At 32.0% G+C, this 68,083-nt stretch overlaps 4 protein-coding genes across 5 annotated transcripts; 2 read left to right on the forward strand and 2 right to left on the reverse strand.

Moving 5' to 3' along the window:
- The first annotated feature begins 5,223 nt into the window (after nt 1-5,223).
- On the forward strand, nt 5,224-6,363 carry LOC111632006 (deoxyuridine 5'-triphosphate nucleotidohydrolase-like). The gene has a single exon (XM_023376360.1). The coding sequence runs from the start codon at nt 5,893-5,895 to the stop codon at nt 6,361-6,363; it is 471 nt and encodes a 156-aa protein (XP_023232128.1). The 5' UTR covers nt 5,224-5,892.
- A 2,515-nt stretch (nt 6,364-8,878) lies between these two features.
- Nucleotides 8,879-26,119, reverse strand: LOC111631998 (pre-mRNA-splicing factor CWC22 homolog). 2 transcript variants are annotated; one of them, XM_023376351.1, is made up of 9 exons: nt 25,948-26,119; nt 24,372-24,500; nt 19,153-19,246; nt 18,955-19,083; nt 16,690-16,825; nt 11,306-11,409; nt 9,493-9,595; nt 9,348-9,410; nt 8,879-9,272 (listed from the first exon to the last, which is right to left on the reverse strand). In XM_023376351.1, exons 1-9 carry the CDS (start codon nt 26,112-26,114, stop codon nt 9,139-9,141), a joined length of 1,059 nt encoding a protein of 352 aa, XP_023232119.1. In that variant the 5' UTR covers nt 26,115-26,119; the 3' UTR covers nt 8,879-9,138. The 2 variants fall into 2 exon arrangements, with proteins under 2 accessions (XP_023232119.1, XP_023232118.1); XM_023376350.1 differs by lacking the exon at nt 16,690-16,825 and adding an exon at nt 16,921-17,056 and having other exon boundaries at nt 9,124-9,272.
- A 17,752-nt stretch (nt 26,120-43,871) lies between these two features.
- On the forward strand, nt 43,872-46,421 carry LOC111632001. Its single transcript, XM_023376354.1, has one exon. It carries the CDS (start codon nt 44,034-44,036, stop codon nt 46,050-46,052), a length of 2,019 nt encoding a protein of 672 aa, XP_023232122.1. The 5' UTR covers nt 43,872-44,033; the 3' UTR covers nt 46,053-46,421.
- A 17,678-nt stretch (nt 46,422-64,099) lies between these two features.
- Nucleotides 64,100-65,082, reverse strand: LOC111631977. Its single transcript, XM_023376326.1, has 2 exons — nt 64,159-65,082; nt 64,100-64,108 (listed from the first exon to the last, which is right to left on the reverse strand). The coding sequence occupies exons 1-2, from the start codon at nt 65,080-65,082 to the stop codon at nt 64,100-64,102; spliced, it is 933 nt and encodes a 310-aa protein (XP_023232094.1).
- Between the last annotated feature and the right edge of the window lie 3,001 nt (nt 65,083-68,083).

Here is a 68,083-nt window from a genome sequence, read left to right on the forward strand (position 1 = left end):
TCCAATGTGACTGTTACTGCAGCTGACCACATGAAGCCATGGCCCATTGGCCTTGACTGACATCAAGAACTTTTCCAAAACATTTCTAACCATGTTTTTTTTCTTGTTTTTATGTTTTTTTGTATAGGTGTTTTTAGTCTTCTGGTAATCTCTCTGAGGACGAAGTGATCTACAGGATGGCCAAGCTGTGGAAAGTGAAACATAATCTGCTGACAAGAGACAAAGGAGGCCGGTAGAGGGAGTCGAGTAGAGAGAGAGGACGACAATTGATGAAAAAGACAAACGTGCGAAAAAAAGTTCTACATTTGTTTTTATAATAATCACAATATTTTTATGTAATCTGTATCGATTNCTTTCATTTAATTTTAACAATCCCATGTATTCGCATAACGCCTGAAATAGGATTTTGATAAATATGCGAGATGATGACGTAGTATCATCTTCGTTCAGTTTAATGTGTGATAAAACCTATTGAATATCAAGAAAAAGAACAGACATAAGAAAGAATTTTTAAAAAATTAAAAAATGGTATAAAAGTAACATAATTATCTTAAATTAACTAAATTATATATTACAAAATAATAATAGAATACCAAAGCTTAATTTTAGAGCGGAAACAAAAAATAGAAGCATACAGATCCCTGGCAAATAGAAAATTTTATGTATTGAATAATTTAGAAAAATTAAATTAAATAATTTACATAACTTGCCAAACAGTATTAAAAACACTGATAACTTAATAGGAAATATTAAAGTACTTAAAATAAATGAAAACCATACATTACTAATCTTAGATATAAAGCAATGGTTCCTAAACTTTAGGAAGCATTCCCCCACCATAGAGGGTCACGTGCAATGGCACCTGCCTTGCATCTGTGCAAATGTTTATCACTCTGTATTCAGTATTTATTTTCTTTTATTACAAATTAAATAATACTGGTAAGGTTTGAGTGTAAATATGAAGAAAAGTACAATTTCACTATTAAAATCTACAGATATACCTATCAAATAAACTTTACACAAATAAAATGGATAATATCTGTACAATCAGGAGTTCATTCCTTCTGAATGAAGTTATAATAAATGTAAATTGAAGAAAATTTTTGCATATTTTGAATTGCACATATGATCCATGTTTGGTCCTAACTTNTTTGAACAAACCAATTTATATAGGTTTTTGCGTATTAGAATTAAGCAAATTGCACATTTACGAAACATTTTATAAAATATTTAAAAACAGGTACGGCGAAAATGTGCATTTATTATATACACTGACACAGATTCTCTTACACTTCAAATTTATACGAATGATATTTATGAAGATTTTAAATCGTTCCCCGATATCTTTGATTTTAGTAATTATCCCAAAACTCACAAATTATATAACGAAGCGAACAAAAATAAATTAGGATATTTTAAAGACGAAACGCTATCTAAACCTATAATTGAATTTTGCTCTTTAAAACCAAAAATGTATTCTTATATTTTTGATAAACAAAATAAAAAAACTGCTAAGGGGGTAAAAAAATCTGTTGTAAAAACATTTAATCACGATAAATATAAAGAAGTTTTATTTAATACAGAACTATTCAGGCAGCAGCNCTACAGATATACCTATCAAATAAACTTTACACAAATAAAATGGATAATATCTGTACAATCAGGAGTTCATTCCTTCTGAATGAAGTTATAATAAATGTAAATTGAAGAAAATTTTTGCATATTTTGAATTGCACATATGATCCATGTTTGGTCCTAACTTTCTCAGTCCCACGCACAGATCATTTCCCACATTAAGCCATGAAACTGTATTATTTGACAGTTGAATAGTTCATAATACCTTCGCAGCTGCCTCTCCATTTATAATGCAACACATTTCTACACTTTTCTGAAGCAAGGAATTCTTGGCAACAGCATGCAATTTCTTACATTTAGCAATTTTCATTGCGATACTACATAAGAAGCTTTAAAAACCAGAACAACAAACACAGAAGTCCAAAACAATGGAATACAAAATACATGTCAAACATTTCCATTAAATAATTATCCTTACAGAGTAATTGAAAAATTGCTAGAAGAGCATTTTTTAAAAAGATAAAACAGAATCTGAAAAAAGATAAAACAAGATCTAACATTTTATAAATTAGAATACACCCCACCATTCTATGAAAAAGCCCAAAAAATATTTAAACTGTTTTAATATATCATTAACTCCAACCTTAAATAATAGTGTATAAGATTATTAATAAGAATAATAATTTTGTTTTCAATAGCAAAGACAATGTTAAATGATAACTTAATATATAAGTTAGAATGTAATTGTATGCCAGTGTTGTTATGTGAGGGAAACAAAATAAATGTAAAAATTAGAATAAATGAACACCTAAGAGCAATAAAATATAAATACAAAAATACAGCTGTAGCAGAAAACTGTTCAAAAACAGGATGCAGAATTGTTGTTAATAGAGTAAACATTTTAAAAACTGAAAAGAACAATTTAAAAAGAAAAATTACATGAACATCTAGAAATTGTAAAATTCCTGCAGGTAACCGAATAAGCTTAAATACAGGTATAAAATTGAACTATATATGGCAACAGATTATATAAAGGTAGCAAATGCTATTGTTTTAATTTATGTCTTTTTCCCTCTTCCTGATTCAATGAAAAGATCCATAAACAATTAAATCATAAATGGATGAAAGAAATAAAACACTATTTTTTAAATGCAATATTTTAAAACTTTATTGTAAGTTGCCTTTTTGTTAATTTTTTAGATAAGGGACTGTCCATAAATTACATCTGCATTTTTCTTGAAATTTTTACTTTCCCCACTGTCCTAGTTTGTTCAAGTTTCTGTTACACCCTCCACTTTTCAAATGTCCAACAAAACTGAAACCCCTTCAAAAACTTTATCACTTTATGAATAATAAAGTGTATAAACTGTATAAAATTCAATGAAATAAAATGGACATCCATTGAAGTTCAACACCCCTTGTCTGACTTGTCAAAACCCCCTCCCTGCCTTCCAGTGGGAATGTCATTTATGGTCAGTCCCTAAATTATAAAATATGTGGGGAGTCTGATATTAAAGGTACAGGCCAAAGTTACACTAACATTTATAAATAAATATTTAATACATTCCACTAAAACTGTATACTTTTGTTTATTTCTCAACATAATCGCTGTAAACTTTGAGACATTTATCCCAGCATGACACTAGTTTGAACATCCCTTCATGGTACTGTTGCTTGTAGTCCAGAACAGTGTCTTGCAATTCCTCCTGATTCACAAAGCATTTCCCTGCCAAAAATTTCTTTAAAGGTCTGAATAAATGAAAATCTGAGGGGGCTAAATCTGGACTATATGCAGGATGTTGTAGGACCTCCCAATTCTGCTGTGCCAACCACAGTTTGGTTTGATTTGACGTATGGAGTATAGTCCAGATTTAGCCTCCTCGGATTTTCATTTATTCGGACCTTTAACCTATCCCACGTTGAAAATTTTCTCCATTGTGTGTGGTTGCAATGTTGAATTTTTTTCTATGTTAAGCCTAAAGTAATTTTTTTTTATTTTTCACAAACAAAATAAATATATTGAAAACTAAAAAAAAAAATTATTTTGAAAGTTCATTTTAATATAAAAATTATGATGCATAGCGACATCTAGTATCAAAAACATACCGATACTGTAATGAGATATATCGGGTTTAACCCTGCGGGTCAAAGGTCATGACTCAGATATATGTCAGGAACAATACAGATTAAAGAAATTTTTGGCGGGGAAACGCTTTGCAGATCAGGAGGAATTGGAAGATACCATTCTGGACTACTTCAAACAACTTGACAAGCAACAGTACCATGAAGGGATGTTCAAATTAGTGTCATGCTGGGATAAATGTTTCAATGTTTATGGCGATTATGTCACAAAATAAACACAAGTATGTAGTTTTTGTGGAATGTATTAAATATTTTCTTTATTTATAAATGTTAGTGTAATTTTGGCCTGTACCTTTTATATTGGACTACCCTCATATAACTTATATATATAGTCTAAATAAGAATTTTTTTTTTGTATGTTTAAGAAAAATCTGATTGAGAAATAGTACAACTAAAAGATATCTTTAAAAATTACAGGTAAATGTTATTTATAATTGTATGATGATAAATTTTAAAAACAATCTATAATATGGTACCTTGTTATATTTACGATATTATGTACTAAAGAGATAAGGACTGATGAGAGGTATGACACCCAAACACATTTTCTTGTAACGAATATCAATAAAGTGTAAATTTGTTCCTGTTGTCTCTAACCTTTGAATTTTGAAACCAAATTTTTATTCACTTAATAAAATTCATTACACTAAAAAATATAATAAGTGAAACTTTTCAACATGTACTGTACAGTACTAATGGAGTGACTTGCTAAATGGAAAAATGTCAAAAATGGCATCAAATGTTATATATTATTTATTCTTATTTTTGCATTTGCTGGTGGCTTGATCACCTAAAGTGAATACATGATTTGCTTTTTCACTTTTTTTAATTATTCCATTTTAAAATAAAAATCTCATAACAGAAAAAAAAAACCACTTATGTAGCAAAAAGATATGTTCGAAACTGTATAAACGTAACAATAATAAAAGTATTGTCCACGAAATTTAAACAGGAAGACATATAAAAAGGGTTCAATTCTATTAAAAAACAAGAGAAAACAAATAAATCCATCTATTATAAATCCATATTCAGTTACTACTTCAGTTAAATTTCCTGTAATATATTTCTTTTTTGTTTCATAAGACCCATGACACAGGTTCATCCACACGTTACTTGAAATTGTTAATACCATTACCACTGTTAATATTACAATAGTACTGGAAGTTTTCCTGTTATCAATTTATCATCCACATAATCAACACTATCTAAAGGACAAACTGACAAATTATTATGAACAGATAACAACACAGAATAAGAGTTTGAGAAAGTATTATAAGCTTAAATATAGTGATAACTTATTTTCTCTTCCATTTCTTAAAAGAACTGTGTGTATGACAATTCCATGATTAACATACAGCATCAATAGAAGTTTCCCATTCACTTAACATTCAGGTAATTTGTATCACAAATATTGTAGTTTTCTTCTTTGAATTTTTCTAGTATTAAACTCTTAATAAAGCAATTTCAGTTGTAATGTTAATTTANAACAAAATAAAAAAACTGCTAAGGGGGTAAAAAAATCTGTTGTAAAAACATTTAATCACGATAAATATAAAGAAGTTTTATTTAATACAGAACTATTAAGGCAGCAGCAATACGGAATTAAAAGTAAAAATCCTGTAGTAACAACATATCTACAAAATAAAATTTCTCTTTCCCCATTTTATGATAAAAAATTCATTTTAGATAATGGAATAGATGTACTATCGTTCAGTCATTACAATTTCTACTTTTAATTCTTACAGATATTCTGATATCATCATCATCATCACAATATGGTTTTTTAATAGTATACAAAAGGAAAACTACTTATGTAATACATAGCATTTGTAGTAGAACTTATTCGTGTTTGAAACAAACGTATAGGGAAGCAGCATTATTAAAATTGCCAAATAATAAACCATATGAATGTAAATTTTTCGTAATAAAAAATAAAATAATAATGCCTATATTTAATAAATATTTTATAAAATGTGATTGTATGAAATGTAATAATAATTAAATATTTTATATTTTCTAGAAATTGTTTATTTTAAAAGATTATCCGATACAGTTATATGTCCAAAAAAGGCTTCTTTGGGTGCAGCCGGATACGATATATTTTGTACTGAGAACTTTCAAATAAACCCCCATGAGCAAAAAGTAATTTTCACCGATATAGCCCTGGAAATCCCAATGAACTGTTATGCTAGAATAGCTCCAAAATCTTCCATTTCGTTAAACAATATCATGATCAATGCAGGAGTTATTGACTTCGACTACCGTGGAAATATTGGAGTTGTTATGTATAATTATGGATCAGAAACTATCATTTTCGAAAAAGGATTGGCCATTGCCCAAATAATTTTCGAACTAATAATGCATCCTAGTTTAATAGAAAAAACTGATTCATTAAACGCCACCGACAGAAACGAAAAAGGATTCAGGGAATATAGCAAAATTGCTTTTAAAGATTTTGAGGATTCTGAAGAAGAAAGTGATATTACTGAAAAAGAAAGCGACATTTCTGAAAAAGAAAATGATGATGATGAAATTACCTTATCTCATGAAAAAGAAGAAGAAGATGATTTTAACTGTGATGAAGATACTCATGAAAAAGATGATGATGATGNCAGAACTATTAAGGCAGCAGCAATACGGAATTAAAAGTAAAAATCATGTAGTAACAACATATCTACAAAATAAAATTTCTCTTTCCCCATTTTAAGATAAAAAAATTCATTTTAGATAATGGAATAGATGTACTATCGTTCAGTCATTACAATTTCTACTTTTAATTCTTACAGCTATTCCGATATCATCATCATCATCACAATATGGTTTTTTAATAGTATACAAAAGGAAAATTACTTATGTAATACATAGCATTTGTAGTAGAACTTATTCGTGTTTGAAACAAACGTATAGGGAAACAGCATTATTAAAGTTGCCAAATAATAAACCATATGAATGTAAATTTTTCGTAATAAAAAATAAAATAATAATGCCTATCTATCTACGTTCTCAGCAATGCTATCTATTTATAATAATAAATCACACACACCTGAATTTTTTGCCGAGTTATTTTTGTTTATTCCAAACGTTTTCGGCCAATTCGTATAGGCCATCTTCAGGTTTTAATAGTTTTCGTTGTAATGGAATCATTCGTTCGAAATTCGTTTGAATTTGAACTTATTACAACTTTTATGTATAATAAATAAATTAAACTAAATATATGATAAAATGTAATCTAAAAATCGCGTTTCAATTTAACAATAAAATAAAAGAAAATTTATAACTTTGAGTTTGAAATACTAAAAACTCCAGAACATGAAAATGTTTATGGATTATTAAAACCCATATTTTTCTCAATTTTATATTTCCAAGCCGTTGGTAATGCTTTTGCATCTTTTGCATTTAGGCATCTGTCCCTCATCTTACTTCTGTAAATCTCTATTTTCTCCATTTCCATTGCGATGGAAGGTGAGTGTCCCGTCCNGGCGTAACTGGCAAGCGCACCGCACGGCAAGCGGAGGTTGCGGGTTCAAGCCCCGCCCCGGGCCAGTTCTTTTATTCCAGAATGTTCTAAATTTATTTATTTATTTAATTATTATTATTTATTTAATTATTAATTTAATTAAGAGATGGCGCCTAAAGCCTACCTCTAATGTCAAATTACTTAGTTCCAATCATTTAAAATAGCCATATTATAGCCCGATAAATTAGGCGATCGTTTGGTGTTGTTATTATTAAAAATTCATGTAATTTATATTTTTCAATAAAAATTATAACTACAGTAATTCAAAATTTAAAAAAGTAAACATTGAACATAAGGTGGAAACTTATAAAATTACAAAGAGTAAAAATTCTCTAAAAAACAAAATAAAGTTACTACTGTATCAAAATTACAGAACTTTCCATTCAGAAATGAAGAAATCTTTTCCTTACACATTACTCAGTGAATTTGTAATTTCACCTCTCTATGTGAATTGAGGTATTGTGTCAATTCACATAAAGATGTGAAATTTCCAATTCACAGAAACTTGTAAATGACAAGACTGTACTTAAAACCAATAAATAAAAAACTTTCAATATCAAAAGGAAACATAAATGATAATTGATCAGTCTACCTTTAATATTTTGTAATTTTATATCTTGACAAATCTGTCTCACTTGCAGTGGTAGTTTCAAAGAACAATTGAAAAAATAAAATACTGTATTTAGTTGCAAACAGAAATTCAATGGCAATTGGTAATTTAAAATTTATTGACTCAAATACTTTTAAAATTTGGGGAAAAAAACAACGCATGATATATCCAAATCGGCAAGATAACGAAGGGCTACTGTATGTTTAAATAAGACACCAAAAACTGCTTTGTCACACCAAAAATTAAGTAAATACTAATTCTCAAGCATTTTCAGTCTTCTCCAGCTCATCTCCCGATGATGGGCTGAAGAAGTCTGATAACAAATTGCACAGAAAAGAAAGCAAAACATCCAATTATAATAATTAAACATTAAAGAATATTTTTCCTTTACTAATGAATTTCTTTAATCTAAAAAATTGATGTTTGTGTCACATCTCTCTGTGACGTTTTCAATGCCTGTTATGTTATGTTCTTCACATTTATTAAACAACCATTTCCATACTATTGAGAGACATTCTGAATCCTCACTGTTAATTATATCATCATACTTTTGCTATCTACTAACAATCTTTCTACATCTTAAATTCTCCCTTTTCCTTATTTCTTCTATAATCATAACTTTATCCCAAACTAATTTTATCTCTTGACTTCAACAATGGCTAGTTTTCCAGTTCTCAAATCCCTCATATGTTTTTTTATTCTAGTTCTAAACATTCTCATCACCACTCAAACTTGAATCTTTCTCTTTTATTTTTCTGTAATTGGAATCACATAAACTAGCTCAATCTGGTTAAATTTCAATTTAATCAAATTTTATGAGCAGTTTCTGATGTCTTATTTGGTGTTTTTGCATAGAAAAATTTGTATGTTTAAGTAATTGTATAAGAACAAAATACATTATATATATATATATTATTTTTAATTGAAAATAAATAGTCAATAATTTGATCAAAACATTCCTAAAATAGAAAGACAACTGCTTAACTAAGAAAAATTTTATTAAGTAATGCATTAATTGGTTCATAAAGATCACTAATAACTAATGATACTTCTTGTATGTGAATGTGAGAAATATGATGAATCAAATGTTACTAAAAATATATAGCATCAACAGAAATTTATCACTAGTGCAAACACATGAAAAGATTTCATTTTGACTAGTAACTTAGTAATGTATTACGATTTCTATCTGAACTTTAGTACTAAATTTTTATAATGCATTAATTACACAAAATGAATTCTACAGAGATAAAAATAATTTCACTGAAATTCATTACTTTTTATGAATTCAAAGTTAATAAATTTTGTTAATACAAGTACATGTTCTTAATTTCATACCTTCATTTTCATCATCACCATCTTCATTCTCTTCATCACTTTCTTCATCCGAATTATCATCTGACAAATCACTGTCGCCACCTAGAATTTCTATATACACACAAATACACAATTACTTAAGAGCTCTTTCTATTACAATGTATTTTAATTATAAAATCTAGTTACCCTTTTTAATTTCTTGATATTTTTCTTCATTAGCTTCATATTCCGGATCAAACTTAAAAACATCTGTAAAATTCATTAAAGTAAGTATTTAGCTATTTTCAGTTCTTTAGTATCTACAATATGAAACAAGTATTTTACCACTTACTTAATATATCTTCTGTATTAACTGCATCTTCCAGAGTAATCAGATGAGTGAACTGTTCGTCTTCAGCAACTATGTCTAATTCTTCAATTATTGCAGGATGATCCTATCATAAAAATAAATATTAATTTTAAAATAAATGTAATTCTGTTGATCACACAACATTGACTTAGTAATAAATTTTATCACATTCAAAAATGGAATGAATACTACAAGAGTATTTTGATTTTTGTGTTAGGAAATTCTGAAAGACTTGTAAAAACTGATTTATATAAATATATTTGATGCGTCAGTTGAAAAACAACCACTGTAAATAATTATTTTATATGGTGAAAAGGGGAAGAGAAAATCAGAAATTGAGTTTAAGAGATATAAATAATAAATGTCACTAAGCTGGCTTAGTGATGTTTATTATTTATATCTCTTATATCTTTCAAACTTATATCTTTTAAACTTATATATAGCTGGATGAGTGCCGTTGTGGAGATGCTCTCAGGCCGTGTGCGTAGGAGTCATCCCAAGCCAATGCAGTGTTTAACCAAGTAAGGTTATATCTAAATTAATATACTTCTGGAAGCAAAGACTTGCTCGGGGTCTGGGTGGCACAACTGGCAAGTGCACCGCATGGCAGAGGTTGCTGTTTCAAGCCCCGCCCTGGGTCAGTTCTTTTATTCCAGAAGGTTCTAAATTATATATTGATTTATTAAAAATTATAATTATTAATTTAGTTAAGAGATGGTGCCTAACGTCTACCTCTAGTAACAAATTACTTTATATTAATCATTTAAGTAGAAGAATTATAGCCTGATATTTCAAGGCAATCGTTGGTGAGTTTAAGAAAAAAGCTCTTTCATAACATGTCACAGGATCACAATGTAACCAATTAAATTGTTAAATGATAATATCTGTATTGTAGTTAAAGTTACTCCTAAGTAAAGCTTACATTAACTTTATTTGAATTTGAACCTACAAGTAACTGTAAATCAATCAGCGAATTTTTCATTTCAATTTATTGCAAAATGGTTTGTAAGACTAGTTGATTTCAAAAACAAAATATTTTTCGTTCTTTCCATCTGCATTAGTAAGAACACCAAATATCTGGCTAAATAAAATACTAAATTTGCTCCTCAGTTTATCCAAAATGGAATAAATAAATCCAATTTTATAGTTTCTTCTTGCTTCATCCATCTGTTCCTGGATAACGTCAGTCTGTGACTTGGATACAGTTTAAAATGAATAGGAATTGTACTTGTTTTAACCAAAACACTTGTTAGAAGTCAGCATTTGCTGGATAATCCTACCTTTGTAAGATCCATATTACAGGTAGGAGAAGCTAAATATAAACCAAATTGAATCAACACAAACTGACAATAACAAAATTAGTTAACATTGTTTGCCATCACAATTTCTCTCAAATATGCTATAAATGAGACAAGAGTAATGAAAGAGGACGATATTAAATTTTCTCATTCCTCCACCTTCTTCTCATGGTAGTCTTACAATTTATTAACAGTCAAAATTTGTCTTTTTTAAAACTAATAACTGAAATGTGTTATGATTGCCAAACTAATTATTCAAAAATAATTAGTTTGGCAATCATAACACATTTTAGTTATTAGTTTTACAAAAGTCAAATTTTGAAAAAGTGACTGTTGATTATTTATTGTATTTACTTTGTTGAGAATAGTAATTGAACATTACACATTGTTAGTTTTGAGAAAACAAAAAAAATCAAGAAGTCTTATAATTTCTTCGCAGACTGTTTACAAAATAGTTCCTAGAATGATTAATTATTATTATATTTAGAAACAGTTACCTTAAACTTGTCTTTTCTTATTGCAAACATTACTTCAATCATATATTGCACTCTCTTATCAACCTTTGCATCGTGCAAAATGCTTCTTAAACGATCAAATATGGCTAATAAAAATAAAACAAATTGAAATTAACAGTTGTTATTAAAGTAATGCATAATTAGACTATTTATCTTCAATCTATATTACTGTAATTGGTATAANTTAAGTATTATTACAATTAAGTTTCAAATACTTACGTTAATCCCCCCAATCCAATTGATGTAAAAAAATTTATGGCAAATCTTGTATTTCGTGACATGTCTCTTGGATATAAGCCAGCAAATGCTTCTTGCATTGTCCTAATTACAAAAAAAAGGCATCTTATTAATAAATGATTTTATAATATGTTAATGTAAATTTTAAAAAATAATTTATCAAAATATTACTCATTTTCATAAGAAATTATTTATGTAACATAAATAATTTCTTATGTTGTGTCGTACATATAAAGTTAAAATTATATTTTCTTAGCAGTGCTCTTTATTTATAAATTTTCCAGATTGCTACTTTCAGAGTCAATGACAAATCATTACTCTAATACATAAAATTATTATTAAATTTCATGTATTTAAAAAAAAAAATTAATTAGCAAATTTTAATTAAACGTTTACAAAATACAAACTTTATAGAAGAAAAATAAGGATATTAATTATTCTTGCACTCAACTAGAATAATAAGTACTTTTATACTGTATATCTATAATATTTATAATTTTTGATCATTATATATACAAAAAAAACTGCAAATTGCATTTAAAAATAAAACAGTTATAAATTTTAAATAATGTTCTTATTATGTTATTTATTCTAGTAACAACAAAAACAGAATTTTAAACTTACGGATCTTTAACTCTTTCGTTTAAGTTTAACAATCCCATGTATTCGCATAACGCCTGAAATAGGATTTTGATAAATATGCGAGATGATGACGTAGTATCATCTTCGTTCAGTTTAATGTGTGATAAAACCTATTGAATATCAAGAAAAAGAACAGACATAAGAAAGAATTTTTAAAAAATTAAAAAATGGTATAAAAGTAACATAATTATCTTAAATTAACTAAATTATATATTACAAAATAATAATAGAATACCAAAGCTTAATTTTAGAGTGGAAACAAAAAATAGAAGCATACAGATCCCTGGCAAATAGAAAATTTTATGTATTGAATAATTTAGAAAAATTAAATTAAATAATTTACATAACTTGCCAAACAGTATTAAAAATACTGATAACTTAATAGGAAATATTAAAGTATTTAAAATAGATGAAAACCATAGATTACTAATCTTAGATATAAAGCAGTGGTTCCCAAACTTTAGGAAGCTTTTGGGAGTATTCCTCCCCCATAGGGAATCACATGCAATGGCACCTGCCCTGCATCTGCACAAGTGTTTATTGCTCTGTATTCAGTATTTATTTTATTTTATCACAAATTAAATAATACTGGTAAGGTTTGGGTGTAAATATGAAGAAAAGTACAATTTCACTATTAAAACCTACAGATATACCTATCAAATAAACTTTACACACTTTGCACAAATAAAATGGATAATATCTGTACAATCAGGAGTTCATTCCTTCTGAATGAAGTCATAATAAATGTAAATTAAAGAAAATTTTTACATATTTTGAATTGCACATATAATCCATGTTTGGTCCTAACTCTCTCAGTCCCACGCACAGATCATTTCCCACATTAACCCATGAAACTGTATTATTTGACAGTTGAATAGTTCATAATGCCTTTGCAGCTTCCTCTCCATTTATAATGCAATACATTTCTACAGTTTTCTGAAGCAAGAAATTCTTGGCAACAGCGTGCAATTTCTTACATTTAGCAATTTTCATTGCAATACTACATAAGAAGCTTTAAAAACCAGAACAACAAACACAGAAGACCAAAACAATAGAATACAAAATACATGTCAAACATTTCCATTAAATAATTATCCTTACAGAGTAATTGAAAAATTGCTAGAAGAGCATAAACTGAAAAAAGATAAAACAAAATCTAACATTTTATAAATTAGAATACACCCCACCATTCTATGAAAAAGCCCAAATTCTATACACCCCACCATTCTATTAAAAAACAAGAAAAGAGAACAAACAGAATCTATTATAAATCCATATTCAGTTAATATAAATCCATAAATCCATATCCACTACTTCAGTTAAATTTCCTGTAATATATTTCTTTTTTGTTTCATAAGACCCATGATACAGGTTCATTCACACATTACTTGAAATTGTTAATACCATTACCACTGTTAATATTACAATAGTACTGGAAGTTTTCCAGTTATCGATTTATCATCCACATAATCAACACTATGTAAAGGACAAACTGACAAATTATTATGAACAGATAACAGCACAGAATAAAACTTTGAGAAAGTATTATAAGCTTAAATATAGTGATAACTTAGTGTTTTGCAATCTTTTCTCTTCCATTTCTTAAAAGAACTGTGTGTATGACAATTCCATGATTAATGTACAGTACAGCATCTTATCAATAGAAGTTTCCCATTCACTTAACATTCAGGTAATTTGTATCACAAATATTGTAGTTTTTTTCTTTGAATTTTTCTAGTATTAAACTCTTAATAAAGCAATTTCAGTTGTAATGTTAATTTTTTATGTTTGCATTTATAAGTTATAAGGCAACATCCACAGAACTAAATACATTCTTTATTGGCGATGTTTTCCACTTCAAGTGAATAGAATATGATTTGAATGTGCAACATGGNTTACAATTATTTGAAGCTATTTCTTTCTTGAATGAGTGAATTCACAAATACAATTAAGTAATAATGCAGTCAAAGCTCACAGTCTTCAATGAAAGGTTCCTCAAAACTTACTCATAAATTGCCCATAATTTAACTTTACTTTTATTAAAATTTTATCGTAATTTTAATCAACTTTTAATGACACGCGATTAACAGTTAATTAATTATTTTTTATGGCTTTTTAATATCAAATTACATTCATTGTTCTAAAGTTCTAGCGCATGGATTTTACTTTGGTAAAGTTATTTAAAGCTATTTTCTGATGTCAAAAATGACATCCAATAGTTTTTTTAATTTTTTTAATTAATAGATTTTATTATATTGGGTTGATGCAAAAGTTTGTCTCATTTTTAGTACCAGATGGCTTTGCATCGAAACACTGGTGTTATTTCCTTCACATGTGTAAAATTTTGATGTTTGACAAAAGGGATCTCAGCTAGTATTTGAGAATAAAGTTGTGTTACTTAGTTGTGTTTTTTATATTTTATTATGAATTAAAAATGACAGAAAATCAGGGGTATTTTTGACATATTATGATTACACTTTTTTATTTCTGAAAAGGCAAGAATGCTTCACAGACAGAAAAGAAGATATGTTCTGTATATGGTGAGGGAACCATTGATGATTCTACGTGCCATAAGTGATTCAGAAAGTTTTGTGAAAACAATTTTAATCTTAGCGACGCACTACATTCTGGACGACCAACTGAGGCTGATGACAATGAAATATTGGCACTAATTGAAAGTGATCAACATAAAACAACTCGAGAGATTGGATAAATTCTTGGAATCAATCAGTCAACAGTGTCAAAGGCAATTACATCAACTTGGAATGGTTAGCAAGGCCAATGTATGGGTGCCACATGAGTTAACAGAAAAAATTTGATGGTGTATAATAAGGTAAAGCATAAAAGATCATGGTGTAAGCATGGAGATGCCCCTTCAACCAGCACAAAAGCCAGTTTACATCCAAAGAAGATTATGCTATGCATTTAGTGGGACTGGAAGTGAATCATTTATTATCAGCTGTTACCTGAAAACCAAACCATTAATTCAGAGAAATACTGTTCACAACTAAGTGAATTAAAGTGAGCAATTGACCAGAAGCAACCTGAATTAGCCAACAGAAAGGGCATTGTGCTCCATAAAGACAATGCTAGACCACACGTGTCTTTGGCCACCTGACAAAATCTTTTACAACTTGATTGGGATGTTTTGGTCCATCCACCATATTCTCCTGACCTTGCATCCTCTGGCTACCATTTATTTAGATCACTTGAAAATGGCTTAAATGGTAAAAACTTTACTTCCTTGGAAGACTTGAAAAATCACCTGGATCAGTTTTTTAACCAGAAATCTCAGAACTTCTATGAGCATGGGCTTATGAAGCTACCAGAGAGATAGAGAAAGGTCATCGAACAGAATGGCACATACTATATTGATTGAATGTAATTTTTAGTAAATAAAATTTTTCTTCAATTCTTTCCAAAAAAACGGGACAAACTTTTGGAACAACACAATGCATACATTTAATTAAGTCAGGGGGGACAGAAACTGCAATAAAAAATGTAATTTTTGCAAAAGATTTAGAAATATACAGCCAGCTAGTATTCACCATACTTTAGACCATTCATCCCCTCAGACGTCTATGTAAATATCCCGGGTAAGACGACACCAGTTGTTCTCAAGGTCATCCATTTGTAAACAAACTGACTCATTGGTGTCAGATTTTGTGGAAAGGTGAGACAAACGACAATAAACTTGGAAGCTTTCTCTTCAAAATTAACACATTTCTTTCTTTTTTTCAGTTTTAAGTATTTTTTACATTTAATTAAATTAATATTAAATTGAAGCAAACATAAAAAGGGGTTAAGCAGTACAGACAGACAGCAATAGNGACAGCCTTCTGCATTTAATTTCCATATTCTTGCAATTTCTTCCATACTAAACTCTCTTCCATGTGGCATTTTGGAAACATTTAATTCAATATTCAAAAAGATTTAGAAATATACAGCCAGCTAGTATTCACCATACTTTAGACCGTTCATCCCCTCAGACGTCTATGTATATGTCCCGGGTAAGACGACACCAGCTGTTCTCAAGGTCATCCAGTTGTAAACAAACTGACTCATCGGTGTCAGATTTTGTACAAAGCCGAGACAAACGACAATAAACTTGGAAGCTTTCTCTTCAAAATTAACACATTTCTTTCTTTTTTTTCAGTTTTAACTATTTTTTGTTTAATTAAATTAATATTAAAATGAAGTGAACTTAAAGAGGTTAAGCAGTAGACAGACAAACAGCAATAGCGGAAATTTATATGTCTACAATTTTTTTCAAATTGCAGCCCAATGAACTATTCAATAGTTTTGCTCATTTTAAAAACTTCCATCTTTGGTTAAAATTTGACATGCAAATTATCTTCAATTTTAGAAGAATTTAAATTCAAAACAGAGAAATCAAATTTATCACAATCTTCTAACAACTGCTATTTAAAATTTTATATATATAAAATTTACTACAAATTTAAGTTTTAATGTAACGTATGCTTTACCATTAACTGCATCTTTTGATGCTTCAGTTAATCTTTGTCCACACTCTTTTAAGAAGCCAACAAACATTTCTAAAGAGTCTTCAGTAGGATTTTCCAAAAGTAATGTTAATATTTCTAGTGCCAATACTTCATGAACCTAAAAGAATACAAAAAGACCAACTAAAACATCATATTTTGACATAACTAAAATTTACTACAAATTTAACTTTTAATGTAACAAGTATGCTTTACCATTAACTGCAGCTTTTGATACTTCAGTTAATCTTTGTCCACATTCTTTTAAGAAGCCAACACACATTTCTAATGAGTCTTCAGTAGGATTTTCCAAAAGTAATGTTAATATTTCTAGTGCCAATACTTCATGAGCCTAAAAGAATACATAAAGACCAATTAAAACATCATATTTTGGCATAACATAATTTAATTTTTAAACTTAATTATAATTTAGAAGTTTTAAATTTTACACAAATCTAGATATTAGCTTAATGCATAACTAAACAAACAGGAGTAAAAATTAATCAATCAATTTTATTTTTTTGGCCAGTTCCAAATTTTAGATTTTCATGCATATGAAGACCAGAACACTCATCCTAACTTCCTCTAACAATAACATTTTAAAACCATTCCTTTTATTCAATTTGTTAACCTTCAGAATTTGGAGTAACTTTCAAATAATTATTGTAAAAGAGACAAATTGTTGTGAATCAGACAATATAAGATTCACAACTGTCTCCAATTGAGATCAAATTTGGCATTGTATTCTTTTCTCAATATCAAATCTTTCTTGTGATTGAGACTGTCTCTAATTACATTTCAAAACAAGTGAAAGACCAATTGAATTGCAAGGAAGATCAATCAAGACAAATCAGAATATTTGATCAGGAAACTAAATCTATAAAATCCAGTACCCCAAGGACAAGGGACACTTCCTTCTCAGTTGACTGAATCTGGTAGGTATTCTTATAATTGCCTTATATCTCCTGATTAATGCAATTTCATGCTGTATACATGATAGCAGCCACCTTCTTTAAACAGATTCTACTTTTGTTTATGCACATTCATTTGGACTTGATAATTCACACACCACACCACAGGTTCCAGAATTCCCCTTCCGTGCTTGAACTTTCTAAAGAAAACCACTGAACAAACTAGAGTAACAAATGTAACTTGATGGATTTTATAAAGTTTTCTGCAAAACTAGAACTACTGTAAAGGAAATTCCTCTCAAATAAATGGTAGTATATAACACTTTCTTCACTCAAGACATATGTCTACATATGTGATCCTTTCCAACTTACACCATTTAGGTATAGCACAGGCATGGCCAACATATGGCCCGCAGGCCAGACCCGGCCTGTCTAATGAATTTATGTGGCCCACAATCAATCTTTCAATATTAGCTACTCAAGTCCGAATAGCTCAATGAAAAATTCTGATGACTAAAAGAAAAAAAGGGGCAACAACTCACTGTGCATTTAGAGTTAACCCTCCATTACAAATCTCTTAAGTACATCGTAGAGAGTGTTGATAAAGTGAAAAATGTATCTGCAATGTCTATCTACAGTTCAGTCTCTATAGAGTGACACCACAATGAGATCTCGCACCACCTCAAAATCTTCCTAGGGCAGCCTCTGGTTAGGCCCGTGGAAAAAGTTTTCTTTCCAATCCGGCCTGAAGGCAAAAACTGTTGGCCACCCCTGGTATAGCATCTTTGGTCAAATCTTCATATCAGACTGTGACCAGAAGTCACATGATCTCATATATATATATATGATTCCATGATATACTATTATTTATTTGAGAGGAACTGCCTTTACAATAGTCCTAGTTTTGCAGAAAAGTTTACAAAAGCCATCAAGTTACATTTGTTACCCTAGTTCGTCCAGCAGATGGTTTTCCTTAGAAAGTTCAAGTACAGAAGGAAAAGTTTTTATATATGTATCTACTAAAAAATTAAATATTTCAATTACATTTGTTATTCAACAAGCTGACATTCAATACTATTTAAACTGGCTGTTCATTCCATTGCACAATGCTACATACATTGAAACAAAAGTACCTCAGTCTGCTTGTAATTTACTGAACAAAAAAAATTTCATTAAAAATAGAAAAACTGAACTTTGCATTTGCAGACAAAGATTTTCTAGGAGGTTAAAAATCCTAGCATCATGCAAACATGAACTATATTAATTCTCCAAATTCAGAAAAGTTTATTTAATTATTAATAACTTTAAAATATTAAAACACAAAATAAATGTTACTTACCACTTGTTGGTTAACTAAATGAGCAATGAAACGGGTAGATGAAACACAAGCTAACTTATCATTTCTTCGATAACCTTTTCTAAATTGAATTATTAATCTTCTCAATAATAGTTCACATATTTGAGGAAACTATAAAGAGATAAATTTGTACATTTGATATACAGACTAATTTTAATAGACATAGCAATAAAAACACACCTTTGTATTTATAACAGCAGCCACAGCTGCATAAACGTGAGTAAATGTTGGTGATACAGCTTGGGCTTGCATCAGTGAACGAACTAAGACACCTCTAAAATTAAAATCAAATACTGCATAAAATACCATAATGAAGTAAATTTACACAAATAAAATAAAAAAGGAACAAATAATACAAAAAAAAAAGGAAATAATAATACTACTAAGAAGAAAGTATATAAGAAGTTTTGTAGTTAGAAACAATTATTTTTGTTTTCAACATTTTACATTAATACAGTAAATTTCATTACAGAACTTTTTATTGAAAACACATAGTTTTTCAAATGTTATTGATTACTACCTGGAAGCATAACAAACATTTAACAATTATATTTTATTGCTGGTTTACTTTCTCAGCACTTATTTTATTATACTGGTTTGTCATCATTTTGTCCTGTAGTAAGTGCCAGTAACTCAATTTTGGATCATCATTTGTAATTCTATAAAAATTGTTAGAAAAAAATGCAAAAAAAAAATCTTTTTATTCTTAATTTGTGTGTAACAGTGACTTTAAAAAAAATTAATGGACATATTCATTGCAACTATTTTCAATAATTAAGCAAAACACCATTAAATTATAAATTCAAGTTTAACAATATTAATTATCACAAAAATATGTAAAATTCAAATCATTATATACAATCTAAAATTCTTTTAATCTTGATCAAATAACAAATTGTACTATAATACAAATTATTAACTTATGAAATCTGTTTTAATTTTCATGGAAAACTTGTCACCATATACAGGGTTCCTACTCAAATTTTTGTTTTAAATTCCATGATTTTCCCTGACCAACTTTGTAGAAATTCCCCAATCCTCACATCCCTTACAATATAGCACATTGATGAAATAAAATAGCATATGATTAACTATGCAAATATGCTATTACTTCTTTGACTTTTGTAATTAGTTATTTTTTCTAATTAACAGTTACATAATTTTTATAATTGCCGAATAATTAAAATTAAAATGTTTTATTAAATTGAAATAGTTCATCCTGTTATTAATCCACAACCATAAATCTATGTTGCTTTAAAAAAATAAAAAGCCATTATTTATTATTCATTAACAAATCCTGTATAATCCATGTACAAAAGTATACATTAATTAAATGTGCCTCTTAATAAATTTCTTGAACTTTATAAAATATTAATAAACTGGGAAAAAAAATCAAAAATTATTTATCACTTTTTGTACTTTATCATCACTTTTTTTAAAATCAGTTCATTAACATCTGCTCTCAAAGAGAGTGTAAATGATAATTGTGAGAGATTTGTAGAATTAAAATATTCAAAAAAATTTTAACCAATGTTAAATTATTAAGAGTATTACAGACTTTTCTCTAAAATTCATAATACAGTGGGTGATCAGTTAACGAACAAATTGGATAACAAACACTCTCGCAAAAGATTTTTATGTTCGGACAATGAACACCTCACAAAACAACCACAAGAAGTAGTGATGTAAAATAATGAATACCAATTGGTCTTCTTTTGTCTTCAGGCAACAATTCGAAACTGTTCAGAGCATGGAAGATGTTGACATCGACGTTCAACCCGGTATATACTAATCAGATAGTATTCCTCTGAACTTTGAAACTCTCCCTTGTAATTCCAGTTTTTTTATTTTTCTGACAGAAACAATTCTTTTATAGTATTTGTGAGACTGTCAGACGAGCAATCATTAAGTTTTGCGTCAGTTTTTATTTTTGAAAGATGAGTGTATAATAGCAAAGGTAGAGTGTGGACAGAAGATATCTGACGTTGCTGGGCAGTATGGCTTGAACAGGTCTACAGCAGACCACAGTTCAATCTTATCTAAGAAAGGTACTGTATAATCAAGAAGACTCAAGCAGCTAAAGAAGTAACAAAAATCACATCTGAGAAATAAAGAACACTGAAGAGTTCATAATGGAACCTGAAACAGATCTGACGACAGAAAAATGCCAAGAACTCTTGAATGAAGAACACCAAGAAACTCGGCGACATATGTTTTCTTCTGAAAAAGAGGATTAATGCTGATATCTGTTATTAAAGATCTTTTGAAGAAGTGGGAGGATGTCAGAACAATGGTCTTAGAATGGCATCCAAACTAGGTTGAGGCTTGGGGATTTCTACAATTGCAATGCTATTAATTACTTCTGAAAAATCCTGAAGTAGAGAGAAAAGCAATCGACATTGGACAGATTCTTTAACCCTTTCAAACGGAAAAAACATGACTAATAAAATTGCAAGACTGTGTATGTATGTATTTTTATTATTGCATATAAATAAACATAGTAAGGAATTATATATTTTTTATATTTGAGGGTCTTCAGAACGAATTAATTAAATTCCCATAAAAACCTATGGTAAATAGATAATCAGTTAACGAACAATTCAGATAGAGAACAAAGTCTTGAAAGGGATTATGTTTGTTAACCGATCACCCACTATACTGCATAATTAATACAGCTGTGTGAAAATTTACAAATGACAATTGATATTGCAATATATTATATTTGGAACTTAGTTTGATTCCCTGGCATTTTACAATGCACTCTACCCGAAATTACCTCAACCATTTGCACATGAAAATTTCTACTATTTAGCACTACACATTGTTCAAAAATTTTAAGTGATTTTGAATGATGCTTTCAAAGATGTCAAATAAAGAAATCAGTTAAGTATCTCAGAATGGATAGATTTATGGAAGAAGGCAATGCAACACCTGGAAATCTTGCAAGGAGGAATGCCTCCAGAAAGGCTTTCTACAGGAAACTAACTCTTTAGGTCTTAGATTTGTGAAGAAAACTTGAAAAACTTCATGTGGCCAGCCCATTGGTGAGATGCAAACCAGCAACCAACTACCAGTGTTTTATCCACTAAGACATTGATGGGGCTAAGCACATAAGGAAACCAGTATTAAATACCATGGCACAGATCCAACTTCTGTTATTTCAAAATTTTAAATAATTTCAAAAAAATTATAATGTTTTAATGAAATTATTTAAATTGTAAATGTATGTAGTTTTTCTTATTAACTTTAGTTAAAATNTTGCACATGAAAATTTCTACTATTCAGCACTACACACTGTTCAAAAATTTTAAGTGATTTTGAATGATGCTTTCAAAGATGTCAAATAAAGAAATCAATTAAGTATCTCAGAATGGATAGCTTTCTGGAAGAAGGCAATGCAACACCTGGAAATCTTGCAAGGAGGAATGCCTCCAGAAAGGCTTTCTACAGGAAACTAACTCTTTAGGTGTTAGATTTGTGAAGAAAACCTGAAAAACTTTATCCACTAAGACAGGCATGGCCAACATATGGCCCGTGGGCCAGATGTGGCCTGTGTAATGGATTTATGTGGCCTGCAATTAATCTTTCAATATTAGCTACTTAAGTCAGAATAGATTGGTGAAAATTCTAACGCCTAAAAAAAAAAAAAAAGGCCAACAACTCGCTGTCCAGTTAGAGTTAACCCTCCATTACAAATCTCTTAAGTACAGCATAGAACGTTGATAAAGCATGATAATGTGAAAAATGTATCTGTAATCTCTATATACAATTTAGTCTCTACAGGGTGACACCACAATGAGATCTCGCACCACCTCAAAATCTTCCTAGGGCAGCCTCTGGTTCGGCCCGTGAAGAAAATTCTCTTTCCAATTCAGCCCGGGGGCAAAAACTGTTGGCCACCACTGCACTAAGACATTGATGAGACTAAGCACATAAGGAAACCAGTAATAACAACCATGTCTCAGATCCAACTTGTGTTATTTCAAAATTTTAAGTAATTTCAAAAAATTATAATGTTTTAATGAAATTATTTAAATTGTAAACGTATGTAATTTTTCTTATTACCTTCAGTTAAAATAATTTAACTTAAATAATGTAAAGAAGTGTTCTAGAAGTTAGAGAAAACGGTTATGGTGGGAAAAGACTAATTCCAATAATATGAAAATTTTCTTTTACAATATTTTTTAATGTTTATCACTTGGAGTTCATACTTAACTGAAATTTTTGAGCCTTGACATAAAAATTCATTTTGAGATCATCATTATAAAGAAATTTTGTATTTTTGGATGTCAAAAAGTCTATTTATTACTGTCTGTACTAAGAATAAAAACAATAATTTATGTACTAAGAATAAAAACAATAATATGGTACTGAATTCAATTTTATTCCTATTAATCAACATATTGCATCAAGTTTATAATTGTATATGCTATCCTAGGATGATGAAAACATGTGCTTAAATTAAAGCATTCTTCTAATCTAAAATATTTATGTTAACTTATCAGCTTAGTATTGCTTATATGTATGATTTAATTTTAATTTTCCAAACTATGTAATAATAATTATTAATTGGTTCATAAATTATGATTTAAGTTTGTGTGCAATAATTTTTGGGGAAATTTTGGGTCCTGAAAATATTCTGCATGCCTTTCCATAAGTTGCATTGTACCTACCACATTACTTCTCGCTGCCTGCAGATGGTCTGCCTTATTGTGAGCAAAAAATATCAACAAGGCAGCCAAAGAGGCAAATTCCCCAACTTTTCCAGGTTTTTAACAATTTTTGTCAAATTCCCTGACTTTCCACGAAATTTTCTGAATACTAATGAAAATTTCTGACTTTCCAGGTGTGTAGGAACCCTGTATATAGTTCATTACAGATCTGAAATAACATATTAAAAATTTTAAAATAATCCTCTCTATAATAAAATAAGTTTACTTTCTTTAAATATCACTGTATGAAATTTTAAGCAGCTTAATGTTAATTACAAATAAATTATTGAATATTCTTATAGAATATATTTAAATGTCTATAAATCAAACTTTTATGAAATTTACAACTTCCATCTGATTTTATATAGAACACTTTTTCCACATACTATTATAAATGCATCTTAAATTAATAATATTTTTAAATTATGCAAAATCCTTAATGAAGATTGATTCAGTGTATAATTTTGATTATTGTTTTATAACTAACAGTATAAATTAAAACAAATTTAAAAACTGGCAAAATCTTGTAAGCTGTTAATTTTTTATTTTATTAACAAACATATATTTAGGTTATTATTTTTAATTTGTTTATAATCACATCCTGTGAATCAGTATCAAAATGCATATCCTAAATCTAAGATTATAGCTACTAATGATAATTAGATATTACAAAAATAATTATCATACCTTCCTCTAACCAGATTTTCTTTGAATAATTCAGTTATAATAACTTTCAAATTTGAAACATTTACTTTGTTGATGAAACCATTTATACTTTTCTTCAAAGCTTCCCAGGCTATCTTCTGATAACTCTCACTAAAGAAAAAAAAAATAACAACTTGTATTAATACATATTTTTCTGTAATTATTTACTTATATATTTCACATATGATAGTCATACAATATACTTGTGAGCACTATGTTGGCCTCTACATTTGTAGAATTATTACACAGTACATTAGATGGTATAATAAGTCTAGGAATAAAAAGGCCAACATAGTGCTCACAAGCTAGATAAGAAGCATATTATAATATAATAGTCATACAAAATAAAATTATAGTTAAAATGTTCTATATGAAAATTATAATCTAAACTGGTAAGTATACAAATTATTAACAAATACTAAAATAAAAATATTTTTTCTTTTCAATGTGCTAAAGTTTATGGGCACAGTTTGTAATTAGTAAAAATGTATTATCTGTAATTATAAAGTAGTAGTTTTAAACTTATAATAATTTTGCAATTTAGTTTAAAACTTCCTATCTTGAAACTGGCCTTTTAAAAATGGAGGTAACGACTTGTTGAAAATCACATTTGATTTAAAAAACTTCTGTCTAGTTAGCTGACAAGTTACAATAAGCCACTCAATAATCCAGAAAACATTTTGTTTGCCTACAGTTTTTCTTTTGCTGCAATATTTTATGTAGTCTTTGTAATCATATAAGAGAAATGTAAAATTTTAACAAATAGTGCAAGAGTTCTAGTAATTTAATGATGACAACTGTTCACCAGTTAATTAAGTATAAGCTACTGTACCTACTTGTTCAATAAAAGATTATTATTAATAAATATTAAACAGTGAAAAATTTACAATAAACTGCCAATTCTTAAAAATGAAATCTGCTGCATTTCATAAAATAAATATGAACAGAATTGACTGATGTACTGTACAATAATGTGAGAATGATCTTGAGAATGACTGATCGATCCAATGAATTTAAAGTATAAGGAATGTTTCTCAGAATGTTGGAAATACTAAAAAGTCAATTGATATATCAATCTTTCTATTCAATCCAAACTGTTAATGATACATCATACATATTTTATAGAAGAAATAAATATTTTCAATTATTAAAATCTATTTTTATTTAACAATATAATGAAGTTTTTAAAAAATTATTATTTAAAATAAACCTGAATTTTAAGATATACCTGCTTTAATTTATTATACATTATTAAAAACAATGGTAAATTTAAATATAATGGTAAATATGAGCTTTATTCCTAGCAAAATATTTAAATAAAACACGTTTTCAGTTCATGGCAATCTTTACTCAAAGCAATCAATCAGAATATATTCAGTTTGAACAAAATTTTATGATGTTAAAAATATTGATATATTCTAACTAATCATATTTAACATGTATCCATTGTATTTGAAACAGAAAATTTTATAACATTGTCTAATGTTTTTAGACTGTGGCAATACAAGTTATAAGTTATTACAGAAAATTAAATTTTTCAGTTGTTAAAAATTAGTACCTAGATTTATCACAAATTTGTCCCTGCATCATCCTCAATTTTGCAGGAGGGATATATGCTCCCCCAGCTTTAGTAAAAATATCTTCTATGGTCTTGGGCTTTTTATCTTTCTGGTTATCATCATCATCCTTAGTGTTTGTGGGACTGCGAGCACGTTTCCTATCCATTGTTCTCTGAAAAAATTTTAATATTTAATTATATTAATATTAAGCATTTTAATGAATGCAATTTAATAGAAATAGTTTAAAATTTATAACAACAGTGAAAAATATTGACCTGTCTAGAAAAATTTTAGAAAATCTGATTTAATTAAATACATTTTTTTGAATAATGCAAATTATTCAGAACATGACATCTAAAACCCAGTGCCGGCCCGAGGCAAGTTTTAGGATGGAGCGAGATCCCATTATGGCGCCCCCTTGGTTGCCCCTAATAATAAACCCTTTAATTTTCTATACCACTGAGGCACCTCCTAGGACTTAGTGCCTGGAGCGACTGCTCCGTTCGCCCTATAGTAGGGCCGGCTCTGCTAAAACCACACTTTAAATGTGACAAATGTTTCACAACAACAAAAATTCACTCTCTTATAATCACCAAAATCAGAGCTTCTATTCTCTGTTGAGAGTAGAAAGGTAGTTGATGACAAAGAATCTGTTACCTCTGTACATATTCTAATTTACATATTTCAAAAAATATGTAATATAAATTAATGGATATATTTTTATCGTATTTACAGATGATTAGTGCAAGTCCCTAATGCTCGTGCATAAACTATTTTAAAATAATAGAGAAGGGATGACTAGAGAAAGAAATGTGCATACACAAAGTTTTCTAAAAGGTGAGAAAATATACAAGCGCTTAGAGCCCGAGATACTGTTGTGCTCCTATTGGTCGCATTCATTATGCAGACGGTACATGCATTTTTTTTTGTCTTGGCGGGAAAGTGAAAGAATAAAGGAAATGTCATTGAAAGTGAAATGTCGCCTGTGAAGTGAAATGTAAATAGCAGCTTTTTACACCAAATTATTATAACTGTATATTTTTATAGATTTATGACAATCCGGTATTTGGATAATTTCTTTAGATATATAAATAATTCCTTATTCTAATTTCCTATTATAAATTTCTATATGCTATTTCTATTACAGGAAGTTAAATTAAAATTGAAATCATCTACGATACGACTATTTAATCTCTGTGGACAAACTAATAGAAAGAATATTCTTAACACATATACACCCAATTAATTAATTTTTTTGATAGTCAGTATCAAATATTAATAGGAAATAGATTTTAAACTTTATAATTGTAAATGTCTGCAGTTTCAACTGTAATAGAAATCAGCAACTTCTTAATCATTTGAGATTATACCATAATGTAACCATTGACATAATAGAGCTAAATTTTGGTTCTTTTCAAGACTTTGCTGATTTGAAAATGGAAATGGATTCAAATTCACATTTCATTTTAATATGTGGTTCAAAAACCATAAGAAATATAAAGCATCATTACTACATATGCAGCCATACAGCAACAATAAGCCAAAAGTTGAAAACATTGACAGAAAAAGAATATTGAAATTACAAGGCACAACCAAGTTGAATATGAAATGTACTGCTTATATTGCAGTGGATGAGGATATTCAGACAGGCCAGGTGGCAGCGAAATTTTGCAGAAAACATTATTCACACAAGAAAACTATTGCACATATTCCAATAAATGAAACCACAAAGATTAGTATTGCAGCAAAATTAAGAACTGGGATTACATCACATCGAATTACAGAACGTTTAACACAATTTTCATTTCCAGCAGAGTATTCCCTCACATCAAAATCAGCTATTGTTTCAAAAAAAAGATATCAACATCATTAAGAAACAATCAATGAAAACCACTAGAAAACACTTCTTTATATTGTTGAATACCAGAACATTGTGGTTGAAGCAAAAAGCTCAACTTTGGTTTTTGTTAAAGTGTTATTATTAGAACACTTACGTGCAGTGGCGTTACAGGAGTAAAGTTTGATTCAAGAAAAGATTTTACCATTTTTGGAGTTTTCATATTTGCCCTTATGGTTTTAGGTGAATGCATCGGTGCTATAGCAGACAACATAGAAAGGTCTAATTTAGGTTGCAAGTCTAGACTTTTTGTGCTCTTTATGGCCGCGATAATAGGAGGTATCAGTTGTGATTAATTTTGGTTAGGAGTAGGTATAAACTTTGGCCCCTTTATTAGAATTTGGTGGATATTTTCCGGTACCTTAATATCAGTAAGATTGTGTTAAGGAACTTCCGTAGTTTGTTGTTGTCTTCTGTGAGTAGTTGAGCGTAACCATTGGAACTTTTTGTTGAGGTTCTTCCTAATTTGGCAAGCTTTTTTGTTGGCTATATTCCTAATTTTATCTAATTGTTGGTATAAAATGTTTGCATCACACAGTTTTCCAAAACATATATGGGCCAGGTACAATTGCTTTTCTTTATCTACTGTTGCTTTACGTTTGCTTTTTATTAATCTTGCTAGAAGTTTACGTTCAATTTGAGGCAATTTGGTGTGTACTTCTTTCGGGAAAGAATTATATTTGAGCGCTATGCATTTTGGAATAAGGTTGATTTTCCGACATTTTAATAAAAACCATAATTGTGCTTGAGGCTTTAACCATGCGATTCTAGTTTTTAGCAAAGAAAAGAAGTGCTTTCTATTATTTTCCATGATATAATAAGTTTGCACTTCACGCCGACGTATACTATTATTAGAACACTTACATGCAGTGGTGTTACAGGAGTACTCCTGTAACACCACTGCACGTAAGTGTTCTAATAATAGTATACGTCGGCATGAAGTGCAAACTTATTATATCATGTTAAAGTGTTGTAAAAACGGACTCATCCCCAAGTGCATCGCTTTTAAATACGAGTCGTTTCCAATAGACGTTCAAACCCTATTGCCTCGAATGGAACGAAGTCTCCTAGCAAAACTAATTAAAAGTAAATGCAAAACAACATCAGAAAAAGACAAAATGTATGTAGCCCACCAATTCTTCGCTAAGCAGTGAAATCCAGAAACTCTATACCAACAACTGGATAAGATAAGAATTATAGCTAACAAAAAAGCATATGAAATCAGGAGAAACTTGAACAACAAGTTTTCTTGGTTACAAAAAACATCCTGCCATAAACAAAGCAGAACTACAGAGATTCCATACAACTTCGCAAATGCAAAGGTACCAGAAACTGTTCATCAAATACGAGGCATATCCGGAAAGTAAGTACCGTTTTGGAAAAACTCACATAAAAAATCTTTTTTCAAAACAAAATTTATTTTTACATGAAAGGGCATGTCGGAAACTATTTTTCTACATAGTTACCACCATTGTTCAGACATTTGTCATATCAAGAAACCAACTTGTCTATATCCTCTTCAAAGAAAGATGCCACCAGTGAAGACAGCCACTGCTGAACATTGGTTGTTGCGTGTTCATCGCTGACAAAGCACCTCCCTCCAAAATCACGCTTCAAGTTCAAGAATAAATGGTAGTCTGCAGGTGCGAGGTCGGGGCTGTACAGCAGGTAATCGAACTGCTCCCAACTGAATTGTTGAATAAGGTTTTGAGTGACACTAGCAGTATGAGGACGTGCATTGTCGTGAAGCAACACAATGCCTTTACTGAGATTTCCATGTCTTTTGTTTTGAATTGCACGGCAAAGTTTTCGCAATGTTTCACAGTATCATTCCGCATTGATGGTTTCACCCCTGGGAAGGAACTCAACAAGCAGAATGCCCTGTCTGTCCCAGAACACAGTGCACATGATTTTTCATGCTGACAACATTGTTTTGAATTTGTGTCTTGTGGGGGACCATGAGTGCCTCCACTCCATTGACTGTTGTTTTGATTCTGGAGTGACATGACAAACCCAAGTTTCATCACCAGTAACAATTTTGTTTAGGAAATCTTTACCCTCTTCACTGTATCGAGTAAGAAATGTCAAAACACTTCCAAGTCGCTTCGTTTTGTGGACATCCGTAAGCATTTTGGGAACCCAACGGGAACACAATTTGTGATAATTTAAGCGATTTGTGACAATCTCATGCAAAACAGTTTTTGAAATTTGTGGAAACTCATCACAAAGCAATCTTATTGTGAACAACCCGTTTTCAAGAATTTTCTCATTCACTTTTGCAACCAAACCATCATTGACAACAGAAGGCCGGCCACTCTGTGCTTCGTCGTGAACATTGGTGCGTCCAGCATTGAATTGTCGAACCCACTTTCTCACCATTCCATCACTCATTACATTTTCACCATAAATCTCTACAAGTTGACGATAAATTTTAACTGGCTTAACATTCTTTGCGTTCAAAAATCGTATTACAGAATGCACTTCACAGTCGGCGGGATCAGCGATTGTCTAAAACATTTTGAACGCTCATTAACATGTGGAAAAACAACACAATCTGGCTCTAATGGCGTCACTTGACTGGCAATCAACAGAGACACGTGCACAAGCATTGAACTGCGATACTATCGCTGCGGTGGCAATAGAATGAAATGGTACTTACTTTCCGAACACACCTCGTATTATCACGTGGGCTGAAACATATACCCATTCCAAGGTTGGATTATTCACAACTAATTCCTCCCACCATGGCAGCTATAAAGAACATCGGCTGTCCAGGATTGCAAAATAAATTGAAACTTTGTGCAATATCCAGCAGAGCATCACAACAACATTCAAAACCCAACAAGTCGAACATACAAACTGCTCAGACGGTGAAACTATTTCTTGGAAGCAATCATCTAAATCTGTTAGTTGTTGATAAAGATAAAAGATTTGTGCTATGTAAAAACCAGGATTTCTTGTCAAGAGCCAATGAATTTCTTGAACAATCCAAGTCGATTATACTAAAAGAGGACCCGATACCAACAATACTAAGGAAGACACAAAAGGTTATAGCACTCCCAGGGGTAACATCTTCTTTAGTAGGACCTATCAATCCACCAACGAATGTTGCTTGCCAAAGATTATTCTTTGAAGCGAAAACACAAAAACCTACATGGCCTCTAAGACTCCTAGTTAACAAACGCTTCCACCCAACATACTTCCTAGAGACAGCAAAACACGTTACATCTTTAGTTCCACTCTCAGATTTGGTAACTACAGCCGCTTTGGATGCTAAATCTTTCATTTTCACTAAATTAAATAACCTTCCCAGTTGTATAAAATAGATGTAATTTCCTTATATCCAGTGGTGATATTCGAAATATTTAACAAAGGGTTCGCTAACAGAAACTTTTTCCTTAACCTAACCCCAAGCCCGAGATATCTCGGGCAAGTTACATAGCGTTACATAAAACTCGGGCGTTTGGTCCCCCTAAAAGTTTTGTTTTTTTTTGGCTTTTTGGAATGTTTTTTGTCTCCAAATTTTTTCAAAAATTTTTTCCCGCGCGAAAAAATATTATCGAGATTTTAATTTACCTTTAATGACGCACGATTCACAGTTAATTGCTTTTTAATTGTTTTTTAATGGGAGTTTGATATCAAATTTCATTCATCATTCTAAAGTTGTAGTGCACAAATTTTCTTCGGTAAGTTATTTAAAGCTAGTTTCTGATGTCAAAAACGACCTCCGATAGTTTCTAAATTTTTTTAATTAATAGATTTTATTATATATAAGTTTAATTAAGTCGGGGGGGTCGAAAATCGCAATAAAAATTTTAATTTTTTAAAAATATACCGCCAACTAGTATTCACCCTACTATAAACCTATCGCCTCCCGAGACTTCTATGAGAATGTCCCGGAAAATCGGACTCCAGCTGTGTTCAAGGTCATCCAGCTGTTTAAACAATGACTCATCAGCGTAAGATTTCACAGAAAGACGAGACAAAGGAAAATAAAATCTGAAGCTTTTTCTTCAAAATTAACGCATTTCTTTCGTTTTTTCAGTTTTAAGTATTTTTTATGTTTAATTACATTAATATCAAAAATTGCTAGAGTCCCAAGGAGTTAATTGCTTTCCCTATGACTTTTTCTCAAGAAAAAACTTTTTAAATCGTTTATTTTATCATTAGGTATTATTATAATAAGAGACAGATGTCATTGTTTCTCGAAATACAATATCTTTTATATTTCGCTGTCGATAGCCGGACACGTGTTCCGCAGCCATCTTCTATTTTCTCGCGCGCGTGGGATTGTGGGATCCCTCGTATGACTGGATCTAGTTTGAAGAACTCTCTTGAGTTGATCGCGATTAAATCTCGTTTCAGTCAAGATTGAAACGGTCGATGGAGGTTATATGCGAACGGCGAACGGGGTATAAGGCTCTAGTTTAGTAGTGTTACAGAGTATAATACGTATATTTTAATATATTTTTTAAAAGAAACAAAACCGCTGAGAAATGTTACGTGTGTTTAACAACGGGTTCGGAAAACTTTGAAAATGTTAACAACAGGTTCGGCCGAACCTGTGCGAACCCGCTGAATATCACCACTGCTTATATCCATCAGTACCACACTTTAAAGTCATCAAGCTTATAAATGCACTACTACTGAGCTCTGGTTACCCAACATCACATGTGTTACATTTCGAGAGACCCTCTTACTCGTCACAGAAAACAATTATTTTCAATTTAATGGTAACATATACGAACAAACCCAAGGTGTGCCAATGGGTTCCCTGTCACCCATTTTAGCAGAGCTCATCATGAGGAACATAGAGTATCACATTTTCCATGCCCCATTAGCAATCCACTATCCAATCATGTATCTACAAATATGTAGATGACACATTACTCGCATGGGATGTCTCTGCAGAGGAATTAGACGAGTTTGTTCAAATGTTAGCATCTATATATCCTACCATCAGATTCACTGTGGAAGAAGAACAAAATACCAAAATCTCATTTCTAATCTGGAAATATATAGATCTCCTAAACTACTTTTTTCAGTGCACCACAAAAACAACAGACTACCACATATTATCCCTGCAACTGCCAACTCTCAAATTTTGTAAATTCTGCTATTACTTCTCTTATTTGGAGAGCACTCCTTCTCCCATCCACCCAGACATTAATAGACAAAGAATTGCACCTTATTAACAGTTCATCTCTTTACCCAATTTTATTTTGGTTAAATTCCAGATACGTATACCATCATGGCGGCACTTCCTGTTTTGCCACTGGTAGCCTCGCTCTCGACGATGTTTGGAGACGAGCACTGTCATGTGACGACGCGAGCAAATGAAAGACGGCGGCGGCGGCAGAGCCGCCGCGAAAAAGGGAAAAAACAAATGAGAGATCGTAAAAATCGCTCTAAACTAGTTATTAAAAAAAACGCATTTTTACTCATCGTCGTAGGCGTCATCCAGCGACTATAACGCGCTTCTTTCCACCGTCGCGACGACGCTCTTCCTCCTTTTTTCTCTTGCTCGTCGCGTCGCTTGCTCGCTTTTTCGGTGTCGCTTCCGGGGCTGCTGGAATGGTTTCTGGCTCCTTCCATTCGGGCGCGCGGCCCGCTCCCGGATAAATATTTTTCTTAAATGTTCGAAAAAAATTTCAAAGCGTTCGCCCGGCTTCAGACGTTCCCATTTCAGATGCTTTCTGTACGTAAAGGCGTAGTATAGATAGGAATCGCGAAGTTCCTCCTCCGTGTAGCGAATGGGCAGATTTTTCCCATTCTTGAGAATCCCCCACAGCCTTTCGATGCTCTGCGTATGTACGCCGTCGAAATTAGCTCAGTAGAAACCGGCGGTAGTGCGACTCGCCGCGACGGCCAAACATGAAGACTTCGACGAAGTGTCTATGCAAATGAGGTGCCAGACGAAAGCGAATATCGCTCCCCACGATATCCTACCAAATTTTCCCTCGAAAGTGCCTTCGAACGCCAAAGAATTAACGTTGCACTTGCGACATCGGAAATAAACCGAACTAGTGTCTTTTCTGTAACTTAATTTACTAACTCCGTCGCACTTGCCACACTTCGCTTCTACCGGTTGCAAACCCATCTTAATCGCGAAATTTTATATCGGAAAGTATCCTAACATCGATACTCAACTCAGGATATTCAGATTCCAAGCGACGAAAGAAATCCCTCGACGTTAAATTGCCAAAATCCATTTCTGCGAAAGTCGAACAACGCAAAACCAACCAACCCGTCGAATTCAAACCGACCGCACTAGCAAAAAAAAACACGCACGCACGTGCGTCGTCACGTGACAGCGCTCGTCTCCAAACGGCGTCGGGAGCGAGCTACCAGTCGCAAAACAGGAAGTGCCGCCATGACGGTATACGTATCTGGAATTTAACCCCTGAATTTAGAGTTCTAACGTCCGAGAGAGAGTAAAAATAAACATATATGTAACCTCCAGATAACTCTAACTGAAATCATTGACTATTTTTGACATTATTATTAACTTTTGTTAATGTTTTAAGCAAGAACAGTGCTACTTTCACATCTTAAGCCGAAGACCTCTGTCGCACGTGACTCCTCAACCGTTCTAACAATTTGAAGTGCCTGTGACCTCAACCAAGGCCACTTGATCGCTTCGCTAGTAAGGCCGTCCGCCAACTATCTCTCTCTATGAGACCGAGCGTATAGACGCTAGTTAATATTTTCTCCGCTTGTGGCGCTGACGATCGGTGACATCCATCGTCAGCAATTCAGGTGGAGAGTATATAGGAGTTTGGAGACGTCGCTGCATTTAAATATTTTTCTCATTAAAGCAGGTTGAAAACTTTTGACAATCAAGAAATGAGCTGCTGCAAACGATGTTCCCTAGTTCGTGAAAAAAGCGAAATAATAATAACAGTATTTTTCACTTTATTTTCGTAAGACGTTTTTAGGAAGAAATAACTGAGTATTATTGACATGGAAAATACAAACTTTTTCACATTAATACTATTTAATCATCTCTTTTCGATTCTTAAAGATACCAGTAGTTAATCGTTAATGTAAATATTTTTTTTACTCGAAAAGTATGCAAAATTAGCAAAACTAGGTTACCTACAGTATGCACTGTCTACTATAAAAATTTTCACATTTTCGGACCATATATGATAATTATTAAAATGTTGTGTATTAAATCTGTTATAAAATTATTACTTTTGTTAATCAAGACTGTAAGAATAAATACCGATATAACCTTTCGAAAAAATTTGCTTATTTTTTTGCAAAAATAAGCAAAGTTTTTAGTTAGTAAAAAAATTTCGAAAAATATGCACGGAAATATGGTGATATTGAAGGTAAGAACTTATTATAATTAATATTGGAGAAGTACACAGAAATGTGAACAAAAGCAACATATATTGTTTTAAAGTTGAAATTAAAAGTATAACTATGGTAAAAGTAACATTGCTTCAGTTTACATCTCTAATATAAATAAAATTCTTTATAGAAAAAGCAAAAGCTTATTACATAAGAAAAATTAATTTATTGAATAAAGTGTGCACTGTTTTTGACTGAATTTTACAAACTGTAAAATTCAGTCAAAGACCAGAAATGTACTTAGCTTCCTCATCATCAGAAATTTACAATATGAATTAGACAACATTAGACTTTTAATATTTTTTTAGAAATGGGCTTATGATGCAATCTGAGAACTTTTTCCACAGTTTGACCATACAATGAATATATTTATATCTATATACCAAGCTGCTGTTGAAGAGAAATCCCGTCAACCGTATATAACTCACGAATAAGTATAACTAAATACAACNGGCATTTTTTGAAAACATACAGTAAAGTTCCATATTACCACCCGATTTTCTCTAAGCCTACTTTCTGACTTTTTGTACAAAAGCCTTCAAAAACTATACTTATAGTTACACTAGCAAAAAATCCAATTAGGAATAGTTAGTTTAATAGTTACCAGTACTTTTCGCAAAAAAAATGTGGGTGTAGTTATGATACTTTGCTTACAATTCACTAAAATGAAAATGGGGTTTCATAATACCACCTTCTCCTCTATTAGTAGTAAAATCTAAAATTTTAGTATAATTCTTATAATTGCTTAGATACAACTTTTTGATTTAAAAAATAATCCAAACTTTATCAATACTAATCAATTGTGAAATCTCATTAATACTGACAGAAAAAGATGGATTGGTTAGAAGAGATTGAAAATGAAAGACAAGAAAATAGGGAGAGCCAAAGAAAAAGAAACAATGAAATGACACATGAGCGTGATGAAAGGTTGCATAAAAAGAAAGAACAGAATCAATTAAGACAGGATATAATAAAAAGATTTGAACAAAGAAATAGTAAAAGAGAAACACCAAATGAAGAAAGTGTGAATGAACAAGGAGCGCAAGTGAGTAAACAAAGAGCCAGTGAAGAAAGTGTTAATTTACAAAGAGAGCAAGCAAATGTACGAAGGGAGCAAGTAAATATACAAAGGGAGCGAGAAAACGAAGAAAGGGAGCAAGCAAACGAAGCAAGAGAGAGAGAGGTTGAACGGAAAAAGCATGCAATTCAAGAGAAAGAGATAGAGGTTGAACGGAAAAAGCATAGACTAATTACCTAGCAAAGCTAGGAAGACTGGCAAGTTCTATGGGCGAACTTGTTCTGCGCATTAACGCTTACGCAGATACTTGCTGCTAGTGCCACTCTGTGACCGTCGCGTGAAAACTACTTTCATTTAACGTCGTATATGCTGTGAATACGTGTGGTAGAAGCTTTATTTAAAACAGAAAATGAATTCAAGAACTTGGAAGACTGCAGGAGTTAATTATTGTTCAGCTATTAATTGCGCAAATGCTCGAGGGAAGCAACATCATCTGTCCTTCTTTAGATTTCCTAAAGAAAAAGACCGGTAAGATCATGTTTTTGTTCATGAATGCCGTTAGGCTTAAGGTTTAAGTTTTTATTTAGGTAGTCCCAATGTCGGTGCTTCGATTAGGTTAGGTTAACTACATTTTTAGTAGACGTTTCCTTTTTTTTTTCTTTTGTTCAAGAACTACCGTGAATCAATAACAAGTGACGTTAATTAATCGTCGGCCTGAGTCCGTCGGAAGCGCGACCATTGGGACTATTTAGGTAAACTTTAACTAGGCTTAAAGTACTGACACTCGTAGGAAGAAACCAGTATACCTTCTAAATTGCCTGCAATTAATTACAAGCGTCATACTATCCATTCATATGCAGCTCCATTTTATTTTCAGATGCCGCTTTTGGGTCCAAAACACTCGACGCCTAGATCTTCTAAATAAAACAGCAGAAGTGCTATATAAAAATAATTATCTTTGTGCTGAGCATTTTGAAGAAAACCAATTTATGAACTCGGAAAAGAAGAAATTAGTTTGGAATGCAGTTCCAACAATTTTCAATATACCAAACCCTCCAAAATTACTGACTGGAAAAAGAAAACCACCGAAACCTCGTTCTGATTTGCCAAAGAAACCAAAACTTGCACAAAAAACAACTGAGCAAATTCATGCTCAGTTTAAAGAATGTTCTTTTAAAGTAGAAGCTGAGGAATCCCCTGTAAATTCAGGAGACCTGGATATCCCTATAAATTCAGAAACTGTTACTCTACCTATTAATTTAGAAGCTCCGGAACTTTCTGCAAATATTGGAATAACTTCTGACTGTACAGAAAATAGTGTGATGAACACCCCGCGAAAGGTTAAACTGAGAAAGCAGTTGCATAGTAAGATTACGCAGCTATCAAAATTGAGGAAGAAGTATGCTATGCTTCGATCTCAGGTTAGAGATAAGCAAGACATAAAAGATATTATGAGACAAATTCGTCAAGTGTGCCCGGGACTATCTCAGGTTCAGTTGTGTTTCTTTGAGTCACAAATGAACATGTCATCAAGATGTAAGAAAGGAAGAAGATGGACTTGCGCAGACAAAAAACTAGCCCTTTCTCTTTTTTATCAAAGCCCGAGAGCATACAAGATGTTTCAAAAAATATTCCTCTTACCAAGTGTGCGTTCCTTAAGGCAGTGGATATCTCAAATGACCTTTGAACCAGGCTTCCAGGAATTTAAGCAAAGTGTTTGAGTGATCGAGACAAAATGTGCATTTTAATGTGGGATGAAATGTCTATCAAGTCAGAGTTGTCTTATGATTTGTCTAATGATGTAGTTGATGGATTTGTTGATTTGGGGAACAATACAAGGCTTTTATCAGTTGCAAATCAAGCCATGGTGTTCCAAATACAAGGAATATTTAAGAAATGGAAGCAGCCTATTGGCTATGTTCTTTCGACTAATTACACCAAATCTGATGACCTGCTGGTATTAGTAAAAGACTGTTTGGACAAGTTAACTGATGCTGATTTAAATATTGTAACCTTGGTGTGTGACCTTTCTAATCAGAATCGTTCAGTTTATAATTCTCTTGGTATTACAGTAGAAAAACCTTTTTTTAATTACAAAGACAGGCTGATATTCTGTATGTATGATCCACCACACTTGTTGAAATGTACTCGTAATAATTTAAAAAATTATGACTTTGAATTGGATGGAAACGCAATTAAGTGGAATTACATCGAGCAGTTTATAACAGAAGACAATTCACTAGCAATTCGCTTAGCACCTAAAGTCACCATGAAACACATTATGTTGCCTATGTTTTCGAAAATGAAAGTGAAATTAGCAGCACAAACGTTAAGCCATACTGTAGCGGCTGGGATAGAAACATATGTTTCTCTAGGCTGTTTACCACCTGATGCAGCTTATACTGCAGATTTCATTGAAAAAATAGATTCACTTTTTGATGTGTTTAATGGGTCAAATTTTAAAGAAACTAAACTATTAAGGAGGCGACTAACAGCTACATCTGCTCATGTAAATGTTTTAAAAGGCAGTGCTGATATGTTTAAAAAATTAATTGTAAAATGTAGTCCCAAAGCAAGGATTAATTTTGTTAAGGGATGGCGCCTCACCATTTCGGCTCTGCTTGGATTATGGGAAAATCTTAGCAAAACTGGGGTTAAGTACTTGTTTACAAGGTCATTGAATCAAGATGCAGTGGAGAATTTATATTCAAGCATAAGACAACATGGAGGGAATAGGAGTAATCCCAATGCCAGTCAATTTAAATATTGTTTAAAACAGCATATTATGAAGAGATTTTTTGCAGATGTTGAAGGACAAAATTGTGAAAATGATTTGGGACAAACTTTGTTTTCTTTCCTGGATATTTATGGCAAGTCAAAAAGTGAGAACGTGACAAGTACAACAGTCACAACATCAACAATACAATATAACAATTCCTTGCTGTTGCCAGCTTCTCAAGACGAAGATTTTCCCGAGAAATGTGTTTTGTCATACATTACAGGGCATGTTTTGAGAAAAGCTTACAAGATTCACTTGTGTAACTTTTGTTTAACAGGTTCACAAAACCCTGTGCTGTCTTCTTCTCATCAGATATTTACCCATTTTAAATCATATACGTATGAAAAAGGAGATTTTGGAAGTTTAATTTCACCTCGCGATGAAGTCTTAGAGTTCATGTCACAATGTGAAACTACTTTTGTGAAAGAGTTTAATACGAATATGCATAAGAAAAGAATTATGTATCACATTTTAAGGACAATAGAACAAAACAACTTTTCTATGAAAATAAACGTCTGCAAAGACTTTCAAGATTTACTGGTAAAATTGTATATACGAATGCGTTTATATTATGCTACAAAATTTATAAATCAGGCAATATCTACTACAACAAGGGTCACTTCAATTTCTACCAGTTCCAATCACTCAAAACTTTGTAAAGTTTTGCATTTGCCTTGTTAATTACAATGTCATGACATAGACAAATTATTTTCTGTATTACAATTATCATTTCAATATATTTAAGTTTTAAAACATTTTTGCACTTGTTTTGTATAATCTGTACAATATTAAGTAAAACATTTCTTTATAAGACGAGTATTTTATTCACAAGTTTTTTTTCAAGTTTTACAGTTTACTTGAGAACTGCAAATGCATCGCCTATATGATGGCTAAACCAATTTGGGCACAGGACACTGTACTATTCCATTGTTAAAATCTCGGGAATATTATTACGTTTTCACTAAAACTTTATAGCATTAAAAAAAAAAAAAAAATACAATATGAATAGATCCGGCATCATTTTGCTTACGAACCATTATCGTAATTCTAACACGCCGTGTTCGTGGCATTAGTTTTCACGCGGCGTCCGTCTGAGGACGAGATGGTCGGTTCAGTCGACCTTTCCGTTCTATTAGCTTGCCAGTCTTCCTAGCTTTACTAGGTAATTAGTCTATGTCCTAACCGTGCTGAAATGCTCGTATACACGCGCGCCATCTATCGTAGGATAAATGTACTATGCCAGAAACCTTCGCGGGAGTGTATTAAAAAACTTCCCAAAGTTTCATGGCAATCGGATAAATGGTGTAGTAATGCATGAAGGACAGACAGACAGACAGAAATTTATATATATATAGATTAATGATTACACATCAGAATAATGTCAAGAAAATATTTAAAAGAAAATATAGACCTACCCATGGAATTTCTTTCTAATATCTAAAGCTTATTTTCACAGTTTTCTTTTTAAAAAAAAGGTTAAAGAGGCCCTGTATTCGATGGCCTTAATTAGGATACTCTTAAGGGAAACCATCATGAAAATTTATAGGTTTCATCTCAAATGATTAATCCTCATCAGTCGGAAAATACCTATACTAGGCGAGCAACTCGAAAGGAGTTCTTTTTATGGACTATCTTAGATGTCGGGACCCGTCTCTCATTACACGGCCACTCCATTGTGAATCTGAACGAATTCATAAAAGCGTGGGAAAAGGCCCTCTTGATACCCGCGGGTCAAAAAAAGTTAAAAATAAAAAAATAAATAAATGCAATCCAAAGATAGGACGTCGTCTGTCAAAATTCGATGATCCTACAAGCAAAGCGATTATTTAAGTTTCAGTTTATATAAAAAAACAGATAATATCGACTATCGTATCAATCCAATCAGCTGACTAAACGTTGTACAACATTGCACAACGTTTCGACATTAACTAGTATAGCCAGCTGATAAGATAACTGCAACCTTATCATCGTGAACGATATTTCTTTGCAAATTAATTATTAAATATTAATAATAGAAACTATACATTTAATAATATTACTGTTTAATGGTAGTAGGCTATTTGCTATATTCTATTTATATTTCATATACCATATAGAACTCTAAATTATTTGATGAATATTGTTTATATATACTGTATATTTATATAGTATATATAATAAATATACAGTATATATAAACAATGTTAATTATTTATCAGATAATTTTTAAATACTCGTACATAACATTTAGAAATTTAATTTTATAATATTTTAAATGTTAACAGTTTTATATTTTATAAAGGGAAAATGTTTCGAATTAATTATAACTGACTCTAAATTTTTCCGAAAGATGTCGTTATCGTCTCGTTATAGCCGAACTAGTGATAAGCATTAAAATTTAATTATCGTACAGATGCCGGAAGTGCCTGTAACGACATCTTTCGGCAAAAATAAAATCAGTTTTGATCGAATCATAATTAATTCAAAACTTTTTACTTTTATAACATATAAATAAAACCATTATTTAAATATTTAAAATATCAAATTAAACTTCTAAAAGTTATGCACTTTAAAAATTNAGGACGCGATGGTCGGTTCAGTCAACCTTTCCGTTCTATTAGCTTGCCAGTCTTCCTAGCTTTGCTAGGTAATTAGTCTATGGAAAAAGCATGCAATTCAAGAGAAAAAGATAGAGGTTGAACGGAAAAAGCAAGCAATTCAAGAGAAAGAGATAGAGGTTGAACGAAAAGAGCATGCAATTCAAGAGAAAGAGATAGAGGTTGAACGAAAAGAGCATCCATTGTAGCCGACGTCACACAACCATTGATCAGTGCTGATTTTTTAAATCTCATTATGGACTTCTCCCAGACCTTCGCAGCAAACGTCTCATCGACTCGACAATGAAACTAGTCAGCCAAGGACATATTCTCAGTGTCACTACACCGTTGATATGAACTATTGCCTGCAATTCTTCATATCACCGACTACTGAGGGAGTTTCCTGAGATAACATGTCCATCTCCAACCATCGCACCTGTCCGGCACTCCACCGTCCATCATATTATCATGACGCCTGGACAACCAGTGCACTGCAAACCCCAGCAACTTGAACCGGACAAGTACATTCTGGCTAAGTGTGAGTTCAAATTCATGCTCAAGGGATCTGCCAACTACCCACCAGCAGCTGGTCATTGCCATTACACCTCGTCCCAAAGAAGAACGACCAGTGGCGACCCTGTGGTGACTACCGTCTACTCAACGCGCGAACTGTACCCGACTGTTATAGAAGATTTCGCATCCACTCTTCACGGTTGTGGGTACTTCTCAACCGTCGACCTCATCCGTGCTTTCCACCACATCCCTATAGCCTAAGAGGATATCCCTAAGACAGCCGTCACCACACTGTTTGGACTATACGAGTTCAACCTCATGTCTTTTGGTTTGTGCAACGCCGTGCAAACAGTGCTACATGGACAAAGTTACTCATGACCTCAAATTTTGCTACGTCTTCATCGACGACATAATTATAGCGTCCCGAAATGAAACTGAACATCTGCAGCACCTACGCAAGTTATTTACCAGACTTTGCGACTACGGTGTTGTAATCAACGCATCAAAATGCATATTCGGAAAGCAAGAAGTACAATTCCTCGGGTATCTGGTCAACCCAAAAGGAATCCGCCCACTTCTGCAAAAAGTCGAGGCAATCATAGAGTTCTCTAGACCAACTACTGTCTGTGATCTACGCTGATTCCTGGGACTAGACAATTTCTATTGCCGCTTCATACGCAATGCAGCTCTCATCACTGCAGAACTCAACAAACTGCTTCAGGGCAACCCGAGCCCGAAAGATCAGTTGGAGGCGCATACAAAGATCCTTTCTGCCCACAGTTGCTGGATGCTGCCACATAGGACATACCCTTAGAAGTGAAAATATGCTCTACCTTGCTCTTGTTGTAGTGACATTCCTCCTCCATTCTAGTTATTGAACTTACATCTGTCCAGTATAAAAATGTTTCTGAAAATAACTTCAAGTTCACATTTGTTCATTGATTTCCAAATATTTTTTATTATTCAAAAATGTTTATTTATTGTGAAATTGTCAACTAAACAATTCTTGAATAATTAAAAATAATTGAAAATCAATGAAAGAATGTCAACTTGAAATTATTCTCAGAAACATTTTTGTACTGGACAGAGGTAAGTTCAATAGCTAGAATGACATTGTGAGGGGGTGGTGATGGGCCGCACTCAAAGGTATAGCCCCAGAACCGGAAAAGGAAGGAAGGAAAAGTTTGACGAGTTAAGGCGAAGGTGAAAGAAAGTAAGATAGGATAGAGTAGGGTAAGTGGGAGACTCATGGGCGCCTGCACCGCAACTATTAAAAATAAGACAAATACATACATGATTGACAGTTTGGACAATTAAGCAATGAGAATTTACAATGGATTGTTGGCGCGATAATTGGTTAACATATTAGAATTTCGAGGTAATACATCATACAGTTATACATAGACAAATGCAATGAGAAAATGGTTACAGGAACAAGGTACATGCGAATACAATGAGAGTAAAAATGCCAAATAAAAGTAACAATAAGTGATACAGTTTACATTAAGATGCCCGCGAAGTACAAATTATAAAATTATAAATCACAAAATCAGTAAGTTATAAAATTATAAGATTACAAAGGTTGGTTGGTTGGTTGGTTGGTTGGTGCGAGTTTTCTGGCACAAGGGCCATTCAGGCCATGCTGCGCCAAGGCAAAAGGTAAAATAAATAAATAAATGAACATAATATATATAACAAAATATAGATACAACACATAAACATGAATAAGATCAAATANTATTGTTTCTTTTATTAATATTCAATAATAATTTAAGTTGTAAAGAAAATTTCGTCGAATGTGATGACGTGTAAGCGAATAAGATGGCAGCTATCTTATCAGCTGACTATCGTCGTTAATGTCGAAACGTTGTGCAATGTTGCTCCTGCTTTTCCTATATAAACTGGAACTTGCATAACAGTTGCCACACTCGTAGTATCATCGAATGTTGACAAACGACGGTCTTACTTCCAATTGCATTTCTACTATGAACCAACAGAAATGTAGATTTTATAGTAACGGATTCTGCCGATATTCTGATAAATGCAAATATTCTCATGATTTTGAAGTTCAAACTGAAAATATCAGTTTAAATAATGTGAATAATTCGTATTGGAGAAGAAGGGGTAGAGTGCAAAACTTCCAAAGGAAGCCTCCAAGATTTCAAAGAGTTAAAGGAGAAAATGAAAAACCCGAAGAAAGAAAATATGAAAACTTCCAGGAAGTATCAGAGTGTTTGCAGGATTCCAGAGCCAGTGTAGACCGAATGAAACCGGTTACGGTAAGACACTCGGCCAGATATTTTTACAAGAGATTACCTAGGTGGCGAAATATGAGAGGACGATTTCATCGGAGACCCTTAGAGAGACAAGATGTTTCGGAAAATGATTATATTTCTGTCGACGAGAAAAGCGACGATGTAGAAAAAGCGGAAGAGGCTAAAGCAAAAGACGAGAACGAAAGTAATTTGGAAAAGTTGCGTGAGACAGAAATCAAACAATTTCAAAAACGGTTTCCGAAGTATGGTGAAGTTTCCAAAGATATTTTCCGATTTGAATATTTCCCGACCGATCCGGATTGGCCGTTCGAGGTGAAATCCGTAAATCTACAAGTTGAATTTCCTAAAGAATATCCCGATGTACCTTTTCTGATCACGGTGGTTGACGAAGATGAAATTTTACCGGATATGTTAATCAGACATATTAACAGAACCGTTCGTAATTGGATATTGGATAAGTGGGAGAAAAATAATGATAGAGTCTGTTTGGCTTTCCGTCCATTTTTACGATGGTTTGATAAAAATTTAGAAGAATTATTTATTTGCGGTTTGAGATGGACTAAACAAGATATTGAGACAAAGGCAGCAGGAATTGAATTTGTACCATATGAAATGCTGTGTAATTCAAAACTGGAGTCTGCATCGAGTGAAAGTGATTCCAACAATGATGATGATGTTTCTTGTAAAGATAGTTATGAAATGGAACAGAACGTTGAAAAATCTGAAGATATTACAGATGAAAACAAAGATATAATTAATACAACTAGACAACTTTCAATTAATGATTCTCCAAGACCAAACAAAAATAATTATTCTGGTTTGAAAACAGAAATAAAATTTAAAGATCTCCATTTTGCAGATCATGCAGCAACATTGACCTGTCAAAAGCTACAAATAGTAATACTGTGTAATCGATGTAAATCACGCCATGATTTAACCATGTTGGGACATAGACTGAATTTGGCAACTTGTACTAAATGCCAACAAACACAGGAGTTAATATTCCAGCCATCGCTTCTTCATCCAAATTCATCCATTCTTGGATATGTTCATATACAACACTGCCAAATAATTGACCTTCCTTTGGTAGCTTGTGAATTTTCCATTTCCTGTTTAAATTGCTCAAGGCAGAACACATTAACTGGCATACATTATAATCAGCAAAGAACTACTTGGTGCTTGTATTGCAATTCTAAAATGAATGTTACTATACAGGGAGTAAGATTTCTTCAATTACAAACGCAGGAAATTGTAGAGAAACTTCAAGCCCATTCTGTAAAGTTAAATAGCAAATTTATAAAGAATCAAATTCTTCCTGTACAGATAGGAAAACCTTTACCTGATAATGGTACTTGTAAACATTATAAGAAGAGTTTCCGTTGGTTAAGATTTCCGTGCTGTGGAAAAGCCTATCCGTGTGATGTTTGCCATGATGAGAAAGAAATCGATCATGAAATGAAGCTTGCTACCAGAATGATCTGTGGATTCTGTGCACGAGAACAACCGTATACAAATAAAGAATGCATTGGCTGTAATTCTTATGTGACCAAAAAAAGTAGCATTCACTGGGAAGGAGGAAAAGGATGCCGTGATAAGATTAGAATGAGTAGAAGTGATAAGCACAAGTATGCTGGAACAAATAAAACTAAAAGTGTGAAAAAGGTAAGTGCTAATATTAGCACTTAGATTGAATTTGGCCAGTAATTTGACCATAAGATATATTTTTATACATATTTTCAAAGCTTTAAAAATTTTGAATGAAATATCATGGATAATGGGTAGTGAATAGAAAAGAAAGAAATAAAACTGGAAATTAAATTTTTATGGAAAAACCTTGATATCTATCTCACTGAAAGTTCATATAAGCAGCTAAATCATTTTCACTTTACAATATTTATATTACTGTTCTTGAAAGTGATTTACCACAGAGAAAAAGATTTATTGAAGAATTAGTTAAAAATGCACTTCAGACATCAAAGTAGATTTGAATCAAATTCATATCTTATAAAAGAAATATAAAATTGTAACAGAAAAGAATAATCAAAATAAATTTGCTCAACTTAATTTTATTTTGTTTTTTATTTCAAATATTTAAGTTTCAAAGACCTTTTTTAAGATAAAAAGTACAGTGGTACCTCAGGTTACGAACGCCCCAGCATATGAAATTTTCAGGATACGACATGAAATTCGAACATATTTTTGCTCCACGATACGAACAAAAACTCACCATACGACGTTACATTAGTTCGCATTTTTCATTTGTTTTTCTTACTACAGTTATTTTTTTAATGTATTACTTGGCTTTAATTTGAGTATGTTTTTCGCGTTGGAACGAATTATTTTGTTTTACATGTAATCGTATGGGAAAAGATGATTCACCTTACGACATTTTCATGATACGATCTCAGTTTTGGAACGGATTAATTTCATATCCTGAGGTACCACTGTACTATGAAACTTTCGTAAACAATGCATTACAAGCTCTCTTAATTAAAGATAAATTTTAGCAAACAAAATTAAAATGATTTAAATAGAAATACTTACTACTGATTTACAATATACATAAAAAGCAACCTGTGAAGTCCTGATATGTGGTCCTTGAAACTTTGGCAATGAAAATTTGTTTTCCTGCTTTTTGCCTTGTGCCATTATGCAAAAAATAATTAAGCTGATATTCATTACAAAAAATAATCAAACTAAACTTGATTAGTGAACAGATGAGAATAAAATATATGCTACAACTTTGCATATCATTAGAATATGTTATCTTAGAACCTAGTGTACTGGCAGTTACAGAGAATGTTAGTACTCAGTAGGGCCAAAGCCATATCTCAGAAGAAAAATGAATGCAGATAATCTGAAGCTTTATGAAGTTCACTTGTGGCCCACAGCAGGAAAGGTTGCTCATCACTACTGTAAATCATCACACAGTTGATAATTTAAGATCACTTTATACTAAAATTTTTGTCGTCCAATATCTTTTAAATATTTTTAGATTTTGAAATTTATTGTTAAAATTAGAATGTTCTTTGTTACTTATTATTATTAATGCATTTGTGATGATGTATGTAATTGGTGGCACATTTACATCTTTCATATTATGTAATTGTGCATTATTACTGGTACATCATCATAGTAAAATTGAAGTTAGTGTACTGAATACATTCCTGTTTGTAAAAAAAAAACTTAAACTGCAGTTTAAAGAATTTATTGAAAAAAATATTAACAATAATAATCTCCAATAAAATTTAATGTACCATTCTTTGAAAAAATAATTTCTCTTTCAAGGATTCTTAAACTACAATAATCAGGTTTTTGAATATCTTTTAAAATAATAAGGGATAAAATTAAGAAAAACAAGCGTAAAAATGAATGAATTTTGAAGATGAGTAAAATTTGAATATAGTAATTTATTTAAAATTTTGAAAAAAATTGAAATTAAATTATTCTTCTATTAGACAAATTGAACACACAAACAATCCAGGTATATTGGAGACTAGCCAGCACCCAAATCTAGTAGAAAGTGGTAACTGAAAAGAGTTTTTTTCCAGGGCTGTGAAGTTGGAGTCAGAAGAAAATTCATTGCTACATCAGTTGGAGTAGGTAAAAATGGATTAACTCTGACTCTTTTTATTTTATTTTTTTGTGTATTAAGTTCCTAATAGGAGCATCAATTGCCTATCTTGCACCTTACAGGAGGCTTTTCAGAAATTTATATTCAAATACATTGTGTTAATTCTAAATTTTTATTGTCAAAGGACTCATACAAAATGGCTACAAACACTTGGGTTAAATATAGTGTTTTTGAATACTATAATCACAGATGGAAACATGTGTAAATATGTGGTTGAAGATGAAAATGACAGTATGATAATGAAAAGCTCTGTGAAAAAAGATGAGTATTTTCAGTGGTTTTAATAGAAATGCCTGGTGGTTCAATTAAAAACTTTAAAAAGTAACCTTGATAGTGATGAAGATTTAGAGGTAGGAGTTGGACTTTATAAAATTCTACAAGTCAGAGTTGGGGCTTGATCTATTAACTCTCTGGTCCTGGATTTTGTTATTTGTTGCTTCCTGTTCTTTTTGAAGATTTCTTAGCAGCATCTGCATATTTTTCTTGTTAGCTTTGCTGAAACTTTGTTTGCTAAGCATATACTAGGCATACTTATCCTTAAATACAATTCTGATTTCTAGCAAGGAGACCAGAAGTAATTGCCTTTCAAAATTATTGTATATCTATTTGTTTTCTATTTGTCTTGGCAAGAATGATTCACTTATTTATGATGCTTATTTCAAGAATAAGTTCAGAAAATATTGTTACTGAGAGCCACAGGTCATGATGGGAGACTATATTAGTCACCCATCATGTACCAAAGCTAAGAAGAAAAAGATGCAGACTGTTATGAAATCTTCAAAAAGAACAGGAAGCAACAAACAACAAAAACCCAGGGAGTTAATAGATCAAGCTCCCAATAATTAGAACTTTCAGTTTAAATCTTCTAGTTTATATGTTAAACATGACTCAGACTTATGAAAAGGATCCAAAATGTTTGTTTAAATAAATTATAGTGTTGCTGAAGATAAATTACTTTCAGAGTAAATAGAAATGCTTTTTATAATTAATAAAGAATATAATAACTAACTATTGTATACAATCTGTGGACATACAGAAAATATATCATTATAATCTAATTCTCCATAAATGATACCCTAGTACTCTAATTTTAACACCAATTTTAAGTGCACTAAATCTAACAAGTAGTGCACATGTTTTAGACAAGGGAGTAGCTAAACCAACTACAGTAAGAGTGGCTCTAGCAAATTGTGAGATGGTCTTATGGTGGTTACAAACTACTGCAAGGAAAGAGGGTCTGAGGCCTGCTCTCAGAAAATTTTTGAAATATACTACTATTAAATAATGTACAAACAAAACAATAAAAAATATTCAAAATTTAAACGTTAAAAATTATATATTTATCTAAAAAATATAATAATAAAACATAATTTTGTTTAAAAAGGTATATATATGTATATAATTTTAAAAAACTCAAAGGAAAAGTTATTTTAAAACAATGAACATAATAAAATTACACTGATCTTTTAAACAGTCCTTTTTATGATCAAAAACATATACTTACACCATATGCATTTCGAACTGCATTATCTAACAATTCCTACTCAGTGATAGAAAAACACAAAAATAATGTGAAAACACTGGCATACAAGTGTACTGAGAATTACAAGTCAGAATTTTGTCATTTGGAACAAGATAACTAGAGAGAAACCTGGTCCCTTCTAGCTATGGGCCTGGTTTCAGGAGAAGGAATGAAAAAATATTAACATTTGATTCCTCTGTTAAGACATTCCAGTTATAAATATAAGGCATGGTTATTATAGGTATTGCCATGGGATGGTTCAGGCATGCAAAGAACAGTGACAATTTTAGGAATAGGCAACCTAAGCTTTTGTCTAGGGTAGTGATTCTCAATTGGTGTGCCATTAATTTCTCTTAGACATTTTACAAAATTTTTAAAAAATCATTTAAAAATGCTAATTTTTTGTCTACTTTTTAATAATAATTGTATATATTTTATATGAAAAGTGCAAATCTTAAACATTGCAGTTTGTTTATAGAAATAATGGCATTTTTGATGCTACACTGGCTTATCAATGTTCCACCAAAAATTGTGCTTATGCCACTAGTTTAAAAAGCTTGAGAACTATTATTCTACAACCTTGCACTTTTAGGGCCCTATATAAATTTGTTAATGATATGCAAGTCATGGTCCAGTTGTAATCTGGTTCTTGTACGATGTCAGGTATCATATGTTATAAACAGTCATGTGCAGTGACATTTGATGATAGGGAAGTTGTATTTCCATAAAAAATATAAACAAACCTAATTATTGGAAATGTTATATGATATTTTGGTATGTAGTATCCACCAGCTAAACTGTATTAGGTTGGTGCTCCATAAAGCATATGTGCGAACACCTATAATCTGGCTGCTTTACACCATTCAAGTATTTTCACCATGGAAGCTATCCCTTATTCAACTATACAGTGCTTCCATTGTGAATATGCATATATGAATTTATATTTGCATATACAATAGTAATCTTATCATTCTTTTTTACATGTATAGAAATTTTTAATAACATACATAATGCAGTTATAATAAAATATTAATTTTAAGTAATTCAAAGTACATTAAAATATGAAAATAATTGCACAATATGTATTTATATTTTAGAAAATACAAGGGAAGTGGCACTTCAACAGCTTTCATGGATAGTTGCCACTGGCTGTAAGCTTTATGTTATGTAAAAAGGTTCAGTTTTACTTTATCACAACCCCTAGGCAAGTATGGAAGTTATTCATAACTTCCATACTTGCCTAGGGGTTGTGATAAAGTAAAACTGAAATGTTCAGAACCAGTTTTTATCAAGAAATTTATGCTGGTCTACTATAGATGAATGCTTCTTGTTCCATTCAGAAGATTCCATAAATTGATAATTCAATAATTCCTTTTAAGATGAATTACAAAATGTGTTAGAGCTTTTTGGAATTGCCAATTACTAGAACCAGATAATTACTAGAACTCTGACAATATTTACATAATATATATATGATTAACTAAAGTATATACTAATAACTATTCTATAACATATATTCCATTATTATATTGAAGTTTTACAAAAATTTATATTAATTGTCATTATTATTATTGCATGATCAGTATTGTATCATTGAAGAACATTATAGAACAGTAAAAAATGTTACGAAGAATGAACAAATGGTTTCTATTGATTAAATTTTTAAAGAGAAATTATCAATTTGGAAAATTTTGTATAGCTGTATGAAATTTAATGAATTATAATTTCAGATTTTCTAGTTACTGTATACGGGCATCATAAAAGATTAAAAAAGAATACATTCAAATGATGTTAAATGTAAATTAATTTAAGGAATAGGAAGAATTGTAAATATATTGTATAATTATTCATATTCATTTTATAATTTTTAGTTTGGTATATATCACTTACATTAGTAAATGTAGTAAATCTTCACTAATTCAGACTAATTAGTGAAAGTCTATTCCAAATTAACAAGGTTTTACTCAAATGCTTATTGTATGGTCTGAAAATTTGTTCATTTAAAGTTTTATTGAAACTTTAAATGAACAAATATAGTGGTTTGATAAACTTTTGCAATACAAAAGTAGTAATAGCATTATTCTTGTCATTAACAACATTTACAATTTTGGTCAAACGATTGCCAAATTATATCAGGTTATATTACTACAACTATAATTTAATTATAAATTATTAAATTTAGCAAGAGATGGTTCTTATTGTCTGCCCCTAGTGCCAAATTACTTAGCATTTAATTAATAATAATAGTAATATAGCCTGATATAATTTGGCAATTGTTTGACATTAATATATGACCATCAGGTTTCAGAAGTTTGTATTTACAATTTGGGCTTAAAAAAGAAGCTAATTTTTGTTTTGCTTCCTTTTTTAAGTGTTCTGATTGATGCATTTTTCTAAGAGTAAGACAAAAGTTTACTCAGATTAGAATAAACAAATTCATTATTTTAAAAAATACATAATGCAAAATAGTACTTTAAATTAGTGGGATTTTACTATAGATCTATAAAAAAAGAAATTTTAATTTTTAAATCTCTTTCTTACAGAATGACTTTTTAAAATAAATATAATTTTGAATCTTGTAGTTATTTCCATAGAAATAATATTTTCAAAAATGTATTGCACATTCAGTTGACATAATAAAGCAAATTAACCCAATAAAAAGAATTTCAGTAGTAGTTACAGAAGAATAATTTATCATCATCATTGATTCATCTTCATGCATTTGAAGTTCATATCAGTAGCATAACCAGGAAGGGGTCCAGGGAGGTTCAGTCCCCTTACCTTGGTGAATAAATAAAGAAAAAATCAAATAAATACAGCAAAAATTTTGAATGTGGAAATTCAAATGCAACATGGCACTTAATGTATTGAATTCAAAAAAATGCATATTTTTTTGAATTTAACACATTAAGTGCCACAATAGAGAAGCATAAAATATCATACCAGACCATGCTCTTTTTTATGGACAAAATAGCACAAAAATTATGGCCATTTAATATAATTTTGTCTTCACTGTTGATAAAATATTTTTTTTCTCAATATTTAGGCATGTTGCATGCTTGAATGAGTTTTCTATGATCATGTTATGCCATCTTTTTTGCTTATCATATTCTAAATTCAACAGAACATCTACAACATAAATGCATAAATTGTAATTTGCATAAATGGACGGATACAAATCTAAGAAAAATAGAATAATCACTAAAATAAGATACTCTTTTTGTTCACTAAAAGAAAAAGATTGTTTCTCAAATGTTTTGTTTTTGTGCTTTATATTTTCATGATATTGTACTTATTCATTGTGCAAGAAAAATATTAGAAGAAACAAATTTTGCATATTTCTCATATTTTATAGGGGGAAAAATTTTAATTTCTGTTGACATTCTATCATTAAAAAAAATTTACTGGGCCAAGTGCAATTTCCATTCCCACAGGCTATGCTCTATTTCCATTACATTTATATATAGATAGCATGATGCTTCAAAGTATCACAGCACAGATTTCAATGTATGGCATGTGTTGCATTTCCACAACATATGGCCTGGGTGAATTGCTGGGTGTGTTGCATATTTGCAACACATGGTGCTTAATGTGTTAACTAATCAGATTTCAAGAATAAAATAAAGGAATTAAATTATAATGTGAATGTGTTTTGTAAACATTAATTATTTCATTTACTAAGAGACTATGCTATTAAAATTAGCATTTTCTTGCATTATAGCATAAAAGAATTAGTATAAAAAAATTTCATTTTACACTTTAATGAAATAAATGACAATGATAATTATAATTATTCATACAACAAATAATCTAATACTATATATTCAAGAAACAATTTTTATGAAGATTATTTTGTATATACATTGTGCCCCAAATACTTAGAAAAACACTGATGCTGTTTTCTTAAATTATGGTAATATCCATTCAATTCATCTAGACAGTCAAAGTTAGTAGTCTGATGGTTTGGGAGCATGTAGTACTGCAGGAAAATTACCATTAGCTTTTGTTTCATCATGAGTGAACAGTATAATCAAAAATTAAACTTGGTATTATAAAAGTTTATCTAGATAACACTTTAATTGGAAGCATTAGAAAAACCATATCAGTAATAAAATAACTTGCACTTCACACCAACTCTTGTATATATAGTAATAACACTTAAGTGTTGCGGCATTACTAAAATAAACTTTAAAAATGAGAATGTTCTCTAGTAATTTCAGTAGCATAAAGTTACCATCGTCAGGCGAAATCGAATACAACAGCTATCGAATTTTAAGTTCCACTAATTCCACTAAAGCATGCTCTGTCAGGTGATGAAGCTAGCTACATATGGCCAGAATGTTAAATTCTCATATTATAGAACATCAGGAGGACATCAGAAACACTATAGACCATCAACGGAATTAGCAAAAAAAGTGCTTGACCAAAATTATCAACCACTTTGAGCCCAAATAAAACTACTGAAACAGTGCAACAATCAGAAAGAATTGTTTATTTGGGAGAACCTCTACATAACAGCAATAACACCGTGCAACACCTTGGAATCCCACAATTATGGGACAAACATTATTCAAGCAATTCAACCTACAATTTTAGTTCCTCTTTGCATAATCATTTTTGCTTTATCTATTGCTCTCTATGTAACCTTAAGTAAATACGTCACTTGTAATTGCTGTTCTATAATTTTTAGAACATTGTTCTAATTCAAATTTGTTTTATATACCATTCACGTTCTGCTTATAATTTTAAAATTGTTCGAAAGCTTAAAATTCGATAGCTGTTGTATTCGATTTTGTAACTTTATGCTACTGAAAGTACTAGCAAACATTCTCATTTTTAAAGTTTATTTTGGTAGCGCCACAACACATGGTAATTATGGTAATAACACATAATTATTAATTAAGTGTTATTACCATATAACCATATCAGTAAATGTAAACATGATAAATATTTATATATAAAATTATTTTGTCTTTATTTTTATAAAAGTTCTTACACAAAAAATTCTCATTTTGTATAATAAATCAATTGTAAATATGTCTTATAGTTGTTGTTATCACGGCCCCCTATAATTGTTGTCATATGGGCCCCCCTACTTCTTTAGCTGGTCTCTTCTGCCATGTTTCTTTGAACAAATGAACTAACAACAAATAAAATCATTTAAAATGATTTTTTTATTAATAAAAAGTAGTTTCAAATGATTTTATTTGTTATTAGTAAAAATAGCTGTAATTTATAGGGGTAGGTTTCCCAAGGTTCCCTAAGTTTTCTCTGTGCCTGGGAAAAAATTCTAAGCTTCCTCCTCTCAATAGCCCTGGTTGTTATATAACAAAGGTGAACCTTTAAATTATCATCTTAATCTGATAAATTATTCTTAAGATATTATAGACCATTACATAATAAGAAATTGCAAGATAGTTTAACCAAGTTTAATTTAAGTTTGATTTTAATCAATTTTATATGTCAGAAATTATATAAAATACATTATTTGTCATTTGAAAATTGTATCCTTTCAGTGATGTTTGGTAAGTTTCTCAAGAATCATTTCATAGCTATAAATACAGCAAACTGTTTGTTTATAAAAGCACAAGGTTCAGATTATGCCTGCTTTATACAGTAATCACCAGTGTTATAACTAGCTTTTTATCTGCCCTATGTGCAAGAATTTGTTTTTAGACCCCTTAATTTTTTGGGGGAGGTGAAATAATAATAATAAAACAAATGTGATAAAACACTTGTTTACAAATAATTTTTGTATGCACAATGTGCACAAAAAATATATAAGATTATTCACATATATTTATAAATGAAATAAATATTATGAAATAGCAATGTGTCAATTTCATTTTAAGATCCTTTGTCCCAGGCCCTGTGCCTGTACATCTGTGACACTGGTAATTACAATGCAGCATATGTTATTTTACAAGACAATTTTTAGTCTTGGAAACAGAGTTAAACAAAATAGTAATGATAAATTACCATGTCATGGATTGGAAGAAGGTCCTGACCTCTAATTCTGTTAAAATAGGTTGTAAATACTATATTATTTTTATTAATTTATTTTGACAACTAATAAAATAATACTTTATTAAGGACTTAATTTGATTTTGAAAATTTAAAAGTTGTGATGCTATGATACTAAAACACAAATACATGGATCATTCTTAGAAATAAAGGCAATTGTTAGCTGTGATCTTAAATCATCTTTTTGCAAGTTAATGGATTCCTTGGTGATACCACTTGGCTAGTTTTGATGCCAAAACTCATGAACCTCATTTTCAATATCATGCACTATATTGAAGGAACATCCTCTTAGAAAATGTGCCAAGAACTGGAAGAGGTGAAAATATTATGAAGCAAGGCCAAGGCTGTATGAGTGAGGTAAAACTTCTATCCACTCCAGCTCCTCTAACTTTTCTTGAACCATTTGGGAATACTGTGCCAGAGTGTTCCCAAATGCAGCAGTGTACACTTTCAATTAAACAATGCTGGATAGCCAGTGCACAGAACTTCAAACACCCATTCCAGTTGCTCTGCAAAGGTTGCTGTTCATGGCCCAACCAACTCCTAATGCACTGTACCATTACATTACATTTAGTGGAGCACTCCCTCTGACCTGTAGCATTAAATGCTACTGGCTTGAGGTACTCCTCTTTTAATTAACCTGCTTCGCATACGCTTTGCAGGTCATGCAAAGTGTACTTTGCATGAATGCACTGTACCAAATCAATCAATCAATCAATTATTTATTTAGAGGTACAAAAGTACATAACCTGATCCCGCTTGATGCATTATCAGGTATTTATATAATAGTACAAGAACAAATTATAATTAAACATAAGATAATAAACAGTATGAAAAACAATTAAAATAAAGTAGTATTGTTAACATATGATATCAAATATATTGGTTAAAGTAGAATAAAAATATATTAAACAGTTAAAATAGTTATGATCAAATTGAACTTAACAACTAAGGTCGAGCAGATTGTCTGCTGTACAATTGGGCTCTTGTATTACAATAGAGTTTATTAAAAGGATGTTATCCTTAACAAGAAGTTCATGTAAATGCAATGACAATGCCCAAGTAATCAATTAATTTGCTGCAAGCAGTCTAAAGTTAATTATTGCAGCAAAATGCAGCAAACTCTGTCGTAGTTCAGAATGTTGAACTTTAGCTGAATAGTAGAGTTGCTATATATTCTGTTGATAACTCTACATATTTCACATGTTTTGTTGAAGTATGCTCCTCTTCCTGAGACACCGTGTTTCNGAGTTTCTAAACCATCTCTGGGAGGTCCCCTCACCACGGACAGGAATCCACATCGAGGGAAACGCCAGCAGCGATCATAGGCCTTCTCTATATCGAAAAACACAGACACCAAGTGCTGTCGTCTAAAAAATGCTTCGCGTATGGAAGTTTCAGGCTTTACTAAATTATCCGTGGTACTTCTGTTCCTATGAAATCCACCCTGATGTAGTGAGAAGTAGTCCTTTTCCTCTAGGAAAAACATCAGGTGTCTGTTTACTATTCTCTCGAACAGTTTACACAGGCAACTTGTCAGAGTTTGTAATTAAAGGGATTCTTGCTGTCTTTACCAGGTTTTGGAATAGGGATAATAATTGAAAGTCTCCAAGTGTCAAGAAAAGTATTTTCTGTCCATATTCTGTTAAACAGACACAGGAGATTAGAAAGGGAATTGTTTGACAGAGTTTTAATCATGCTGTAGTGGATTTTATCTGGGCCTACAGCACTATTCTCCGAGCGAGAGAGATCGCTGTATATAGTTCTATGCTGGTGAATGGCACATTATATTTCACTTTATATGAGGAATGAAAGTTTAAATATTGTTTTTCACTTTGGGCTTTATAAGCCTGAAAATTTCTTGAATACATAATATAGCTGGATGAAGCAGAAAATGTTTCACCCAACGTATCAGCAATACCCTGTATATCGCTGATTATTGTGCCATTCTTTTCCAGCATGGACAGAGAGTGAGAAGCATATTTCCCATTAATTTCATGAATTTTATCCCAGACTGCTTTTGAGCTAGTGGATGATGTTATGCTAGAAACATACTTCCTCTAAGAATCCCTTTGGCTTTGCCTTCTTATTCTTCTGGCATTTGCCTTTGCTTTTTGGAAAGCAACCAAATTGTTTGTAGTAGGGTACCTTCTGAAAATCCCCGAGCTTTCCTTTTGTGCTTTAAATGCTGCCTTGCAATTCTGGTTCCACCATGGTTTCAAATGCTTTGGGTATCTTGTTGATGTCTTTCCCATTGTTTTCTCAACTGCCTAAATAATAATCAATCAATCAATCATTTATTTAGAGGTACAAAAGTACATAACCTGATCCCGCTTGATGCATTATCAGGTATTTATATAATAGTACAAGAACAAATTATAATTAAACATAAGATAATAAACAGTATGAAAAACAATTAAAAATAAAGTAGTATTGTTAACATATGATATCAAATATATAGGTTAAAGTAGAATAAAAATATATTAAACAGTTAAAATAGTTATGATCAAATTGAACTTAACAACTAAGGTCGAGCAGATGTCTGCTGTACAATTGGGCTCTTGTATTACAATAGAGTTTATTAAAAGGATGTTATCCTTAACAAGAAGTTCATGTAAATGCAATGACAATGCCCAAGTAATCAATTAATTTGCTGCAAGCAGTCTAAAGTTAATTATTGCAGCAAAATGCAGCAAACTCTGTCGTAGTTCAGAATGTTGAACTTTAGCTGAATAGTAGAGTTGCTATATATTCTGTCGATAACTCTACATATTTCACATGTTTTGTTGAAGTATGCTCCTCTTCCTGAGACACCGTGTTTCCTGAAAAGAGCATATGAAAGCAGCACATGTATGGTTCAGTACACAACACAGACACATCGCATAAATTCTGTAGAATAGCACTTTCAAAGCTCATCTCCATCGAAGCATAACCCTGAAACAGTGAAGCACCACCCACCGAAGAACAGCACTTCGGTAAGCACTTCACATAATACAAACACTTCACATAAACTCTGTAGGACAACACTTTCTAAGCTCATCTCCATCAAAGCATATCCCTGGGACGATGAAGCACCACAAACTGAAGTACAACACTTCAGTAAGCACTTCGCAATGAGGCACATCATTATCGAAACACATCAGGAAGATCCAAATAAGCGATCACACTGTAGGCACTCACGAAGACATATTTGTTGTTGGAGCACATCAATAAAAGGTAGAAGCCATTACTGTTAAGACTTCACACCAACTTTACATCCAATGGGTACATCACTTGTCAATGAATAACAAGAGGACGCTGAATAACAGCCACTGTAACATCTTCATACCAGATAGGTATCACAGTGAACGTGATACCTATCTGGAAAATGGATGTTCCATAGGTGGAAACACCACCCATGGAACATCACTCCACACCATTCAAGCACAACATTACAGAAGCAATACGTTATAATACCTGTTGAAACATAAGCCTATCAAAGCACAGTATAGGTAGGACAATAATTTAAAACAAAACACAACTGGTGTATACACATGAGATGTGAACAAAGCACCTTTGCAAGGATAGTTCAAAATAATTGTGAGAATTTATATTTATAAACCTAAATTCTGAAGATATGAATATAGTAATGAAATTATTGAAATTAATGAAATTATTCGTAATGCAATTATTGAGAGGTAGACATTAAGTAACCATTATAAATATATGAGTGAAGCCAATATACACAAAAGGTAATCAATATAAATTATGAGCAGCATTGCAATATACGCGGAAGTGAGTGGAGTAGCATGAGCAAGATACAATTATACAAAAACAATAAAAATAAATAAATAAATAAAGGCATTAACGTAAAGGGATGAACAAACTATAATAAACCAATGCAATTGAAAATTAATTATGTATGAGTTGATGGTTAATTGTAATAATTTGTTTAGCAAGTTTAAGAAAAGCATTATAAATGTTTTTACTACTCCAAATATCCGAGAGTTTACATGGCCAGCTAATTCCATTCTCTTCCATCAGTATTTTCAATTCTAACCTTTCTCTTTCAAACATAATAACGTCGTAAAAATAATGTTTCGAGCCATCCATAGCAAGACAAGTTGGACATTCATTTGACGGCCTGTTTGTGAACCTGGCTAGGTAACAGGCAAACTTTCCATGATTAGTAAATAATTGCGTTGTATAATAATTAGGAAAGTACCATTTCAAATTATAAAAGTATCGTATGTCAGGTATATATTCATATGTAATATGGTTACTGTTTTCATTCCATTCATCTTGCCATGAGCAAAGAGTATCGTTCCACAAAATACGACATAATGTGTTTTGGCTAAGTTTGTTATAAGTTATTGGCAGAGAGATTTTCAGCGGCCTGCTTAGCCAGAAAATCGGCCCTTTCATTACCAACAGTTCCTTGGTGTGCACGAACCCAAGAAATTGTAAAAGTGCAGGTGGACGATCGTATCACTTTTCTGATTTTCTCGGCAGTTGGATGTAACTTGACACTATTTATAAGATTAAGGGCAGATAAAGAATCTGTATGTATGTGTATATTCGTGTTATCATATTCATTCTTTGCCCAGGTGATTGCCAGGAGAATAGCAAGCAACTCTGCCTGAAATACCGTGCAGTGAGGGTCAAGTCGTATCGTCTGATGATAAATTTCATCATTATTAAAATAAACGACAAAGCTGCATCCAACCAGGTCATTAATACGTGACCCATCAGTAAATATATTAATATTAGATTATTTAGCATTATCATTACAGTATACTTGAATGTCCGGGTAGGAAATTTCCTGAAAAGGAAAGGCCCATTCAACGTCATCATGCTCTATATTCCTAGAGTTCGTTTGTATCATCTCTCCCCATTTTATTTGTTGTAATTTACGCCTTTGCATGATAATTAGATCTAATGGAGGTTTTTGGGCTATTACTTGTAGGCTTTGACTGTTAGCGGTACGAAATGCTTTAGTTATCAAAAGTAGGGCACGCCTCTGTGATGAAATGATTTTCCTTTTAGTGTGCACCCTACAAGTAGCCCAGCCCCAGGTCCCGCACGCATAGATAAAAATGGGGATGAAAATACCGTCATAAATAGTGGCCATAGCATTAGAGGAGAGCCCCCAATCTCTCCTAGCCACCTGTGCAAAAGCCTGAAAAATAAAACCAGTACGATTAGTTATGTGTTCTACATGTTTATCCCAATTTAAACGAAAATCAACGATAACACCTAGATATTTTATTATTTTCTCCACTTTAATAACTTTACCATTCATGGTTAGATGAGGAGGTCTTAGATACAAGTTTGCCTTGCCAGGTTTATTAAATACTATTCCTTTTGTTTTAAGGGAGTTAAAGTGAAACTTATGCTCTATTCCCCAACTGTAGATCCTTTGAATCATAAGATTGCCCTTGCTCTCTAGATCTGCTCTTGAGCGTCCACCCAGCAGCATCATAACATCGTCTGCGTATGCAGTCGAATGTGCTTGTCCAAAATTCTCCCTGAGGAATCTGTCGAAGATTATATTCCAAAGCAGGGGTCCACACACAGACCCCTGTGGACAACCTCTGGAGATAATTTTTCTTACCAACACTTCAGTAAGCACTTCGCAATGAGGCACATTATTGTCGAAACACATCAGGAAGATCCAAATAAGCGATCACACTGTAGGCACTCACGAAGACATATTTGTTGTTGGAGCACATCAATAAAAGGTAGAAGCCATTACTGTTAAGACTTCACACCAACTTTACATCCAATGGGTACATCACTTGTCAATGAATAACAAGAGGACGCTGAATAACAGCCACTGTAACATCTTCATACCAGATAGGTATCACAGTGAACGTGATACCTATCTGAAAAATGGATGTTCCATGGGTGGAAACACCACCCATGGAACATCACTCCACACCATTCAAGCACAACATTACAGAAGCAATACGCTGTATTGCTTCTGTAATGTAATTGCTTTCTGTAATGTAAATTCTGTAATGTAAGAATGCACTGTACCATTGAAATTCCACCAAATGCACAGAATGACTTTTTGTTTGAACTGTCTGTTGAACCACTTGTGCTGGCACTTCACTTGGTCGAAGCCACTGGTTTCCTCTTAGGATTTCTGAAAAAATCCATTTTTTGTTTTCTGCTATAATCCTGAGCCATAACCTGTCATCTTTTGGATTTTGCAACATATGTTTGCAAGTTTGTATTGTCCTTTGTCCATCAGTTTATGGGGTACTTTGCAAAGTTTACTGCTGCAAAAGCAGTGTTTCAAATGCTGAACAATGGTTTATTGTGAAGTCCCAAGTTTGGCAGACAGTCGGTGAGTGCTGATGCCTGGCTCCAGTTGAACAGCCAGAGCAGTGCTTTGTCATCTATGGTCAATGGTCATGCAGACCAATTCTTGTCTATGAGGCTGGTGTTTCCAGAGTTGAAGAAACAAAACCATTCAGTTGTAGTTGTTTTGCTCATCAGGCCTGGGCCTTCAATTTCACAGATTAACTCCACTGTTTGACACTTGCACTGAACTCTTGTGATGCAAGTGCCTCAAATTATGAGTTTTTCACCAGTCATTCTTACTTGTGGAAAAAATATTCACTAAAGGAATGAACTGAACAGCTTTGTAAAATGATAGTATTTGCTTTGATGATGCAAATACCAACTCATTTGCATTCACAGCAAAGTTTTCAGTATTAGAAATCTATTTTGCAAAGTGTTGTCAGTGTCTGGGAACTTTTGAATCATCCTGATAATTTGCTACTACTCATATATTCTGAATACAGTTTACAATTTCAAATGATAAATAATTTTCAAAATTTTACAAGAATAAAACATTCCTTGATTATCTTGCAATAACTTGTATTTTATTAGTTGTTATATATTATAGATTTGTTAAATTAAGATAATATTTGTGTCAAGCATTTTCTGCATGAATCAAAAGACCTTAATTAAGCCATTTGTAAATTTTCAGCAGCAGCAGATATAAAGTTTATTCCATTGAAAATGGTAGCATTTGTGACTACAGAAATAAACAAATAGGAATCTAATATATAATCGAGATGGGTTGATGATGATGATAATAATAATAATAATAAGCGCAGAGCACAAACGGTTAGGAGTTGAAAGTTGAAATTTGGTACACAGTTAGGGTACGTTAGGAGAATGCACACTAAGAAGGGATTTTTCGAAATTCCTCCCCACGGGGGAGAGGGACAGGATTAAGGCTTAACACTTCCATCAACAATGGAAGTGTTAAGTAACAATGGAAGTGNATCTCTCCTAGCCACCTGTGCAAAAGCCTGCAAAATAAAACCAGTACGATTAGTTATGTGTTCTACATGTTTATCCCAATTTAAACGAAAATCACTGATAACACCTAGATATTTTATTATTTTCTCCACTTTAATAACTTTACCATTCATGGTTAGATGAGGAGGTCTTAGATACAAGTTTGCCTTGCCAGGTTTATTAAATACTATTCCTTTTGTTTTAAGGGAGTTAAAGTGAAACTTATGCTCTATTCCCCAACTGTAGATCCTTTGAATCATAAGATTGCCCTTGCTCTCTAGATCTGCTCTTGAGCGTCCACCCAGCAGCATCATAACATCGTCTGCGTATGCAGTCGAATGTGCTTGTCCAAAATTCTCCCTGAGGAATCTGTCGAAGATTATATTCCAAAGCAGGGGTCCACACACAGACCCCTGTGGACAACCTCTGGAGATAATTTTTCTTACGTGATGCTGTTCGTATTGTAAAACTGCCACTTTGTCTTGTAAGTAATCTTGAATAATTCTAAAGATGTTACTTGGACACTTAATCTTACGCAGTTGTAATTTGATGAGTGGCCACCAAGCGCAATCGAATGCCTTAGATATATCTAAGCTTATTCCTAGAACATATTTATTAGATTCAAGCAGACTTTTTGTTCTCTTAACCATGTCTTCTATTGCATCTTCCGCAGATCTTTGCGGTCGGAAACCAAATTGAACGTTGCAGAGACATTTGTTTCTTTCTACAAACCAGGAGAGTCTACCAGTGATAAGTTTCTCAAGTATTTTTCCCAGTACTGATAACAGGGAAATGGGTCTTGCAGTATCAGTAGAACCATGCTTTGGCACGGGTACAACCTTCGCAATTTTCCAAGCACATGGGAAGACAGCATAGCGTAAGCATGAGTTATAAAGTTGAATAAGGTGTTGCGGTATAAGTAACCATAATTTCTTTGCAATTTCAGTTGTAATATTGTCCAGACCAGGGGCCTTTCCTTTATCTAGGTTCCAGAAAGCTTGGCTAATTTCTCCATCCGAGAAAAGCGGCATATTCTCAGTGTTATCTATCAGATCAGCTTCCATGCGAATGTGTCTCTGTAAGGCAGAATCGTTCTCAGGATCATCTCTAGGGCAAAAAGTCTCGAGTTGTAAAGCCAGGGTTTGAAGTGTCATTGGCTCAGAATTAGGTGCAGTTATGATTTTAGTTTTCCTAAGTTTATTACAACACATTTTTGTTATAAAGCCCCATGGGTTTTTAGAGGTCTCAGTACAGAATTCACGCCAGCTGCGTAATTTCTCAGTCTTAATGGCGTGCTTGTAAAGTCGTTGGCTTGCTAGATATGCAGTTCTATGCATGTTACGCATGCGATTGTCCCTGCATCTTTGATAGGTTCTTCTTAAATGTCGAGTGGTTCGACGGAGATTTTCAAGCTCATTAGTCCACCATGGTACACGTCTTTTGCGTGGTGTCTTTTTAGGAATATATAAATCACATGCGTGTGTTATTGATGCAATATTAGTGTCTATTTGTTGTCTAGCATCGATAGGACTCTCAGAATAATAGGATATCAAGTGTGTTTCCAGATAATCCTTTAATCCCAGCCAATCTGCACGATTTAGGGCATATTTCAAAGGTGGAGCATATGCAGGAGTTTGCCCGTCAACAGAATTGAACAGATCAAAAGAGATCAGAGCATGCTCTGTAAGACTGTCCTCAGAAAGGACTCTCCAATTATTAATTTTTGTGTAAGTTCTACTGCATCCAACCGTGACATCAATCCAACTCTCACCCCTATGAGAGGTGAAAGTCGGTGGAGATAGAGGATTATTTATAACTAAAAGATCATTATGCATAAAAAATTCCTCAAGTAAACCTCCTCGTCGGTCAAAGACTTCGCCACCCCAAGCGGGTGAGTGCGCGTTCAAATCACCAGCAATTAGAATGTGTGAGTCCCGAAATGCATCAACAATTCTCTGAAGACCGCTAATGTACTCCTCAGAGTCAGCATCGCCAGGAAAATAAGTGTTTACCACAATAAGACGAATTTCCGTCAACAATACTTCTAAAGTAATCATATATTGGTTACTGAAAGCAATGTGATGCATAACTGATATATGTCTATTTGGTACTAAGGATATGGCCCACGGATACAGATCAGTCCCTTGAAGGGCTGGACAATAAGTTGGAAGACACGCTGGAGTATTCCTGAGGCAATATGGTTCTTGAACCAACACAATATCATAATTATTAATATTCATACTTAAAAGTGAGGTAGCAGAAATGCTCCTCCCTACATTTATCTGCAAAAAACGTATTTTATTATAGTTATTCGGTTCCATATTCAGTTCTAGAAACAATAAAATTTTTAATACGCTGTTTAACAGGACAAAAGCCATCCCGTGCATTGTGTTGGTTGTTATGTATATTGTTACGCAAACAGTTGCAGCATTTTGGTTCATTCTCTAAGTTTGGACATTCGTTGAAAGAATTACTCCCCGCGCAATGACTACAAATATATGCCGATTGCGAGCAATCTCTAGCTGAATGGTGATATCCACAGCACTTGAAACACTGCAGAATCGAATGGAAATCAACGATTCTGCAGCGTGACCATTCAACATTAACTTTTTCCATATTTAAGAGGAGTTTTCTGACATTTGGCGATGTTTCCACTATCCAGTTTATATATGTAGCGTTCTTTTTCCCTAAAACAAATTTGGATCTAAATTGCCGGATAAATTCTTCCTCAGATAGATTTTCATATATTATATGGTTCTGCTGATATATCAATTTAGGAAGGTCTTCATTCGTTATTTCGTTGTGAACAGAATAAATAGCAACGTGTGGCCATCTTTTTTTGGGTCTTCGAGTTACTAGTCTGGTATCTGTTCTTCTATGGTCTTTTCCAAGACTGTTACATCCCTATTAGTTCCCAATTCTATGGCCAGTCCCCCACCACGAACTTTCCTAAGTTTTTCTATACCTATGTGCATATTGGAGGGTTTTATCTTGATATTCATTAGTTTTCGGACAACTTCACTATTGTTGTTAGCCTTGTCCTTACTGTAAACAAGTAATACCTCATTCGATGAATTTGTTTTGTGAGAAATGTTGCTATTGCCCATATTTCCACCAGTCTTTACAATCGTACTAGAAAGTGATCAGGAAGAAATATATTGAAATGTTTTATCTTCAATTTTGTCCAGTTTCTCAAGGACAACTTTCTGTGTGTCAATAAAACCCTCAGGGGAGGCAAATCGGAATGTTTCATCCTGAATTTCTTTCAATCTATCCAATGTTGTCTTCTGAGCCTCTGAAAATTCTTCAACCGTAATAAAGCGCCTTGTATTATTTTCAATTTTATCTAGTCTCTCAAGAAGAGCTTTCTGTGTAGCAAGAATCCTTTCAAGGTTGGAATTTTGCATGACATCCTCCTTCTTGGCCAAAGAGGCAAGTCTTTTTTCTAAAATTTCTGGAAGTTCAAGATTCTGAAAAGTATTTTCCNTGTATTATTTTCAATTTTATCTAGTCTCTCAAAAAGAGCTTTCTGTGTAGCAAGAATCCTTTCAAGGTTGGAATTTTGCATGACATCCTCCTTCTTGGCCAAAGAGGCAAGTCTTTTTTCTAAAATTTCTGGAAGTTCAAGATTCTGAAAAGTATTTTCCACTAACTTTATAACAGCAAGAAATTGGTCTGTTATATATTGCATGTGTGCGCCAGTATGGAGTTTTCCGTTTGGATTTTCAGAAATATATGTTTTAATCTTATCTAATATATTGTGTGCATTCTTGTAAAATGCTTCTATACAGCTAGATACCATATTATCAGAATTCATTACGGCAAATTCATAAATAAATAATCAAATAGAAATACAATATATAGAGAGAAATAAGTAAATATATATATATAATTATAAAGTATAACCACAATAATAATATAATATAATTTGTAAATAGCAATTTGAAAAGAAGGGAAATATAAGGAAAAACATACGAATAACCGATTATATACTTATCCAATTTTATGAAAATTAGCATCAAAAGAATTGTTATGAAATGCCGATTCCAAAAATATAAAGCACTTTATATTATCTAGTAAAAATAAGCCTCCCCAATTAGAATTTAGAATTTAATGGAATAAATGGAATAATATGCAATGTTGAAATCGAACGTGATATTAGAATCTTCATAATTCAAAAACTGTCAGACGGATTTTAATAAAATTTTCAGGATAGATTACGTATGCTAACGACAAAGTGGGGTGTAAATATCATAAGGAAATCTTCAGCCGAAAGCCAGCAATTCGCGTTCGATGACCACCCGGAAGTCGATGAAAAAGACTGAGACTATCGGATAAATAATGACCCCAAAATCACAAAATTAACAGTTATACTTGCAATAAGTTTGTATCCTCTAGTCTTCCGAAAACAAATTATACTAAAAACAGCACTAAACTAAACTTATTTCCGCACAAACAACACAAAAATCCAGAGTCGAACTTTTGCTCCATCTTCAATCGAACACTGTCTCCAATCGTATTAACTTGTGTGTCCAATCGTATAATTAACTTGTGTAATTATAGGTTTGTCATTTAAAAAAACAGTACATTGAGAAAACAAACTATTTAAAAAATAGTTAACAGGAGTAACTTTCTCTTCCAAGCCGAGGTTTGATCCGTCTTTCTTTACGATTTTCGCCTGAACACATAGATAAATCGAATGTAGATCCATATAATGCTCACCCGATCCTGATATAAGAAACTCTATAGGTGATCTACTATCGTTAATTGCGGCCACAGGATGAGCGATTACTTCATACGTATTGTCGATAGCCATCTGTATTCCAACATTCTTAAACAAATCTAATTCGGACTTGGTACAGCCGCAGGAATGGACGTTCATTGTTTCTTAATTACCAAAAATATCGTTAAGTTTTCGCTTCTTCTTCTTCTTCTTTTCTGACTGAGTTAATCTTTTCGGTCGTTTTCTTTTTATACCCGATCCCGTCTGCACTTTTTTAAGCACGTCTTCCTTAATTTCAGATCGTACATCTTTAAAACGATTTTTTGTAGATTCTTTAAACGACTTCCCTCCAATTACATCTGATCCGACATTCGATGCAAATTTTAAAGCTTTACCCCCTAGATACTTTCCTACTCTACTAAGAATAGGAATAGATTTACGAAATAAATCCCCAAAAAATCCGTATCCTCTCTGTATTTGCGGTCCAGCAAAATAAGTCCCTCTTCCAAATTGTCGTG

Source organism: Centruroides sculpturatus, unplaced genomic scaffold (assembly GCF_000671375.1).
Source record: "Centruroides sculpturatus isolate CEXI.00-Female unplaced genomic scaffold, Cexi_2.0 scaffold636, whole genome shotgun sequence".
Classification (NCBI taxonomy): Eukaryota; Metazoa; Arthropoda; class Arachnida; order Scorpiones; family Buthidae; genus Centruroides; species Centruroides sculpturatus.

What these genes read in the sequence shown, in the direction of transcription:
- LOC111631977 (XM_023376326.1), bottom strand. Translation starts at nt 65,082, where the DNA reads ATGAATATTAATAATTATGATATTGTGTTGGTTCAAGAACCATATTGC.
- LOC111631998 (XM_023376351.1), bottom strand. Translation starts at nt 26,114, where the DNA reads ATGGATAGGAAACGTGCTCGCAGTCCCACAAACACTAAGGATGATGAT. An exon ending in GAAAATCTGGTTAGAGGAAG is followed by an intron (nt 19,247 to 24,371) that starts GTATGATAATTA and finishes TTTTAATTTTAG; the next exon opens with AGGTGTCTTAGTTCGTTCAC. An exon ending in ATCAAAAGATGCAGTTAATG is followed by an intron (nt 11,410 to 16,689) that starts GTAAAGCATACG and finishes TATTTTTATTAG; the next exon opens with CCATATTTGATCGTTTAAGA.
- LOC111632001 (XM_023376354.1), top strand. Translation starts at nt 44,034, where the DNA reads ATGTTGACAAACGACGGTCTTACTTCCAATTGCATTTCTACTATGAAC.